The sequence below is a fragment of the Elaeis guineensis genome, chromosome 14 (genome assembly GCF_000442705.2).
Source record: "Elaeis guineensis isolate ETL-2024a chromosome 14, EG11, whole genome shotgun sequence".
Taxonomy (NCBI): Eukaryota; Viridiplantae; Streptophyta; class Magnoliopsida; order Arecales; family Arecaceae; genus Elaeis; species Elaeis guineensis.
In genome coordinates this window covers 25,834,896-25,906,984 of record NC_026006.2, presented here as the reverse complement: position 1 = coordinate 25,906,984, position 72,089 = coordinate 25,834,896, and positions in this window count along the sequence as shown.

The window sequence follows — 72,089 nt, the reverse complement described above, 5'->3', positions numbered from 1 at the left end:
GTTATACCTACTTCATTATTTTTACGATGATTTGTCTAGGTATGGGTATGTGTATCTCATGAAATATAAGTCTGAGACCTTTAAAAAGTTTAAAGAAATTAGGTATAAAGTAGAAAAGCAAACAGGCAAATCCATTAAAGTTCTTCAATCTGATTGAGGAGGTGAATACCTTAGTTGGATATTTTTGAGATATTTTAAGAACAACGGCGCAGTCTCTCAGTGGATCCCTCTTGGAATGCCTCAACTCAATGGAGTATCCGAAAGGAGGAATAGGACCTTATTGGATATGGTCTGATCCATGATGAGCTTCACTGATCTATCTTTATTTCTTTGGGACATGCCTTGTTAACTACCATTCACTTATCGAGTAGAGTTCCATCGAAGTCTATTCCTACCACACCGTATGAGATATAGTTTGGTAAGAAGTTGAGTCTAGATTATCTTAAGACTTGGGGATGTCCGGCCTATGTCAAGAGATAGATGGTGGATAAGTTAGAGGATAGATCTATTATAGGGTATCCAAAAAAATCTATAGGGTATCCAAAAAAAATCTATAGGATACTACTACTTTCCACAAGACCACAATGTGATTGTGAGTCGAAACACTTTATTTCTAGAAAAACAGTTTATCCAGGATGGCGGTAGTAGGAGGTTAGTGGAGCTCGAAGAGAAAGTCTCTTAAGAGCCCAGAGCTATAGATCTTCAGGAACTCGTAGTCCATGAGCTAGTAGTTGATGTTTCTCTACCACCTCGTAGATCTAGTATGATCTTTCAACCTCCTAAAAGGCACGTGGGTATGCTTAGGAGGAAGTAAATGAAATATTCCTTATGGGAGATAGGGGTCATACTGATGATCCTAATACCTTTGACGAGGTGATGTCTGACATCGATTTCGAGAAATGGTTAGATGCTATGAAGTCAGAAATTGACTCGATACACTCCAACCAAGTCTGGACTTTAGTAGATCCACCTGAGGGTATTGTACCCGTTGGGTGTAAATGGATCTACAAAAAAAAGATAGATACCGATGGTAAGGTAGAGACCTATAAAGCAAGGCTTATGGCTAAAAGTTATAATCAGCACGAGGGCATTGACTATCAAGAAACCTTCTCGTCTATAGCCATGCTGAAATCCATCCACACTTGCTTGCTGTTACAATTTATTATGATTATGAAATCTAGTAGATGCATGTGAATACTGCTTTCCTAAATGGATATCTTGAGAAAGATATCTATATGGAGCAACCTATGGGTTTCACATCCAGTGATGATGATCACAGAGTCTGCAAGCTGTAAAGGTCCATATATAGATTAAAGCAAGCTTCTTAAAGTTGGAACCATCGTTTTGATGAGGCAATCAAAAACAAAGAGGAACCTTGTGTATACAAGAGGGTCAGTGGGACTGTGATCACCTTCTTTCTATTGTATGTGGATGATATTCTCCTAATTAAAAATGACATTCCCATACTGACCACGGTCAAAAGATGGTTGTCCAAAGAATTCTCCATGAAAGACCTAGAGGAAGCATCCTATATTCTTATAATAAAAGTCTATAGGGATAGACCTAAATGGATGCTTGGCCTATCATAAAAGCTGTACATAGAGAAGGTGTTGAAGAGGTTCAGCATGAAAAATTTCAAAAGATGACTTTTACTTTTTAGGCATGGTATTAGTCTCTCTAAGACGATATGTTCGACCACATCTGAGGAGGTGTAGCGGATGAGTAGGATTCCTTATGTTTCGATGATAGGGAGCCTCATGTACACCATACTATGTACTCGACCCCTGATATTGTTCTTGTCGTGAGTGTCACGAGCAGGTATCAGTCGAATCCTAATGAGAAGCACTAGATAGCTGTAAAGAACATCCTTAAGTACTTAAAGACTAAAGATCTGTTTTTGATCTTTGGAGGAGATTCTGAGTTACGATTCAAGGGTGTATTCTTGTTCGATTTACTAGAAGGGTTCTGAGTAATCGATTAATAGAAGCTGAGTGTGCTATAGATGTATAGGATGAATTCTGATTTTAATGTTAGTTGTAGAACTGGATGTCATATCTTAACACAGTACTGCAAAGACAATGGCACCATAACCCTTGCTAAGGAGCCCAAGGTCTCATCAGAAATCTAAATAGATAGAGCAGCAGTGTATGCGACTATCTTATGTCAAGGTGCGAAGAGTAGACTTCGTGGACAACATGACAGACCCGCTGACTAAGCAATTGAGCCAATCAAAAATAAAAATCCAAGTCCAAGTGGAAGGTTGTTAGATATATATCCTAGAAGCTAATATAGCTGACACATTGTAATAAATCTAGGATACAATTTTATTCTTAATGCATTGATATGATTAATAAAAGGGCAAGTTTATTTTTCATTCAAGTATGATGTGTTTTTAAATCGTTCATGAAATTAGTTTCGTTATATATTCTCAAGATATTGAGAATTAGAGACATATATTTAATTTTTAAATGCTTCTGATCATAGAATTATCATGAGGACGATGATAGATCCAGATAGATTGGCACATAATCACTTCTTTTGAGATAGATGAGTCTCTGGTCTATTGTATAGAGACATAGGGCGACGAGTGTAGGTAGTTGTTAGAGTACAACTAGTACTAAGTGTGATCATATGAGAGATCATTTGGATTTCTATTCGATCGATAGTGATTATCTCGATGCTGTAGTTATGTGACTGGCCTTTTGATTTGAGATGGTACTGCTACTCGCAGTGAGGCTGCTGGAGTTTGACTAACACATAAATATGGATCTCGATGAGCCCTTGTAGTGGATATTGGTGACAATTGGTCCACTATAGGAGTGAGGTGCACATCAAGATAAGATCTATCGACCTTGATAGAGAGGAGTAGTCCAATGGGATTTGAGAGACTAAGTCCAAGAGTCTGTGCCCACAGCAGTGTGATTGATGGAAAAGAGTTTTCATAAAAATCACAATTGCACTTGAGCTAATCGAATCTATCATATGACTGATGCTGAGGTTTATCGATTTATCCATGACCTGCTATTAAGTCGGGACTCATGATAGAGGGACTGAATCATACGTTAACTATATTTAGAGGTTCATTTTAATTCTACTAGGTTGTCACTACATACTGCTAGGTGTCACTAGTAGATTGTGAAAGCTCGCTAGGATTGTTCTGGATTGACAATCCTTGCTGAGTTAGAGTAAAATTGTTCCAATCCATTGCAAAGAGTTTCAATGATACGATGATAGAGATCATTGTATATCTCACTACTAGATAGAATTGAATTTATGAGGTCACACAATAAAGGGATTAGGCCTAAAATTAGTAATTGAGCTTATAAAGTGTCAATTAAATTTAGAGAAACCCATTGGATCCATGGTAATCTTGCTAGCACATGATTAGACCCAATTCCTCTTTCTGTTGAGATTACTTATTTGATAAGATAATTCTAACTTAATTATCTACTAATAACCTATATGAATAAGATTCATAGAACTTCAACTGTTGGGTGTCTAAGGTTATGGATCATATAAATTAAGCATGCACGTCCCTAATTAATTTCTTTGATAGTTATTCTTAGGCGCCATCTTAATTTGATCAAGTTGGGCGTGTCCATTGATTAGAGGGTCTTTAGTTCTTTTATGAAGAATCTCTTGAGTGTGTTTTGAGATATCTAATTATGGGTGCAAGTGCTCTAATTGTTGGTGCCTAAAGGATCTCGTAAAGTAAATTGGATAACTTAAGTTAATAGGAAACCCAATGCAAGTAGGACTTATATTATGAGATTGAATAGGATTCAATCTTTGTGCCTAATTTAAAGATACCTCCCCTAAGGTCCCTAGAGCATCCAAACCAGCAACCCCACACGCCAAAAGAGAAGTCCCACACCTAAAAATGTTTTGATCTTGTTCTCTACTGCGGTGTTTAAAAAATAAAATTTTTAAATATATATACGTGCACCAAACCCCAAATTCCAATATCTATATGGTACACAATGATTTATACTCGATAAATGTCATCATCCTATTAATGATATATCATTTGGTCACGAACATGTTTAAAAACTATTCGATAAAACCTCCTTTATTGATTTTATTATAGTTTTAAGGACTTCATCATAAAATTCAAAGTTCTACAGGGAAGATGTATATATAATGAACTTGCCAAAATAACTTTTATTCATTAATAAATAATCCATATACAAGAGCCTAATTATTTACAATAAGCCAATTGGCTTTAGGATATAATTCTAACAACTCCCACTTGGACTAAAGTCAATCGGGACAGTATCTTATACCCATCTTCCACTTGTGATCATTGAGTTTTTTTATCTCGAGAGCTTTAGTAAAGGGGTCGGCCAGATTTTTCTTTCCGTCAATCTTCTGCAGCTTAACATTACCTCGATCCACGATCTCATATATAAGATGACAGCATTGTAGAATATATTTGGTTTTCTGATGGGACTTGGATCTCTTAGCTTGAGCTATGGTACTAGTACCATCATAATATAGTAAAATTAGACCATCTATACAGGGAACCATCCCAAGTTCAGTAATAAACTTCCTTAACCAAATAGCCTCCTTTGCAGCATCGGATACCGCAATGTATTTCACTTCACATACAGAGTTAGCCACTATGTGTTCCTTGAGACTCTTCTAGCATATTGCTCCTCCATTCAAGGTGAACACGTAGCCCAACACACTTTTGCCATTATCATGATCTAATTGAAAACTAAAATCAGTTTATCCCATAAGTTTCAAGTCAGTGTTTTCATAGATATGCCATTGGTCGTTAATGTTTCTTAAATACTTAAGGATTGTCTTCACAACCTTCCAATGATTCTTATCCGGATTAGACTGGCACCTACTCACTATCCCTAATGAATGGGCCACATCCGACCTCATACACATCATGACATACATGATAGATCCCATTATCAAAGCATATGAGATTTTACTCATATACTCTCTCTCTTGAGGGATTGTCGGATCATCCTTCTTTGAGAGAGTAGTTTCATGGTCTATCGAAAGTTAGCCCTTTTTGAAATTCTCTATATTAAACTGTTTCAATATGGTATCGATGTACATGGATTGAGATAACCCAAGCAATCTTTTAGATCTATCTCTATAGATCTTCATCTCTAGAATGTAGGATGCTTCTCCCAAGTCCTTTATGGACAATTGCGATGATAGCCATAGCTTTACACTTTACAAAGCTGAGATATCATTTTCTATTAAGAGTATGTCATCTACAACAATACAAGAAAGATGACTACATAATCATTAGCCATTTGTAGACACAAGGCTCTTCTCCGATTCTAATGAAGCTATACATTTTGATCATCTTATCAAAACACATATTTCAACTCTTGGATGCTTGCTTCCATCCATAAATGGATCTGTTTCGCTTGCACACTTTAGATTTGTTTATAGATGTGAACCTTTTAGGTTGTATCATATACACCTCTTTTTACAGATCTCCATTAAGGAAAGCAGTTTTGACATCCATTTGCCAGATCTCATAATCTAAGTATACTGCTATTGCAGGCATAATTCAGATAGACTTGAGCAATGCCATAGGAGAGAACATCTCATCATGGTCAATATCATAACCTGACAATATCTTTTGGCAACTAGACGAGCTTTATAGGTCTCCACCTACCCGTCCACTCCTCTTTTTCTCTTGAAAATCAACTTACACCTTATGGGTTTAATCCCTTTGGATAGATTAACAAGTGTCTATACATCATTGATCTCCATGGACTCTATCTTAAATTTCTTGATGTTAAGTTATTTCTTAGAGTTGAACCTTTATATGGCATCCATATAAGTGATCGGATGCTTGTTATTCTCATTTAGTTCAATAAGATCACCATCTCAGATCAAAAAACCATAGTATCTATCCAATTGATGTGGTATTCTATCGAATCTCCTCAATGGCACCTCTATAGGCTTCGGATTTGATTCTCCAACTAAATTTGGTTCTGTATGTGTCAGTTTTTCTACCTCACAAACTTCATCAAGTTCGATTTTAGTGGCATCAATTCCTTCACTAAAGAACTTTCTTTCTAAAAAGACTACCCTATTATTGACGAATACCTTTTGTTCTTTAGTGAGGTGAAAATAATATCTTTTCATTTCCTTAGGGTATCCTACAAATAAGCTTTTATTGGATTTAGGTCCAAACTTGTCTATCTTTAAATGTTTGACATAAGTTGGACATCCCCAAATTCTAAGATGTGAGAGCACTAACTTACGCCCTATCCATATCTCATATGGTGTTTTATTGATGACTTGCTTGAGACCTTATTCAGTATGTAGCAGGCAGTATCAAGAGCGTATTCCCAAAAGAAGATTGGTAGTTGCAAAGCCCATCATGGATGGAACCATATCCAACAATATTTGATTCCTCCTTTCAGACACCCCATTGTATTGTGATGTTCCAAAAGAGGTCTATTGTGAGAGAATCTCATTTTATTCTAGATATATTAAAAAATTATTGATGAGGTATTCACTTCCTCGATTTGATTGAAGAGTTTTAATACTTTTTCTAGTCTATTTTTCTACTTCACTACAGAATCGTTTGAATATTTTAAATGATTCAGACTTATGCTTCATAAGGTAGATGTACCCCTACCTCGATAGGTCATCAGTAAATGTAATGAAGTAATAATATCTTCCTCTAGCGCCTATATTCATAAGTCCACATACATCACTATGTATTAGATCGAGAACACCACTGGCTTGTTTATCTTTTTCCTGAAAAGATAACTTGGTCATCTTACCAAGAAGATTGGATTCATAGGTCGGTAATGATTCACAATTATTAATATCAAGAATATCCTCTTTAGTCATTTCTTTATTCTATTCTTTTTCATATGATCTAGCCTACAATGCAAAAGGTAGGTATCGCTGATATTATGTATTCTAGGGTGTTTGTTCGATGTGTACATTATACTAACAGGCTATGATATGAGGTATATATCATATTTTAATTGTCCTCACATGATTTTAGTATCATTCACAATGATATCATAAAAATCATCTTTATTAAAATTTTAAAACCAAGTTTGGCCAAAAGGCCTATAGAGATAATATTTATCATAAAGGAAAGATAATAATAATACTCATCTAACGTGACACTACTAGACTTGAAAATAAGCTACATAGTTTCTAAAGCTAGAACTGGAACAAAGCTTCCATCTCCAACATTCAGAAACCGCTCATCTTTTCTAAACTTCCTACTGACCTAATCCCTGCAATGAATTACAAATATTAATTAAATTTTTAGTATCCAATACCCAGATAGTAGTATTACGGACAGAGAAATTATAAGAAGTTATTATATAAGTACCTTATGTAGTACTGATTGCTTGTTTCTCTTCTTTGGCCTATTTGGGTCAAGAGAAGCAAAATATATAGGACAATTTCTCTTCCCATGATCCAGCTTTTTGTAAAAGAAGACTCATGTCGCCTTAACTTTTTGCTCTGCTTTGGTTTTGGATTGATGACATGACTCTTTTGCATCATTTTCTTCTTTCCTCTCTCAGAAGAACAACGACCTATTGATGAATCTCCCATGACATGCATCGACTCTTTCTGGAGCTAATGATCCTTCTCGACTGTTTGCAGCAATCCTAGTAAACTATGGTAGTTTACTGTAAGCTTAGTCATTCTATAATGATTTAAGAAGGATAGGTAGAATTTCGGTAGTGAGTTCAGGATAACATCCTTACCTAACTATTCATATAATAAAAAGCTAAGTTTGCTCAAGCGTTCAATCCGCTCGATCATGTATAATATATGATCAGTGATTGATGCCCCTTTTTGCATATGGACATTGAACATAGCACAAGAGGTTTTATATCTCTCAACGTCCTTAGGGGTGCCAAAAGACTCATTCAATATTTGAATCATTTGCCCTGATTGTGCATCCTTAAACTTATGACTAAGCTCGTCATTTATGGCTGCCCTCATAATATAACACACAGTCGTGCGGTCATTGAGCCACTTTGAATAAGTGTCTCTCATCATAAGGGATGCATTGGTAGCAGGTTCTTCTGGTGCTGGATCTATAAGCATGTACAAAATCTTTTCGTAATCTAGGACGATCTTCAACTTTCGATACTAGCTATCGAAATTAGGTCCAGTAAGTTAGTTTATCACTATCTAACAAGTGGAGCGATAGTGTATTAGCCATTGCTGAAAAAGAAAATCAAAACCTATTAGTGTATGAATTATTTTAATCCTAAAGACATGGACTTTAGTCTAAAGGTTCTCCCACTATTTTATATGAATTGGTAGTCTTTCCTTCCAATTCAAGAAATTACATTAATCCCTTAGCAGGTACTAGAATCCACACAAACTGCATTTGGGCCCGTGTGGCTTGACCAACACTAGTACATCTATGGGTAGATTCTTAATCAATTATTTCTCTAAATAATTTCTAGCAATTAGATTTTGCCCTAAGCTTCTCTTCAATAGGCATGTGGTGCCTCCACTGAAAATCTTGATTAGGTCCAATCATTACATGATCACATCTATTGCATCCAACAAATGAATATTCCGATACGAGTGTGGCTCGGCTAACCTGACCATTGATCTGAAAGACACAACTAGGTCATCATGTGATGAATGATAATTTCAATACCCAATAAACACTAAGCGTGTGGTGCCTCCAATGATTATTTAGATTATTGGATCTATTATCATACACCTTAATGAGAGGTTATGAACTAATTATCTCCATAACTGTATCATTTTAAAGACCTAATAATTTAGAAGATTTGATTTAATGATTTGAGAATAAGAGAAGAATTTGATCTACAAGTCATAAATCCTTCCACTGACTTCACCAAGTCATGAAGAGAACTAGAGACAAGCTGATCCAGAGACATCTAAATTAGTCAAATTGATTTACCTTAATGGCATGGGTCAACTTGAATCAATCAGTGATGTAATTAAAACATAATCTATCAAATTGGTAAGGTAAGTGAGATCAGTGAGAGAATTTGCCTCGACTTGTCTTAGACACCATCAAAATGGTCAGGTAAGTAGAGTGCCCATTAAAAACTACTAATCGAATTGCCATACTTATCTTAAACATCAATTGGTTGATTAGTTTCGATTCGATTAGCCAAAGAACTCGGGCTAAACCATTGAGCTATAATCAGGTCCATTTGGTATGGTCAAAAATAGAGACTTGATCAAGCTACAACTATTGAGATTGATCTAGAGAAATTCTGATCTGATCTAATTCAACTTTTGATTAGATTTAATCAATTTCTCTAATTAGTCCATATTTATTTCTAATCCTAGGTCTAACCTAATTGGAAGACCTGATTCATGCTAACCCATTGTCCATCGATTTATAAGGTGTAATCTTCAATTCTCAAATCTAGATCTTTTAACTTAATTCTAAATTAAGTGTGTGAAATGTGTATTTCAGTTTATAAAATTATTTTGCCAGAGTTTCATATGAAATATACATCATATGTTATAATTCAGATCTTAAAATATAATTTTCAAATTTAAGTTTAACAATTAAACATGTATCAATTTGATCTAAATTTTATATATACATCATACACATCATAGAAAAATTTAGATTTCTACATATTACATCATATGCAACATATAATTCAGATCTTAAAATTATTTTTTATATCTGAATTTATTTTATTAAAATTATAATTAATCATAAATTATTTTAGATCTAATCTAAATATATTCATAATTAAAATAATTTTAATTTTTTTTTTACTATTCTTCTTCATGAGATATGATCACAGTGATATCCCTACTCGTCATAAGAGGATCCATCGAATGGATAAGAGAAGAACTTAATCCTTGCTTCCTCTTATGACCAGATGGCCTAGTGATCATCTCAATTCAAGTACTGGGCTACTAGGATCAAAAATCTAATTTCAAAATTAATTGCATCTACATACACAATAAACAAGAATTCAGGTGTGCACTAATATGGACATGATCACATTATACATATTATTCATCTAATCTAATTAGATCACATCATCATATAATATTTTAGATCTGAACTTATATTTATACAGCATATAAAATAATTAATTTTAGATCTAGAATCATATAGAAAACTATTCAGAAACACATATGAACGCATAAAAAATAAAATTTTGGTTAAACTTATTTTTATGTTGTGCAAAATTTTGTTTAAAATCGATCTAAAAATTTGTCAAAATAGATTCAATTCAGATCTAGAATAATTCTAACTTCCAAACGTAAAATAACTTCACAAAAAATTTATTAAAATTTGCTTTAAAATAGATCATAAATAGGTTGTTATTTTAACAAAAATCAACAACCAAAAAATTCTGTTATAATAAATTTATAAAACCATAACCAACTATTGATTAGGATCTTGAAATTTGATCAAAACCAAATCAGAAAAATTTTAGATAATAGGTCTAAATCAGATTCAATGTCTAACATAAAAATCTGGTTACATACCATATACAAATTTAATATAATAAATGAACTATGCATCCATATAATCAATCTAACTCTGATATCAGTTGAAGGGAAAAAATCTAATTTGGATCGGATCACCAAGATGCATCTGAAAAATTTTCTATTTTAAAACTTTATAACCTTTATAAATTACTTTGTAAGTAGTAGAATAAGGATCAAATCCTCAGAGAGTTACTTGAATCGGATGCCTTGTGAGGTCTGAAGATATAGATCCTCTACTTCACATGTAGACCATGTCCTATAGGAAAGAGAGATGAAAATCTTCACATCAATCCTTGAGAAGGGAATCAAGGAAGAGAGAAGATCTGATCTCACAATAAGGGATGCCTCTGATGAAGTTCCTCACACCTAGAAGGGGTGCGCCAAGAACTCCATGCAAATCAGAAGGATGCCCTCTCTTCTTTGTCACATAAAACCTCTCCCTAGCTCACGGTAATCTTTCTCTCTTTCTTTATTTTGTTGCTCAAACCAAAGACTTGATTACTGGTGATGAGGTTCCCTTCCTTTAAATAGATGTAGACACCCTTAGAAGTTTAATTCAAACTAGATTTGAATTAGTTTCTCTCTTTATCCAAGTAGGAAACCGATGTGAGAAAAGATGCCAACATATCTCACGCACGCACACATATGGAGCATAAATTAAGTCAGCACTCCCTCCTCTCTTGGTCGGCCAATCATGAGAGAGAATCCCAAGTTTTTGAGACTCTTTGGATCCAATCCAACTTAGGCTCAAATCAAAACCAATTTGAGCCTAATTCGAACCAAATTGAATAAGCTATCAATTCCAATCTAATTAGGATTCAGGTTCAAGTTTAACTTAGATTTGCAATCCAATTAAATTGAGTCTAATTAAATCAGATCTGATCTAAAATAATTAGCACTTTAATTCAATCTCTCATAAATCTTTTAGATCATAAATCAGATCATATTCATCCCCAGAATTAAATTTGTACCTTGTCTAGTGCTAGCTTGACATAGTCAACTGTTTAATCCCATATGATCTCTAACTTAATTCTTAATTAAACTAATCTATTTATTCAATCAAGTCACGTACTTCCAAATTAAATAAATAGACTTAGGTCAATTCTTTCCTATATTACTTGACTTTATACATGACTCCATAGGTTCGAACACTAAGTCGGTAGTATAAGAATAGTTTTCTATACTAATCGAAGTTCTCATTTAGTAATAATTTTTGATGTTCGGATAGGTCAAATATTTGCAAAGCAATATTCAAGAATCTAGCGTATGGTTATCGCATAATTCATTCTTTTGACCTTGAATACTCAAGATGACCTAGGGTTTGCTGTCAACCCTGAATGAGTCATCCACATGGCATCTCAACCTTTCAAATCCATCATATAGATTACCCTGACAAAGACTTTATTAAATTGAAATACAATGATGCATTATCTCCTAAAATCTGAAGGGTCAATCCCATCTTGATCCACATACAGATTTCATAAGTACTTGACTGCACCCAGTAGCTTTCCATCACTACATTAGAAATGCAAATTGTCTGGCACCAAAACATAGTGAGTTACTTACAAGTTATCATAGTGATCTCAGATCTGAGGGACACTTATGCCCATACACTTCATGAGCTGCTCTTGGTAGCAGAGTGCTCAACAGGTGAGTCACTATTCAGTGATGATACTCCTACATCTCACCTTTATGCCATACTAGTATCTCCATACTCCTTGGTTATGTGGACAACCAATTTATATGATACACAACGACCTATATACTCGATAAACATCATCGTCCTATTAATGACGTATCATTTGGTCACGAATATATTTAAGAACTATTCAATAAATTCTTCTTTATCGATCTTATTATAGTTCTAAGGACTTCATCATAAAGTTAAAAGCTCTATAGGGAAGATGTACATATGATGAACTTATTAAAATAACTTTTATTCATTGATAACTAGTTCATATACAAGAGCTCAATTGTTTACAATAAGCCAATTGGCTTTAGGACACAATTCCTAGCACCTCGATCTATAAAAAAATTGAGATAGGAGAATTGAAATCCACATCGATTATTTTGCAACTAGCTGATACATCTATAAAACTACCACGTGGTCAGATTGAGGATGTCCTGAGTAAACCAATGTTATTTCTTAATAGACTTTCTCATATTTGATATGGAACCATCTCAAGAGCTGAATCAAAATCCTATAATTATAGGTCGTCCATTCCTAGCCATGCCAATGCCAACATCAACTATAAAACAAGAGCCATGGGCATTTCTTTTGGAGTTCAAAAGATGAGAGTCAACATTTTTAATGCCTCGATGAAAGTTATTCTATAATTGTTCTGATAGATGAGATAGTGGAGTCTGATTCCTCCTTAAATTTGATGAAAGATGATTTTCTGGATGTGCCCATTGAAGAAACCCAAGTCCAGGAGGTGAATACCCTACATGATTTACCTCACCCATCACATCCACTACCTTTGTCAATGAGAATCAAGCCCTTATCTGAGCTAAAAACTGAACCATTACGTCCTTTGATTCAAGCCCCACCACAACTTGAACTGAAAACTTTGCCTGAATTACTTAAGTATATGTCTCTAAGACTTGAGAAAATCCTAGCAGTAATCATTGCTTCTGACCTAACCGTTGAGCAGAAAGATCAATTGTTGAATATTTTGAAAACATATAGAGAGGCCATAGGTTGGACCGTTGCTGAATTGAAAGACATTAGTCCATTGATATGCATGCACCATATATATACAGAAGACAATGTTAAACCAACCCGAGAGATGCACAGATGGCTCAACCTGAACATGTAGGAGGTAGTCAAGGAGGTAATTAAATGGTTAAATATCGATATCATTTATCCTATTTATGATAGCTACTGGGTGAGTCCTACTTAAGTTGTTCCAAAAAATTCAGACTCACGGTTGTCCACACTGACCATGGGGACCTAGTAACAACACGACTTTCCACTAGATGGCGTGTCTGTATAGATTATAGAAAACTCAATGCAGCCATCCGTAAAGACCATTTTTTCTTATCCTTTATTGACCAAATCTTGGAAAGACTAGATGGCCCACAATATTTCTATTTTTTAGATATATACTTAGAATACAATCAAGTAGCAATCTATCTAGTAGATCAGGAAAAGACCACCTTCACATGTAAAGGAAAAGCTAAGGTAGTTCATGTATGGTTTTCATAAATTTTTCTCACAGTAGAAACAAACTAGATTAAACTATTTAATCTATCATGCTTTAGATCTAATCTAAAACTTCTTAAGCCAGGATCTCATGACATAAACATGCATGCATAATCTAAAAAATAATATCTAAAATAATAGATCTAATCTACCAGATGATAGAGATCTGATCTCTATAGTTGAGTGCAGATCAAAATACACTATTGAGAAAACTCCAATATGACCCTCCCGTACCTGATCAAAATGCCACACGTGGAACTTGAATGTTACTCCAGCAAGCAACAAAGAAGAATGAAGAAGGATGCTAGGGTTTGGTGTTGGAACTAGAGAGGAAGAAAAAGTTAGAGAGAAAATATCTCGTATTCCACTCCATACATTATGAAAATCCTAATGCAACCTATGTATATTTATACACAGCCATTAGGTCCAATCAAAAACTCCCCTTGGCTAAACCAAATACATGAAAGCACTCACCGAATCATATCTCATCCATATCTCACATGCTCTCACCTTGTAGACTTAATCCCAGTCCAAACTCTTGAGTTAGCCTCTTTAAGACCTCCCAAATAAGGCCTCAAAACCCCTAGGATCAAATCCAATCCTAACTCGAAACAGAATTCACACAGTTCTGCTTGCAACTCAAGCAGGCTCGATCAGACCTCGAGTCGGCTGGATGGCCATGCCACCCGCGTGCTAGCCTGTTCTACATCCGAGCCGGCTCTCTTAGGGTCCCAAGCCAGCTCGACCCAAATCGAGTCAACTCTACCCAGATCTCAATCGCCTTCTTTATTGTCTGAAGCAAATCTTCATCCTAGGACCTCTACCATCCTAGTTCTAGGATCCAAAACCAGTCCTAGACTCCCGAAATCATCGTCGTGACTCCTTTTATGGCCTCCTAAGGCTTGGGAGCACCAAGCATGCACAACAATCTCCATCTTGGTGCCCCAAGCCTTGGAAAACCCCACATTATCCACCTGCCAATCTTGCTGCCTTGCTTGTCGTTTGACAGCCTCCAGTGTCCTTGTCGTTTGACAGCCTCCAGTGTCCTGTTGTCCTCCAGTACTTCATGCTAATGCATTTGACACATCTGCATCCATTGTCGCCATAGTGGATCTCCCGTGCACCATATCCTGTGCATCAACCCCGCACCCTGCATGCCTTGGCCACCAAGGAATTCGAAGCCTACATCCTTCAAAGTATCCTCGATTTTGGTACTACATAGCCTCCACCTGAATTTCAATCCTCCACGAACCCCTGCAAAGAACTGAACCTTCCTAAAGCTGATCGTAGTCTTCCCCTTCAAGGAATCCCATAGCTGCCTATAATCCAGTTGTCCATGTGTCCCGCAACTGCCTGCATGCGGCTACACCCATGCCATGGCTTTGCAACTGTTTGTCTCCCCAACTGTGCTTGTGTTGTGATCTGCCACTGCGTATCTCTTCGACCGTGCCTGTGCTGCAGCCCCACAGCCGCCTTTCTCCAACTATGCCTATGCTACAACTCGCAACCATCTGTGTCCCGACTGTGCCTGTCCTGTGATCCATAACTGTTTATCTTCTACTTGCCTCTGTGCCGCTCCTCCAGCCCACAACTGTCTGTGTCCTAGTTGCGTCTACGTTGCCCCTACAGTTTGCAGCTGTTTGTCTCTCACCTACGTCTCAAACTCTGTCGCTGCCCCTTCGGATCCTCCACACTTTGCAAACCTCTCCGAAGCCATCTCGGATACACCGCACCCTACGGGCTCATCCAAAACTACCAAGAGATCATTCATCTCTACTCCTTCAGTGACTGAATCGATGGAATCCCTCTCTTCTCCTCCTTTCTTTCGAAGTGGACAATCCTTCTTGAAGTGTCCAATCTTGTGGCACTTGTAACCCTTCTGAACCTTCTCTGATATGCCCTTAGATTTTCCTCTCTTCTCAAGTCTTTCTCATCTCCCATGAACAATGAATACCTCTGAAGTAGAGTCTCTCTTGTAGATCTTCTTCCACTGCTCGTTTGATCTCAGGACACCCACAACCTTCTCATACTCCAAGGACTCCTAGCCATATACCAAGGTTGTGATCTGACCATCATACACTGATGGGAGTGAGCACAGCAGCAACAACGTTCGATCTTCTTCCTTGATCTTCACATTCATATTCATCAAATTAGAACACACCTGATTAAACCTCTAAATGTAACCAATCAAATCGCCTCCCTCAGACATCTGCAGGCTGTACAACTACTTATTCAGCCAGAGCTTATACATCATGCTTTTACTCATGTACATCTTCTCTAGCTTCTCCCAAAGACCTTTTGCCATGGTCATTATGCTGACCTCCGGTATAACCTGATTTGCCAGACACATTCTGATCATGCTAAAGGCAATCTTCTCCAACTCCTCCCAATCCTCAATGTTGATCTTTTTCGATCTCTCTTTTACCAAGACCTTATAGATCCATTGCTATACCAATAAATCCTTCACCCGTTGCTGCCACAAGGAGAAGTTTTCTTTACCATCAAACTTCTCAAACTCCGCCTTGAAACCACTTGAAGCCATCTCAACCTTCAAGCAAACTATCAGCCCTAACCCTTTTGCAATACCATGCCTCACACCCCAAAAATAAGATCAGATCTGAAACAAATCTCCTCCACCTTCTTTCAACCCTTCCTTGTATCAAAACCCTCCACCTAACCGGGAGATCACCACAACCAAAGAAGCAATAAGAAAAGGGAAAACCTAGATGCTATAGAAAATTAGGCTGAAACTTGATCTTCAGCATCTTCTTCTTTCCTCCATGTAACGGGACTCTAATACCACTTGTTGATAAAACTCTGATACAATCCTCTCATACCTGATCGGATCACCGCACGTGGAGCTCGGATGTTACTCCAACAAGAAACAAAGAAGAACGAAGAAGGATGAGGTTTGGCATTGGAACCAAAGAGGGAGAGAAAGTTCGGGAGAAAAGATCTTATATTCCACTCCTTATGTTACGAAAACCCTAATACAAGCTATGTATATTTATACACAGCCATTAGGCCCAATCAAAAACTCTTCTTGGCTAAACCCAATACATGAAAGTACTCACCAAACCATTTCTCATCCATGTCTCATATGCTCTCATCCCTTAGACTTAATCCCAATCTAAGCTCTTAAGTTAGCCCCCTTAAGACCTCTCAAACAAGGCCTCAAGACCCTTAGGATCAAATCCAATCCTAGCTCGAAATAGAATCCACACACGATTTTGTTCGCAACTCAAGCCAATTCGATCAGATCTTGAGTCGGCTCGATTGCTGTTCCGTCTGCATGCTAGCAAAAAATTAGCTCTCTATGCTGTATTAGAGTTGGATCTCTCAGGGTCCCAAGCTAGTTCGACCCAAATCAAGTCGACTCCACCCAGATTCGAGTCAACTCTTCTGCTGTCTAGAAGTAGATCTTCTCCCTAGAACCTCTTTTGTCCTAGCCCTAAGATCCGAACCCTGTCCTATTCTCTCAAATCATCACCATGACTCCTCTCATGGCCTCCTAAGGCTTGGAAGCACCACACATGCACAACATACATTGTAATTGAACATTGAGCACTTCAAGTTCTTCTAGCCGTACATGTGTGTATGACCTCTACAAGTATCCATATGAAGCCCGATCTGATCGACCTCCCTGGAGTGCTAGCTCTTTGCAGAGATGCTTGATGGCTGATCTAAGAGGTAGAAGGGTTGGGGTAGAAGATGAAGAAAGAACAACCTCCTCTCTTGTTTTTCCTCTCTCCAAAATCCCTAACACTAAGGAAGAATGCTACGACCCAAAACCTCACGCCAAGATTTCACGCCCAAGTAGCTCACACCCCTCTCTTTTTTTCTCACCCTTCTCTAGTTTCCATGATGGGATATCAAATATCTCATGGTTTCTTGAGTTTTTTTTTTTTTTTCTGACACAAAAACCAAATCCTCTTTAAAGATAGAGTTATGAGTTAGATTAGGGTTCTGGTTTGAGATCAAATTCAAATCCAATTTGAATTCAAAGTCAATCCAAATTAATCTCAACCAATCCTCATGCCTCCCTCCCAAACATGCGGTCATTACCTGATATAATTCATGGTGAATCCCTAACTTTCTTGCACAAAAGAGAGGCACCAGATGTTTGGCGTGCAAGGAGTTTGGATGAGGTCAAACCTCATCCTTATAAGGAATCAATTTTCAAATCCAATTTGAACTTACCATATGAACCAGATTTTATCCCATCTTTAGATGTCAGATAGGAAGGAGTGGAAGAAATATTTGCATGAAGAAATCTCACACAAATCAGATTGGTGTTGAAGAAAAAAAAAAGGTGCCATTTAGGGCGTGGTGCATGGGGAGAAGTCCAATTTGATTTGGACTCTTTCGTTGGTTCTAATTTATCCAAACCAAACAACATTTGGTCAGATCCAAATAAATGCATGAATCTAATCTAATTAGGTACTAAACCACTTCAATTAAATCCTAATCAAATTAAAAATTAATTGAACCCAAGTTCTGATCAAATCAGAAACTAATCTCCCTTAGTGATTAGGTTATCTAATAATTTAATCGGGTCAAACCTAATTGAATCCAATTGAATTAGACTTGATTCAATCCTCATTACTCAATTAAATTGAGCAATTAATAATTTAATCATTAATTAATCTTCCTATAATTCACTTATCCTTGGTAAATTATTAATTGTAACCTTTGCATAAGGTTAATCATCAATTATACTGATGATTATACCGTTCAGTGATTCATAATTATCGATCAGCTATCATATCAAGTCGAAACTTCTACTATGTGTGACCCTATAGATTCGAACACTGTGCCAGTAGCATAGAAATAAATTTTTATACTAATCAAAGTGACCACCTAGTGATGATATCCAACGTCTGGATAGTGCTGAATAGTTGCAAAAGCAACATTCAAGAACCTGGGATATGGTTACCATATAATTCATCACTTTGACCTTCAATGCTCAAGATGACTTTAGAGTTAAACTACCAACTCTTAATTAATTTATCCATATTATGCTTTAGCCTCATAAATCTTGTGACTCCTCATAAGGATTACCCTGGTCAAGGTTTTGCTCAATTGAAACACAGTGATACATTAATTCCTATAATCTGGAGGGATCAATCACATCTTAACTCACACACCTACTTCGCAAATACTTGACTATACCCAGTAGCCTTCCGTCATTGTATTAGAAATACAGATAGTTCAACACTAAAGTACAATAAGTTGCTTGCAAGTTACCATGGTGATCTTAGTTCTAAGGAATACTTACACCCATATCCTTCACGAGCTACTCTTGATAGTAGAGTGCTTTGCAGTTTAGTCACGTTCTGTAATGCCCATCTCCAGGATGCCACACGATCGTGATTTCGAGGGTAATATCCTCAGGTACACAAAGCCAAAATCTCAATCTACTATAACTTAACTAAGATAAAAGAAACCTGCTATAGACCAAATCATACACAATACTCAGATCATTTCTAAAATCGACTCAACTATCAAACCACCCATCACAGATAGGTGTAAACCAAAACTAACTTTCATTTAACATCACAGAAGGTTTATAGGTATAAAACATCATCATCATTTTTTAATATACATAAGTCCAACTTACAAGATAACTTCCAAATACAAGATTTCAAAATAAACCCCCCACAAAAATTAGCCAGTTTGCTAGACTAATCACTAATTGTTGATTTCTATGCTAAATCATACTACTTTAGATCTGCAAAGAAAAAAGGAAGAGAAAAGGGGATAATGAGATCTAAGTCCCAGTGAGTGAAGAACCACATAACAATGGGGAAACAGGGAATATAACTGATCATAATAACCTAATTCATATGTTGATCATAATATTAGAAAACTTGCAATACCATCAGACTTTCAAACATTATATGCTGAATAAGTATAGAACCATGTAGAAAATCAAGTCATATAAGAATACCATCTGAAACATGAATCACTGATGCTCTGATGCAGATGTCTCTCATCAACAGTATCACAAGGCACCACTACCATGGTAGTCAATGTTAATAAGCCTCATTGAGCATTATAAATCTCAAAATTAATAAGTCCCACTGGACATGATGAATCACAAGGAGGTGCCAGCTTATGTTATGCATGATGATGTTATGGCACATCACTTAGGTTGATCACTGCTAAGGGAGGCCTGCTGAAAACATGCTCCATAAACTTTGGAAAATGCTAATAAACTCAATCAAACTATCTAAAACTTATAAATGCTTTACTGTCTGAAATCAATCACATAAATTTATATATATTCTTTAAGCAAACTATTAGGAGAAACTCAGTTCCCGTTTCCATGGATACATACATATTCACAAGTCATAAAATAAATAAAAGTTAACTTGCCATTCAAATTAACTTATTTCACAGCAAAATATATTGAAAACACCACCATTAAATAGAGTTCACTCACCTTTATCCAAAACAACTACAACACTAACTTGAGGATTGTCTTCTCCAAAGTTCTTCTTAAGCTTTCTTTTTCTCCCCCATAAGGTTGGTACACAATGGTTATTACAATTTCAACAGAATACATAGATGCAAGACTCCTTACTTGTTTTGTTCTACCAAGGGTTAGCTAGTCCTTTGATGATATTCAAGGGTTTCAATAATTTAATTCGTGTTTCACTTCAGAATCTATTCCAAATTCAGTCAACAAGCATTCAGCCTATTTGCTGAAAATATTCATGCAGGACTCATAATTTAGACCACTAAAATACCAGATTTGATAAAACCAGCCAAAACTCACTTGATTCTTAGTTTAAAAATTAAATTCTTTATCTTAAATAGTTGGAACTTAACTATCAACTGACAATTCTCTTCTTTTCCTTTAAAACAGCAACCTAATCCTTCAATTTCAGGTTTTAAACCCATAATTTAATTCATTAGAACATCAAATCTAAAAGTAACTATTCAAAGCTTTATTTAAATCTTAGTTAGAGATTAGGATCATTACCTCAAAAGATCAAAACCCATACTGAAATCATCCAACTTCTTTCTTTTCCAGCTGCCACTTTCATTCAGCCTCCTTCTTCTTTTAATTTGACACTTCTCCTTGCCAACTACCCTCCATTCCACCAAAAATTTATCCTTCCCCAGCTCCTTTTTCTCTCTGCTCTCAACTCTCTCTTCCCTCTCCACATTCTGGATTAATTCAAGGGTTAAATTCATCAACATAAGAGCTAATGGTGAGTTTGAAGTGGAATAGGAATAAACTATAATTTAGTTTGCTAGATGTCAATCCCATGATTTATCCAGCAATTTGATTGGTTTTCCAACCCTTTGCTTTTATCCAAAAATAACTATTGAGTCACCTCCTTAAGAATATAATTAAAAATCTTAAGTTTCAAAAATTCTGCAAAATCCCACTGCCTAAGCTATCCACAGACTTAGCTGACTCACCCTGAGATGGAGTCAGCTTAGTCCAACGTAGCCGGCTCAGAGTAGGAGTTAGTTGACCCAGTCTGTGCTTCACCACAGTTCTTTCTGATATGCTTTCTATTCTCAGCAATTTAGCTGACCCTCCATTAAACTGAGTCATCCTTAAGGTTCAAAAATTTATTAAAAATCATCATTTTATACTCTAAAATTACCATCCAAAATTATCATCTTAATTACCCTTGAAAGTACCATCTCTTCCATGCTCAAGAACTTCTAAACTTTTAGCTTAATTGCCATTTTTATTAATTGAATTCCTCACCCAATCCTCTTAATTAACAACTCAGTTCAGGGTGTTACAATTCTCCCCTCCTTTAAAGAATTTCGTCCTCAAAATTGGTTCATTTCAAGATTGAACATTAAAGACACAAAACTCTTACTTTGCCTTAATCCTATTTCTAGAAATCACAACCTTATACTCAAATACTACTCAAATCATCATCTTGCTTTCAAATCATTTTGCTAGGTAACCAATTAGAACTGATCACTTGATCTTACTCATATCGGATATCACTAAATATCATGCTGCTCCCTCCTAGATTGGGCAAAAATGCTATAGTTGAGCAGAGTTTTGATAGCGTCTTGTGCTGCGGCTCACAAGATATTATTAAACTCTAGCCATCTATCACAATTTGCCACAGCCCCCATAAAGTCACATATCCTGTTACAACTCAATTTCTACATAATCCCTATTGGTCTAAGATCCAAACCTAGGATTCTTTTTTTTTTTTTTTTTCATTTCAATTATGTTCCTATGAAATCACAACTTAGGCTCAATATTATTTTATCCTGCTTTATAATTCCTTAACCAACACCAAATCAACATTTTGTATATTTAGGAACATTCAACTCTACTAGTTATTCATAATCATTTTTTTGAATTGAACAATTTCTATATACAAGCTGTCACTAGGAAAAACTCTTCTACTAACATGAGTACCACCAGCTCATAATCTCTTCTATTCGAATTCTCATCAATATGCATGAAAAACTGTAGATGATCAATATAAATATATGAACTTAGTGTCAAACAATATGGATGTATTTTAGTTCACTATGGACAACATACCTGTCTCCTTATCAAGAATGGACAACATCTCCTATCTAGTCATGGTATCAACCCTGGTTTCAATCCTCACCCTACCTGGTATAGTCTCTTGCCAACTGTTACTGGTCTCCACCTCATTTGTTTGTATTATTTCCATAACATGACTATCATCCCCGGTCTGAACTCCCCATGAAGCATCTGGCTTTGGTGGGAGGCCACTAACAGCACCCCAATTAGGGCAATTTCTTCTCAGATGACCCTCTTGTCCATACTTAAAACATCCTCTAGATCCACGTTTACATTCTCCATAATGAAGTTTCCCACAATTAACACATCAAGGAATTGGGTTAAACGAAATAACAGTTGAACTACCACCCCCACTAGTGCTATCTTGATTTTGATTTTGTTGCCCAAAAACCTTAATTCTCTTTTGTTCATGATTATAAAATTTCTCGTCAACTTTTTTCTGCCCTTTTAAAACCCCTTTCTATCTTTGGGATTGGATACTAAGAGCAGCTATTACACCTGCAGCAACCCCATGAGCAATTATAGCTGTTAATCCTTGAAATCCAGAAGCGGGTGCCTGCATTGACGCTACTGAAGTGAAGGCTAAAGTATCAGACATATGCTCTTGCAATTGCAATCCCTCTGCCTTCTCCCTTGGGTTACAAAGTAAGGCCTAATTTGATGTTTCATATGGTTGGCCAACTTCTTCATTTCCCCTTGGACTACTCCGACCTTGGCCTCTACCCTCTACTGGCGGTTGTCCTTCACCAACTCCTGACCCTGCCTCTTCCATCTTCCAACATAATTCAATTAAAATAATCAAACTTACTAATCCACAAGATAACCTTAATAATAACAATCTCAAAGTAATATATATATATATATATATATATATATATATATATATATATATCATCCTTTCAAATGTTCATTTAGAACACTTCTATAGATGAAAAACATCATTTAGAATAATTTTGGAATCAATAAAAAACAAATTGAGTTGACTCAAAACCATGCAGCCTATTTTAGGTGACTTTATTATAAAATCCACTTATAACTAATCCTGCTATGCCTATGCCCAACCGATCTAATAGCTTTCCTCATTTTCCACTCTATGTCATATTCTTAATAATCCAACCCTGTCCGTTCTTAATTTTCATCACCTTAAGTTCTAGTACTCTTCCATTACATCCTTAGTGATTATAATTTTAAGTCTTGACTCCCTTCAAACTGCCCAGGAAATCATAAACCTCTGCCTTACTATCATTCTATCACATTGTATCCGAGATCATATTCACATTCCCAAAAAGATCAAGAACCTTAAACCATGCTCTAATACCATTTAATGTAATGCCCGTCTCTGGGATGCCACACGGCTATGATTTTGAGACGTAATAATCCTCGGGTACACGAAGCCAACATCTTAATATGCTGTAACTCAACTAAGATAAAAAAAATCTGCTACAGACCAAATCATACACAATACTCAGATCATTTCTAAAATCTACTCAATTATCAAATCACCCATCACAGATAGTTGTAAACCAAAACTAACATTCATTTAATATCACAGAAGGTTTATAGGTACAAAACATCATCATCATTCTTTAATATACACAAGTCCAACATAGAGGATAACATCCAAATACAAGATTCCAAAATAAACCCTTCACAAAAACTAGCCAGTCTGCTAGACTAATCACTGATTGTAGACTTCTATGCGGAACCTTACTGCTTTAGATCTGCAAAGAAAAAAGGGAGAAAAAAGGGGGTAATAAGACCTAAGTCCCAGTGAGTGAAGAACCACATAACAATGGAGAAATAGGGAATATAACTGTAATGATCACAATAATCTAATTCATATACTAATCATATTATTAGAAAACTTGTAATACCAATAGATTTCAAATATTATATGCTGAATAAGTACAGAACCATGTAGAAAATTAAGTCATATAAGAATATCATTTGAAATTTGAATCACTGATGCTCTGATGTAGATGTCTCTCATCGACAGTACCACAGCACACCCCTACCATGGCAGTCAATGTTAATAAACCCCACTAGGCATAATGAATCTCAAAATTAATAAGTCCCACTAGACAAGATGAGTCATAAGGAGGTGCCGGCTTATGTTATGCATGATGCTATGGCACACCCCATAGGTTGATCACTCCTAAAGGAGGCCTGCTGAAAATATACTCCATAAACTTTGGAGAAAGCTAATAAACTCAACCAAACTATCTGAAACTTATAAATGCTTTGCTATCTGAAATTAATCACATAAATTGACATATATTCTTTAAGCAAACTAATAAGAGAAACTCATTTCCTATGTCCATGGGTACATACATATTCACATCATAAAATAAATAAAAATTTACTTGCCTTTCAAATTAACTAATTTCATAGCCAAATATATTGAAAACACCACCATTAAATGGAGTTCAGTCACCTTTATTCAAAATAGCTACAACACTACTTGATGATTGTCTTCTCCGGAGTTCTTCTTAAGCTTTCTTTTTTCCCCCCTATAATGTTGATACACAATGGTTATTGTAATTTCAACAGGGTACATAGATGCAGGACTCCTTACTTGTTTTGTTCTACCTAGGGTTAGCTAGACCTTTGACATAATTCAAGGATTTTAATAATTTAATTCATGTTTCACTTCATAATCTATTCCAAATTCAGTCAACAAGCATTCAACCTATTTGCTAAAAATATTCATGCAGGACTCATAATTTAGACCACTAAAATACCAGATTTGATAATGTTGCATAGGATCAGATACCATATGGTGCAGCAAAAAGAAAGAAGAAATAAAATAAGAAACATAATACAAATATATGGATCAGCCTCAAGCCAATCTCCATAGGGTATGCAAGCTTCACTATAAGAGAATAAAACATAATAAACATAAGAGAAACTCACCACTCAACCCTTATACAAGAGTCTCTTAATAAGAAACCCCAAAATTCTCACAAAAGCTCTTTAAAACTTCTCTTGAAGCTTTTTTGCACCTCCAGAACGTCACTAGCTCTCCAACACAACTGGCGGCTCATCAATTAGAGTTTTATAGACTCGAGAAGCTAACACTGCTACACTAGAAAATAGAGTCCCAATCAAGCCTAGAATTATTCGTGGCCGTCTGATCATAACCGGCTCGCATCAGAGCTGTTTGATCGTGCACATCAGGGCCACAGATCACCTGATCAAGCCCGAATCATCTTCAGCCATCCGATTGTGATCGGCTGCGATCTGGGCTTTCGGATCTTGCAAAAAATACTTTGAACCATGCGTGGACCGCATGTTCGATCCACGTGATCCCATGGACCGCCTAGCGCCCCGCGGTCCACAGTGGACTACACAGGGATGCTGGGTCCAGGCACCCGCACGTGCTGGGCTGGCCCGAGTGTGCGCCAGTGCTGGGCCCACCCGCACGCGCATCTCCATCGGGCTCGGCCGTGCCACCGTCAGCTACCGTCGCCTTGTGCACTGTACCACCACTTCGAACCTTCTTTCACATGTATCTTCTCCGTTTGGACTGTTCTTGGGCTTATTGGATTCTGTTTGTCATCCTGGACCTCACTGTGGGCTCAATGTGGATTGAATTTTGAGATGTATTTTTCTTAACAATCTCTACCTCGACTCAATATTCGGCCTCCACCTATCTCTAAGAGTTTGTGATCCGTCTCACTCCCACATCCTGGGACATGCCTGCTATCTCATACATGGGCAAACAAGGGAGTCAAGCCAGGCCGCTTGATGCCACCTCCGTTATGGATTGTGTTCACTCTAACCAAAGACTTGCTCGAGGTATCATCCTGCGGCAATAGAAATCTCACCCTGCGACATCACCTCTCATCCTATCAAGTCTTCCATCTAGTGCTTGATCCACCTCCACCTGGAGCTCCACCTCGCTTTGGGCTCTTCCTGGCTCCTGAAGCTCCACCTCGCACCAGTTTCCCCATCAGATAGTAATATCCTCTTGTCCTTTTCTTTCCCTCTAGAATAATCCTATCACCACTCAACACTTTCTGAATTCCTCCACCAACTATCATTCTGTAGCCTCTTGAATCTAGTTTGCTCAGTGAGATAAGATTCTATCTGAAATCGAGTATGTATCGGACCTTCCCCAATCTCCTCACTGCACCATCATGTGTCCTCCAGCTGACCATCCTAATACTTCTGATCGCATAGCTCGATCTATCTGACAGATAAACAGTGCCCTCACTATCTCCAGGGAGTCAAACTGCTCCTCTCTACAATATACATGATAGGTGTATATAGAATCTAAAATCTATTACTGGAAAGAAGTAAATACCTCGTTAGATATCTCCAAGGCATCACCCTCTGAGTCGCTATTGACCGTCACTGCAGTAACCTTCATCCGATCCCTAAGTTGAGAGCAATCTCTGGCTAGATGTCTCAACTCATCACACTGGTAACATCTGATTTTGCTCAAGTCTTTCATCCTGGACTTGGACTGTCCTCACAGTGATCTCCTATCCCTCTATCTACTGCCTCCTGCTCTTTCAAAAACTATCAAAGCTGAGCTACAGCCTGAGCACAAAGCTGGATTCTCTCTTTTGAGAATCTCATTCTAGAGAATCATGTGGTAACCTTGTCCATCTTGATGGTGCTCTTCTCCACTAGAAGAGCGATCACCAAGGACTCATATGAAGGGAGAAGCGATGCTAGCAAGACTGGTGTCCGGATCTTCTCCTCAACTTTCTCGCCAACGTTGAAGTTAGTGAGGATTTTCTGGAAGTGGCTAAGATACTCCTGCACGCTTTATCCCTTAGTCATCCATAGTTGGTAGAACTACCTCCAAAGGAAGAGAGTGTTGGTGAGAGACTTTGCCATGTACAACTCCTCAAGTTTCGATCACAACATCGTCGGAAAAGTCTCACTAAGCACATGGATTACCACCTCATCCACAAGGAACAAGCAGATCATACTCACCGCCTACATCTGGAGCCGCCTCTAATCCTGCACCTCCATAGTGGTCGGCTTCTCGTCGTACAAGAGAGCATCGATCAATCCTTGCTGGATGAGTACGTCTTTCACCCTTGCTTACCACAAGAAGAAATTGCTCTTTCCATCAAACCTATTAATCTTAACCTTGATCGTGCTTCTGTTCTCTATCTTCTATCTTGATCACTACCACTGCAACCTACGCTCTGGCACCACCTTGCTCTGATACCAACTGTTGCACAGGATCCGATACCATATGGTGTAGCAGGAAAAAAATGAAATAAAATAAGAAATATAATATAAATACGTGGATTGGCCTCAAGCCTACTACCTCCACGGGGTGTGCAAGCTTCACTATGAGAGAATAAAATACAATAAATACAAGAGGAACTTACCACTCAACCCTTGTACAAGAGTCTCTCAATAAAAAGCTCCAAAACTCTTACAAAAGCTCTCTAAAACTTCTCTTGAAGCCTTTCTATGCCTCCAAAATATCACCAGCTCTCCAACGCAACTGACTGCTCATCAATCAGAGTTTTATAAACTCCAAAATACTGTTACACTAGGAAACAATATCCAATCAAGTTTAGAATCACCCGTGACCATCCGATAGTGACCGGCTCGCATTAGAGCCATTCAATTGCACACATCAGGGCCACAGATCATTTTATCAAGCTCACATTCATTCTCAACTATTCGAACATGATCAGTTGCATCGGATCATGCAAAAAACATCCTGAACCACATGTGGACTGCGTGTTCGGTCCATGCGATCCCATGGACCGCCCAGCACCCTGCAGTCCACGGTGGACCGCATAGGGATACTGGGCTCGGGCGTGCGCCCACGTTGGGCCCACCCACGCATTAGGCCGCATGCACCTCCTTGCGAGCATCTCTGCTGAGCCCGACCACGCCACCACCGGCTGCTGTTGCCTCGTGCATCATGTCGTCGCTTCGAATCTTCTTTCATGCGTATCTTCTCTATTTGGACTGTTCTTGGACTCGTTGGACTCCGTTCGTCATCCTGGACCTCACTGTGGGCTTAATGTAGACCAAATCTTGAGGTATATTTTCTAACAGATAAAATTAGCCAAAACTCACTTAATTTATAGTTTAAAAATTAAATTCTTCATCTTAAATAATTGGAACTTAACCATCAATTGATAACTCTCTTCTTTTCCTTTAAAACAGCAAAATATTCCTTCAATTTCAGGTTTTAAACCCATAATTTAATCCATTAGAACATCAAATCTAAAAGTAACTATTCAAAGCTTTACTTAAATCTTAGTTAAAGATTAGGATCCTTACCTTAAAAGATCAAAACCCCTGCTGAAATCATCCAACTTCTTTCTTTTCCAACTGCCACTTTTGTTCAGCCTCCTTTTAATTTGACACTTCTCCTTGCCAACTACCCTCCATTCCATCAAAAATATATCCTTCCCCAACTTCTTTCTCTCTCTACTCTTAACTCTCTCTTCCCTCTCCACATTCTGGATTAGTTCAAAGGTTAAATTCAACAGCATAAGAGCTCACGGTGACTTTGAAGTGGAGTAGGAATTTAGTTTGCTAGATGTCAATCCCATGATTTATCCAACAATTTTATTGGTTTTCCAACCCTTTGTTTATACAAAAATAACTACTGAGTCACCTCCTTAAGAATATATTTAAAAATCTCAAGTTCCAAAAATTCTGCAAAATCCCATCATCTAAGGAATCTCCGTAGACTTAGTCAACTCACCCTGAGACCGAGTCAACTCAGTCCAACTTAGTCGACTCAGTGTAGGACTTAGTCGATCCAGTCTACACTTCACCACAGTTCTTTTTGATAGCTTTTTGTTCTCTGCAACTTAGCTGACCCTCTATTAAACTGAGCCGACCCAGTCCCTTGGGCTTCAAAAATTTATTAAAAATCATCATTTTATACTCCAAAATTATCACTCAAATTTATCATCTTAATTATCCTTCAACGTACCATCTCTTCCATTCTCAAGAACCTCTAAACTTTTAGCTTAATTGCCTTTTTAATTAATTGAATTTTTCATCCAATCCTCTTAATTAACAACTTGGTTTGGGGTGTTATATGTTTAGTGAAATGTACTTTCTACATTTCACTTGTATGCCACATCAGTGTCTGCACACTCATTGGTTACGAGGACAACCAACCTATATGGCACACAATGACTTACACTTGATAAACATTTTCATCCTAATTAATAACGTATCATTGGATCACAAACGAGTTTAAGAACTACATGATAAATTCTCTATTATCGATAGAAAGTAATTCTAAAGACTTCATTATAATACAAGAGTTTAAATAAGAAAGATGCACAATTTATGATAAAAAATATCAAATAATTTTTATTAATTTATAATTTATATACAAAATTCAAGTAGCACAATCATCTACAATTTAGACGATTGGCTTTAAGATACATTTCTCAATATCTTCCGCTTGGACTAAAAGCCAATCAGAACAGTATCGAATACCCATCTTCCATTTGTGTTCATCAAGCTCCTTGATTTCGAGGGCTTTAGTAAATGAATCGGTGAAATTCTCTTTTCCATCGATCTTCTGAAGCTCGACGTCATCTCGGTCTACAATCTCTCATACAAGATGATAGTGACACAGAATGTGTTTGATTCTCTAAGATGGAACTTTGGTTGAGTTTGAGCTATGGCTCCAATGTTGTTACAATACAGAAGACTGGACCATCAATGGAGGGTACCACTTTAAATTTGCTGATGAACTTTCATAACCAAACAGCTTCTTTGGGAGCATCGAATGATGCAATGTACTCTACCTCGCTAACAAAATCTGCTACAGTGTGCTGTTTGAAATTTTTTCTACAAATTGCTCCTCCATTTAGGGTAAGAATGTATCATGATATACTTTTGCTACCATCTCGATCTGACTGAAAGTTAAAATCACTATACCCATAAGTTTTAAGTCAGATTCTCCATAAACGAGTTATTGGTCCTTAGTATTTCTCAAATACATAAGGATGATTTTTACAACCTTCTAATGGTTCTAATCTGGATTAGACTGGTACCTTATTGCTATCCCTAGTGAGTAAGCTTTTGAGGAAATTCAGTGTAGGGGTAAAATGATAATTTAAAATGATAATTTTAAAACTTTTTCAAAATCACAATTTTACAGCAGAAAAATATTAATTAATCTAATTAATTAACATGAATTTACCCTACAGTAGGATCTAAATATGATATATAGCATGCATGCATTTAAATTTGAAATTCAAATTCAAACAGTAAACACTTTACTATAATGTGTTCAGAACACAATACCTTTGTGCGGGTAGTAGATCGCCGCAATCTGATCATCGTCGGAAGAGTCTGATTATCGCGATGCAGCCACACAGCGTGTCTGACCTCTGAGGATCATCCACACGAAGCTCCCGATCTGATCGACTCCTCACGAGTGCTAGCTCATTGTAGAGCCCTTTTGACGGCCGATGCTGATCGAACTCCTTTGATCGATGTCTGTCGATTCTTTGGATGCTCCGGATCATCAACAGACGTACTTGAGAGGATGTTGAAGATCTTCCTAAGATTTTGTGGGCTCACGACACTCGTAGCTCACTTTCTCACTTTCCGAACCCGGGATAAAACTCTAGGGAACTCACCGGAAACCTTGCACCCACTTTTTTTTCTTTTCTTTCTTTTTCTCTTGGAAGGATATGGACTTCCTTCTCACGTACAAGACTTCTCACGCCCCAGAATTTTTCTCCAAAAATCTTCTTCTTCATTTCACGCCCCACTCTTCTCCTCCTTTTATAACAACGTCAAACGACTTATCCAAAAGAAAGAATAAAGATGAGTAATTGCACATTTGAATTCAAATCAAATTTTGAATTCAAATGGACACCAACTCATCCCTTATCCACTAAAGGCATGAGGCGTGGCTTAAATTGTGCATGGAGTGATTTCATGAGAAACTTTTTCTCATGTAATGAATGGGGCGTAAAAAAAGGGAAAAGGTGCAAAGATTGATTGCCCATTCAAATTCAAACTTTATTTTGAATTTGAATGGCCAACCAATCATCCTTATCCATTCATATGGCACATTAAAGTGGGGCGTGGAGAGGGCTTGACGTGAGAAAATAATTCATGAGAAGTTCCTTCTCATGAATTCAAATGGGTGCAATGGAAGTGAGGTGGCGCATGGAGATTGGGTCAAGGTGGTTTAATTATTTAAACCAACCTAATTGAACCAAATAATTTAGGTCCAATTAGACTAATTTAAATCCAACTAAATTAGGCTTAATTAGGCTCAATAAAATCCTAATCAAATCAGAAATTGATTAAGCCCAACCCCTGATCAAATCAGGAACCAAACCATCTCGACGATTATGTCAACTCTTAACCTAATCGGGTCAAACCCAACTGAATCTAATTCAATTGGACTTGATCCAAAAATAATTACTCAATCAAATTGAATTAATTAGCGATCAAATCACTAATTAAACCTCTCATAAATACTGAGTCCAAATCCGATGGGCAATTAGGCATCAGAATTCATCGATATGTAATCCTGATCGAAAAGTCCCAACTAGTGGGACTCTTGACCCCGGTACCTATAATATGTGGAACTCGTGATCAGAGAATCCTGATTCTCTATCACTGAGTTCCAAACATATAGGATTCTATATCAGCCATCAAATCAGATAGGAACCACTAATGTGTGTGACCCCGCAGGTTCGTACCTAAGTCGGTAGCACAGGAACCAATTCCTGTACTAATCGAAGTGACCATCTAGCAATGGTCCCCGACATCCGGATAGGTCGAAGAGTCGCAATCGCAACACTCAGAACCTACATGAATATGGTTACTGTATAATTCATCCTTTTGACCCCTGTGTTTAGGACGACTCAGGGTTAAACTGTCAACTCTGATCAGATCATCCGAATCGTGCTCAACTCAAATAGTCTTGTGACTCCTCACAAGGACTACCCTGGCCAAGGTTTTGCTAAATTGAAACATGACTGTACACAGCTCCTAAATTAGAGTGGTCAATCTCATCTTGACACACGCACCGACAAGTCAAGTACTTGACTACACTCAGTAGCCTTCTGTCACCGAATTAAAAATTCAGGTAGTCCAGTGCCTAAGTGCAGTGAGTTGCTTGCAAGTCACCGTAGCGGTCTCAGGTCGGAGGGATATTTATACCCATATTCCATCGGAGCAAATCTTGACAGTAGAAATAGCTCCAGAGTCAGTCACGTTCAGTGCAGATGTACCCTTACATCTCACCTGTATGCCATACCAATATCTCCACACTCCTTGGTTAAGAGGACAACCAATCTATATGGCACACAACGACCTATGCTCGATAAACATTATTGTCCTTGGTAACAATATATCATTTGGTCGCGAACAGGTTTAAGGACTAAACAATAAATCCTCCTTTGTCGAGTCTAAATAGTCCTAAGGACTTCACCACAACATAGGAGTTCATTAGAAGATGAAACATTTTATGATGAAAAATATCAAAATAATTTTTATTAATTCATAATTCATGTACAAATACAAAAATAAGCACAACCGTCAACAGGCTGACGATTGGCTTTGGGATACTATTCCCAACAATCTTCCACTTGGCCTAAAGCCAATCGGTGCAGTATCTAATACCCATCTTCGACTTGTAGTTGTCGAACTCCTTCACCGCAATGGCTTTAGTGAATGGGTCAGCCAGGTTCTTTTTCCCGTCGATCTTCTGAAGATCGACGTCACCTCGATCCACAATTTCTCGGATGAGATGGTAACGGCGCCGAATATACTTCGTCCGCTGGTGTGCCTTTGGTTCCTTCGCCTGAGCAATGGATCCAGAGCTGTCACAGTAGAGCAGAACTGGACCAACAAGGGAGGGTGCTACTCTGAGCTCGGTGATGAATTTTCTCAGCCACACCGCTTCTTTGGCAGCTTCTAATGCAGCGACATACTCCGCCTCGCAAACTGAATTAGCCACTATGTGCTGCTTGAAACTTTTCAAGCAGATAGCCCCACCATTAAGGGTAAAAATAAATTCCGACACACTTTTGCTATTATCGTGATCAGACTGGAAACTAGAGTTTGTAAACCCTATAATTCTCAAGTCTGATTCATCATAAACAAGCCACTGGTCCTTAGTATTTTTTAAATACTTCAGGATGATTTTAACAACCTTCCAGTGATTCTCCCCTGGATCATATTGGTATCTACTCACTACCCCTAGTGAGTATGCCACATCTGGTCGTGTACATGTCATGGCGTACATGATAGATCCCACTGCCGAAACATATGGAATCCTACCCATACGCTCTCTCTCTTGAGGTGTTGTCGGACAATCCCTCTTCGAGAGAGAAATTCCATGGCCTATCGAAAGATAGCCTTTCTTGGAATTCTCCATGCTGAACCTCTTCAGCATAGTATCAATGTACGTGGACTGAGATAAACCAAGCAACCTTTTAGATCTATCTCTATAGATCCTCATCCCTAGGATGTAGGAAGCTTCTCCCAGATCCTTCATGGAGAACAATGATGACAGCCAAATCTTTATTCCCTGTAATGCAGGGACATCATTCTCGATTAAGAGAATGTCATCCACATACAATACAAGAAATACTACTACTGGACCATTAGCCCACTTATAAATGCATGGCTCTTCTCCGTTCTTAACGAAGCTATACGTCTTGATCGTCTTATCAAAACGTATGTTCCAACTCCGTGATGTCTGCTTAAGTCCATAAATGGACCTCTATAGCTTGCACACCTTAGACTCATCTGTGGATGTGAATCCTTCAGGTTGTATCATATACACCTCTTCATCCAGCTCTCCATTTTGGAAAGCTATCTTCACATCCATCTGCCAGATTTCATAGTCCAGATGGGCAGCTATCGCAAGCATAATCCGAATGGATTTGAGCATTGCCACAGGAGAAAACATCTCGTCATAGTCTATACCATAACGTTGACGATATCCCTTGACAACCAGATGGACTTTATAGGTTTTCACCTTTCCGTCTGCACCCTTCTTCCTCTTGAAGACCCACTTACACCCTATGGGTTTTACTCCTTCGGGTGGGTCAACCAATGTCCACACATCGTTGACCTTCATGGACTCCATTTCGGATTTCATAGCCTCTAGCCATTTCTCAGAGTCGGGTCTCTGCATTGCATCCATGTAGGTGATCGGATCCTCATCGTTTTCATCAAGTTCGATAGGATCGCCGTCCCGACCAAGAAATCATAGTATCTGTCCGGTTGATGTGGTACTCTACCAGATCGCCTTAAGGGTGCTTGAACAATGGGCTCCGGATCTGATCTAACCAAATCCGGTTCAGGTTCAGCAACTTGTGTCAGTTTTTCCACCTGCCGAACTTCGTCAAGTTCAACCTTAAAGGCAACAGTCCCTTCATCAAGAAACTCCTTTTCCAAAAAGATTATCTTAAGGCTGACAAATACTTTTTGCTCATCAGCTAGGTAGAAGTAATACCCTTTGGTCTCTTTTGGGTACCCTATAAAATTACACTTGTCAGACCTAGGTCCAAACTTGTCCATAATTAAATGTTTAACATAAGCCGGACACCCCCAAACCCTAAGGTGCGAGAGTACTGGTTTACGTCCTATCCATATCTCATATGGCGTTTTGATTACAGACTTACTCGGAACTCTATTTAGAAGGTAACAAGCCGATTCGAGCGCATATCCCCAGAGGGAGATCGGTAGACCAGCAAATCCCATCATGGATCGAACCATGTCCAACAAGGTCCGATTCCTCCTTTCAGACACACCATTATGCTGTGGTGTTCCAGGAGGTGTCCACTGAGAAAGAATCCCATTCTCCCCAAGATATGTCAGAAAATCATTAGAAAGGTATTCACCTCCTCGATCAGATCGAAGAGTTTTAATACACTTTTCAATTTATTTTTCTACCTCATTTTGGAATAGTTTGAACATTTTAAATGACTCCGACTTATGCTTCATTAAATAGACATACCCATACCTCGATAGGTCATCTGTGAAGGTTATGAAGTAGAAATATCTACCTCTTGCACTTGAGCTCATGGGTCCACATACATCAGAATGTACCAGACCCAAGAGTTCGCTAGCTCGCTCACCTTTTCCAGTAAAAGGTGATTTGGTCATTTTACCAAGAAGACAGGACTCACAAGTTGGAAGTGATTTACAATCACCTACTTCAAGAATTCCTTCTTGAGCCAACCTGTTTATCCTGTTCTTATTGATATGACCTAGCCTACAGTGCCAAAGGTAGACTTCTGACACATTATCTATTCTAAGGCATTTACCGGAGGTTTGAACCACATTAACAGGTTGTGATAGAAAGTAAATTCCATTATTAAGTTGTCCAACAAATATTGTAACACCATTCAAAATGATATTGCAAATGTTTTCTTTTATTAAAAATTGATAACCGTTCATGGCCAAAAGGCCTACAGAAATAATATTTAATAAAAAGCTTGGACAATAGTGACATTCGCTCAGAATTGATTACAAGGTTCATGATTCCTAAAGCTAGAACTGGAACTTTGCTTCCATCTCCAACATTCAAGAACCTCTCGCCTTCATCAAATCTTTTACTGATCTGCAGATCCTGCATCGAATTGCAAATATGATAAGGGCTTCCGATATCCAATACCCAGGCAGTAGTATCACAAATGGAAAAGTTGCAAGGTGTTATCATATAAGTACCTTGCTTCTTCTTCGGCCTGTTCGGGTCCAGGGAAGCAATGTATAGAGGACAATTCCTCTTCCAGTACCCCTGCTTCTTGCAAAAGAAGCACTCTGCCTGGCTTTGGTCGGGCTTGCACTTCTTGGTCTAACCATGTGCAGACATCCCAGCATGCGGTTGCACCTTCTTATTCTTCTTCTTCTTATTCTTCTTCCCTTTCTTAAAGGGTCGACGACTAGAAGAAGACCCTCCCAGAATATTTATCGACTTCTTATGGAGCTGGTGATCCTTCTCAAAGTTCTGCAGCAATCTTAACAAGTCGTGGTAGTTCACTGCAGGCTTTGTCATCCGAAAATGAGTAAAGAAGGGGAGAAAGGACTTGGGCAATGAATTAAGGATCGCATCCTTATCGAGCTGCTCGTGCAGGGGAAAGCCCAGTTTACTTAGGTGCTCAATCATTTCGATTATGTACAGTACATGATCAGTGACTGAGGCTTCATCCCTCATCCGAGCATTGAAAATGGCATAACTAGTTTTGTACCTTTCAACATCGTCAGGCGTGCCAAAAGAGTCGTTCAACATTTGAAGCATCTCCTGTGGCTGGGCATTCTCGAACCTGCGGCTGAACTCATCATTCATTGCCGCCAGCATAATGCACCGAATGGTGGTGCGATCGTTGAACCACTTCTGATAAGTGTCTCAGACCGTCCCTCTAACATTCGGGGCTGGCTCCTCAGGTGCCGGATCCATTACTACATAAAGGATCTGCTCATGCTCAAGGACGATTTTTAATTTTCCATACCAGCTATCGAAATTAGGTCCCATGAGCTTGTCATTATCTAATAAAGACCGGAGGGACAGGGTAGTGGCCATAGCTTTATAAAGGAAAACCAGACCTCTATTAGTACATAAATTATAAATACTAAAAATTTGGACTTTAGTCTAAAGTTTCTCCCAGTATTTTTACGAACTGGTAGCCTCAACCACCAATTCGAGGAATTACTTTAATTCCTTAGTGGATACTAGAATCCACACAGACTACACACGAGCCCAACTTTGGTTGGTCAACCCATATGCATCTATGGGTAGGTTCATAACCAGTTGTTTCTCTAAACAACTTCTAGTAATTGATTTTACCCCAGAACCAATCAGTAGGCTTTGGCCTCCACTGAAAAGATCTGGTTAGGTCCAACCATTAACATGATTTGATTTGGTGAATCGGACCAATAAATGATCAGGCCCGACTTTGGCTAGCCAACCTGACCACCATCAGAAAGACTCAAACCAAATTATCATATTATGAATGATAATTCCATTAGTCAATAAGCACCAGGCCTTTGGGCCTCCAATGATTATTAAACTAATGGACTCATTATCACTCACTTAATGGGAGGCTATGACTTAGTTATCAATATAACTTAATCATTTTTAGAGACCTAATAATTTTTGAGGATTTTATTAAAGGATAGATGAGAAGAAAATATCCAACTAATTTCAATCCTCTCATTGACTTCACCAAGTCAGATTACAAAAAGATTTAATTAAAGCTGGCATTAGGAGCACCTAAATCAGTCAAACTGATTTACCTAATGACATGCACTAGCCCTAATCACCAAGTGATCTAATCAAAACCTAATTCACTAGGTTGGCTAGGTAAGTGAGATCAGTGGTGGGGATAAGCCATTAACTCGTCAGAGATCGAATCACTGTGAGTAGCTCCCGCTTAAAAACTATTGGTCAAAATGCCAAACTTACCTTAGACACCAACCGGTTCATTAGTTTTAATTTGATCAACTTATTAAATAGGGTTTCACCGTGTAGCCATGAATTAAGTCTATCTTGGTCTAGTTAAAGACATGGACCCATTCAACTACAACTATTGGAGTTGAGTCTAGAGTATCCTTGACTTAATCTAATTCAACTTTTGATTAGATTTGACCAATTACTCTAATTTAGTCCATTTCTTTAAGCTAACCTTAGGTCTAACCTAATTATGGACCTAATCCATCTAACTCATTGACCCACAAGTTTATGCAATTGTCTTAGGTCTTAATTCACAATTCTGGACCTACTAGACAACACTTAATTATTTTAATTAAGTATTTGAGCTGATGGGTTAGGGTTTGGTATTTCGAAAATAATTTTCAAATTTGAAAAGTTTTATTTTCTGTTCACCAAATATGTTGACTCATTTCACAAATAGATCAGCATATTTCATAAATAGCAATCCTATTGCTAATTACATAACAGAAAATAACTCAATCAAAATAAATCATGAATATTCCTTTAGATCTAATCTAACACATTCATGATAAATTTCACAATTGAACCTTTACAATTAATTTCTTTCGCTACTTCATCTGCATGGGATATAATTGTAGCGGCACCTCTAATGCCATAGGAGACCCCAACGAATGGGAGGAGAGGGCCTTTAAACCCTGCTTTTCTCCTATGATCGGATGGCCATGGCAACCAACCCAATTCGATCACTTGCTACTTGGATCAAGTATATCTAAATATATCAATTTCAAAATTTAAATTTCAAATTTCAAATTTTAAATTTTGAATTTCAAATTTCAAATAAATTTCAAATTTCAAATTTCAAATTTTAAATTTTTGAATTTCAAATTTGAAATTTCAACCAAATTCCAAATTTCAAATTTTGAATTTCAAATTTTTGAATTTTGAATTTCGAATTTCAAATTTCAAAATTCAAATTTCAAATTTTTGAATTTTGAATTTTGAATTTTGAACAACTTTCAAATTTCAAATTTCAAATTTTGAATTTCAAATTTCAAATTTAAACTTTTAGATTACAACTTAATCTAAGTATGCAAATATATATATTATATCTAAGAACCCGCTCTGATACCATTTTTGGGGAAATTCAGTGCAGGGGTAAAATAGTAATTTTCAAAATTTTTTCAAAATTATAATTTTACAGCGAAAAAATGTTAATTAATCTAATTAATTAACATGAATTTACCCTACACTAGGATCTAAATATGATATATAGCATGCATGCATTTAAATTTGAAATTCAAATTCGAACAGTAAATATTTTACTGTAATATGTTCAGAACTCAATACCTTTGTGCGGGTAGTACGCCGCAAATCTGATCACCGTCGGGAGAGTCTGATCGTCGCGATGCAGCCACACAGCATGTCTGGCCTCTGCAGATCATCCACACGAAGCTCCCGATCTGATCGACTCCTCACGAGTGCTAGCTCGTTGTAGAGCCCTTTTGACGGTCGATGCTGATCGAGCTCCTTCGATCGATGTCTGTCGATTCTTTGGACACTCTGAATCATCAACAGACGTACTTGAGAGGATGTTGAAGATCTCTCTGAGATTTTGTGGGCTCACGACACTCGTAGCTTACTTTCTCACTTCCCGAACCCCAGGCTAAAACTCTAGGAAACTCACCGGAAACCTTGCACCCACTTTTCTTTCTTTTTTTTTTGGAAGGATATGGACTTCCTTCTCACGCACAGGACTTCTCACATCCCAGAATTTTTCTCCAAAAATCTTCTTCTTCATTTCACACCCCACTCTTCTCCTCCTTTTATAACAACGTCAAATGTCTTATCCAAAAGAAAGGATAAAAATGAGTAATTGCACATTTGAATTCAAATCAAATTTTGAATTCAAATGGACACCAACTCATCCCTTATCCACTAAAGGCGTGAGGCATGGCTTAAATTGTGCATGGAGTGATTTCATGAGAAACCTTTTCTCATGTAATGAATGGGGCATAAAAAAAGGGATAAGATGCAAAGATTGATTGCCCATTCAAATTCAAACTTTATTTTGAATTTGAATGGCCAACCAATTATCCTTATCCATTCATATGGCACATTAAAGTGGGGCGTGGAGAGGGCTTGGCGTGAGGAAATAATTCATGAGAAGTTCCTTCTCATTAATTCAAATGGGTGCAATGGAAGTGAGGTGGCGCATGGAGATTGGGTCAAGGTGGTTTAATTATTTAAACCAACCTAATTGAACCAAATAATTTAGATCCAATTAGACTAATTTAAATCCAACTAAATTGGCTTAATTAGGCTCAATAAAATTCTAATCAAATCAGGAATTGATTAAGCCCAACCCCTGATCAAATCAGGGACCAAACAATCTCGACGATTAGGTCAACTCTTAACCTAATCGGGTCAAACCTAACTGAATCCAATTCAATTGGACTTGATCCAAAAATAATTGCTCAATCAAATTGTGTTAATTAGTGATCAAATCACTAATTAAACCTCTCATAAATACTGAGTCCAAATCCGATGGGCAATCAGGCATCAGAATTCATCGATATGTAACCCTGATCGAAAAGTCCCAACCAGTGGGACTCTTGACCCTGGTACCCATAATGTGTGGAACTCATGATTAAAGAATCCTGATTCTCGATCACTGAGTCCCAAACATGTAGGATTCTATATCAGCCATCAGATCAGATAGGAACCTCTAATGTGTGTGACCCCGCAGGTTCGAACCTAGGCCGGTAGCACAGGAACCAATTCCTGTACTAATCGAAGTGACCATCTAGCAATAGTACCCGATGTTCGAATAGGTCGAAGAGTCGCAATCGCAATACTCAGAACCTACATGAATATGATTACTGTATAATTCATCCTTTTGACCCCTGTGTTTAGGACGACTCAGGGTTAAACTGTCAACCCTGATCAGATCATCCGAATCGTGCTCAACTCAAACAGTCCTGTGACTCCTCACAAGGACTACCCTGGCCAAGGTTTTGCTAAATTGAAATACGACTGTACATAGCTCCTAAACTGGAGTGGTCAATCCCATCTTGACACACGCACCAACAAGTCAAGTACTTGACTACACCCAGCAGCCTCCCATCACTGAATTAAAAATTCAGGTAGTCCAGTGCCTAAGTGCAATGAGTTGCTTGCAAGTCACCGTGGCGGTCTCAGGTCGGAGGGATATTTATACCCATATTCCATCAGAGCAAATCTTGACAGCAGAAATAGCTCCAGAGTCGGTCACGTTCAGTGCAGATGTACCCTTACATCTTACCTGTATGCCATATCAGTGTCTCCACACTCCTTGGTTAAGAGGACAACCAATCTATATGGCACACAATGACCTATGCTCGATAAACATTGTTGTCCTTGGTAACAATGTATCATTTGGTCGCGAACAGGTTTAAGGACTAAACAATAAATCCTCCTTTGTCGAGTCTAAATAGTCCTAAGGACTTCACCACAACATAGGAGTTCATTAGAAGATGAAACATTTTGTGATGAAAAATGCCAAAATAATTTTTATTAATTCATAATTCATGTACAAATACAAAAATAAGCACAACCGTCAATAGGCTGATGATTGGCTTTGGGACACTATTCCCAACATAAGCAACATCCAGTCTTATACATATCATCACGTACATTATATATCCCACAATCGAAGCATATGAATTCTGCTCATACGCTCTCTCTTGAGGAGTTGTCAGATAATCTTTCTTAGAGAGAGTAATTTCTTGACCTATCAGAAGATAGCCCTTTTTAAAATTCTTTATGTTGAACTATTTTAGCATGGTATCAATGTACATGGATTGAGATAATCCAAGCAATTTTTTAGATCTATCTCTATAAATCTTCATCTCTAGGATGTAGGATGCTTTTCCCAAATCCTTCATCGAGAACTGAGATGACAGTCATAGCTTTACACTTTGTAAAGTGGGATATCATTTCCAATTAAGAGAATGTCATCCACAAGGGTACAAAAAAAATCACTACAAAACTATTAGCTCACTTATAGATACAGGGTTCTTCTCCATTCCTAACGAAGCCATACATTTTGATCATCTTATCAAAATGCATGTTCTAACTTCGAAATACTTGCTTCAATCTATAAATAAATTTCTAAAGCTTGCATACCTTAGATTTATCTATAGATATAAACCCTTTAAATTATATCATATACATCTCTTCATCCAACTTTCCATTTAGGAAAGCTGTCTTAACATCCATTTGTCAGATTTCATAATCTAGGTATATATCGTAAGTATAATCCGAATGGATTTGAGCATTACTACAGAAAAAAATATCTCGTCATAGTCAATACCATAACGTTAACGATATTCTTTGGCAACCAAATGGACTTTCAGGTCTCAACTTTTTCGTCTGCACCTCTTTTTTTTTTTTAAATATCTATTTGCACCTTATAGGTTTTATTCCTTCAGGCGGATCAACAAGTGTCCATACATCGTTGATCTTCATGGATTCTATTTCGAATTTCATGACTTCAAGCCACTTATCAGAGACAGATCTCTGTATGGCATCTATATAGGTGATCAGATCCTCATTGTTCTCATCTAGTTCAACTGGATCACTATCTCGAATCAAAAAATCATAGTATCTGTCTGACTGATGCGGTACTCTATCGAACCTCCTTAAAGATGCCTCTACGATGGGCTCTGGGTTTGATCTAATCAAATTTGATTCTATAGTTTCACTTATCTGTATCGATTTTTCTACCTGTCGAGCTTCATCAAGCTCAACCTTAGTGGCACTAATTCCTTCCTCAAGGAATTCTTTTTCTAAAAAGACTGCCTTAAGAGCCACGAATACCTTTTGTTCGTTAAGAAGGTAGAAGTAATATCTCCTAATTTTTTTGGGATACCCTATAAAATAACACTTATTAGATCAGGGCCCAAGCTTATCAGTCTTTAAATATTTGACATAAGATGGACAATCCCAAACTCTTAGGTGAGAGAGTGTCGGCTTACGCTCAGTCCATATCGCATATGATGTTTTGGTGACCGATTTGCTTGAAATGTTATTCAGAATATAGCAAGCAGTCTCAAAGAGCATAACCTTAAAATAGAGATTGGCAGACTTATAAACCCCATCATAGACCGAACCATATCTAATAGGGTTCTATTCCTTCTTTTTAACACTCTATTATGTTGTGATGTCCCAAGAGATATCATTGTGAGAAAATTACATTCTCTTCTAGATATGTCAAAAACACATTGGAAAGGTATTCACTACCTCGGTCTGACCAAAGAGTTTTGATACTCTTTTTAGTTTATTTTTCTACTTTATTATGAAATTATTTAAATATTTCAAATGATTCGAACTTATGCTTTATAAAATAAACATACCCATATTTAGATAGGTCATCTGTGAAAGTAATGAAATAGTTAAACCCTTCTCTAGTACTTGTGTTCATGGATCCACAGACATCAGTATGTGCTAGACTCAAAATATCACTGGCTCATTTATCCTTTCCAATAAAAGGTAGCTTATTCATCATCCCAAGAAGATAAGACTCATAGGTCGGTAATGATTCACAATCATTGATCTCGAGGATTCTCTCTTTGGTTAACCTACTAATCCTGTTCTTGTTTAGATGATCCAACCGACAATGACAAAGGTAGGCATCTGCGATATTCTAAGATATTTGTTAGATGTGTAATAATGATTTTATGGGCATGTAAGATTTATGTCAATGAGATCTAAAATCCTAAAATCCTAATCTAAAACAATTCTAATCATTGGATTATTGACTCGGAGATCAATATTTTCGAAAAGACTAGCATATCCTATGATGCTCAAAGAAGAGGATGGTTAATCTCACAACCACTTATGTAAGGACACTAATACAAAGATGTGGGTGCTCATTAAAGTATGAGTATACTGATTTGATCCATTGAGAGAACATCTTATAGAAACTTGCATGTCCAAAGATGGTTCTCTAAGTGAGAGTTATGTAAGTGATCATTTGATCTGAGATCATCATGAAATCTTATATATATGAATCCATATTTTGGTTCATACTCAATCATGACTATGTCATGAATGGAGTGTTTTAGATAGATCAATAAAGAATCGATCACTCCAAGTAAGAGGACATGACATCCTATATATTTTCATATCTAGATAACTCAGAAAGTCTTTGGCCAAAGTAGTATGAAGATTAGATAGGATTTCTAATTCTTTATTTGAGTTATCATTGATTGATGAAGAATCGATAAGAATATATATTTGAGTTTGACATGAATCCATGCTCATGAATATATTCGAGATGCAGGATGATCGAGGATTAAATTAAATGATAACTTATCAATGAAGAGTATTTTGGTAATTTCAATCAAATTTCATATTTTCTAGGTAGGCATAAGACATTGCTAGATGTTAATCATGTCTTGTGGGTTTTCATGAATTAAAATGATTAATTCATGAGTTACTTAGAAAGAGTTCAAATTTGACAACTCGGATTGACATGGGTTTAACCTAAATTGATCAAAAAGAGTCAAATCTAATCATGTCAATATGTAGTTCGACCTATTACTGGCTACATGTGGAGCCCATAGGGTCACACACATTCAAAAATGAATCAAGAATAGGTTTTGGTTAGTTGGTTGGACGAAAGGAAACAACTAGGGTGGTCAAGAAACATGCTAGCACATGTGGCATAAACCCTAGCTTCTTAATTAAGTTGATTTGATCAAAATCTTGTTACAGATTTGGTTAACCTAATTGAGCCATTAATTAAGTTGGGTTAGGATCTGACTTGGACCATATTTATCTGGATTTTATTGGGCTTATTTCAACCATTTAGGGTGCCAATTATGGAGTCCAAGTGGTTTGGTACTCCATATGCTTAGCACCATAATAGGATAAGGCTGAATTGTTTTAATTAGTTAAGGAATCTTAAACTCATGATTAAATTGATCTCCATACCTATCAAGAAGCACTCTCAGCCTTCTATCAGTGTGGCATAGATTTTAAAGTGTGCTATGGCTTGATGGGTTGTGAGATGCCCCAAAGATCTTAATGCGCATGGAATCAAGTAGCGCAAAGAGTTGCAAATTCATGCTATATTTTCTTCTAGTTAGGATATATTTTTCTAATTTGTGATGAGGTGCCTAAGGCAGCTCCTATTACTGGAGGACGTGGGCGAAGACCGTATCATATAATTAAGAGTTCTTCTCAAATAAGTCTCTTAATATGATATGGTAATTAAGAGACTCAGAGAAAGAGCATATCTGAACCCTCCTACGCCCCTTCTATTACTATAAATAGGGGGTAGCAGAATTATTTTGGCATTCCAACTCTATCCATCTAATTCTCTTCCTTGTTAAGACATTGTCATAAAAATTAAGACAAGTCTGCCTTTTTTAAGACAAAAGCCTAGGAAAGGAATTAGGAGGAAATTAGAGGAAGGAAGAGAGGGTTTAGGAGTCTAAGTCCAAGTCAAGGAGAGTCCAAGTCCATGTTAAGGAGTGGGTCTAATCAAATTGGGTCAAACCAACTTCTATAGGTTAGAACTCATCAACAAGGTTTTGGAGCAAAGAGTCTTGTTCTTGGAGCAATTTCCATATGGATCACCTATGGAGGGCATACACTTGTGTGTCTTTGGAGATTTGGGATTTAGCATAAGAGGTATTTGTCTAAGCTATATCATAATTATTTAGTTAATTTTTTATTAGTTGTAATTATCAAGGGAACTTGGGTCTAGGGTTTCGGATGCCATGGGTTTCATGATTATAAAATTTTGAAATCCACTATTCTGTTGTGCTATTGGAACCCAACACTAATTGGGGTGTTTGGTTTTAGCACCTCATATTCTATCTATAGCAACGAAAACCATAGTATCTGGCCTAAGATGGGACAAGCCCACAGTGTAGGCCTGCAGGCGCGCAGGCCTGCAGGCATGGCTTGCAGGCATGTGGCCCACAGGTGCATAGGCCTGCTAGCATGGCCCTCAGGCATGCACGGCCGGCCCATAGGCTTGCAGGCCCACAGGCATGACCATGTGAGGCACGATCCACCACGTGAGGTGCGGTCCATCAAGCACTATACATTCCTGATATTGTGCGATGTTGTCGTAGGACACCATGATTATCAGTTTAAATCCTATTTTTTTAAAAAATAAAAATACATAGAAGGCAATGAGTCGGATTGATACTATAGAGAAGAAAATACTAATTTGAAAATTTTGATTTTGTAAAAGAAAAGAATGATGCAAGGAAGTAATTGAAATAGGAAAACATAAATTTAAAAGTATAAAAAAGACACTTGGTACTAAGATCTACTATCTAGATCTTAGCTTTTACTTGCAATTAAAGTAAAGAACAACAATTTAAAGTACATAAAAATAACTTTTGCATTAATTAAAAATAAAATTTAATTATAAAAAATTTTAAAAAATATATAAATAAATAAATAAAATTGTAACAAAGATTTGAAGTAGTTGACACAGCTGTAGGAAAACCGACAGGTGCATAGCATGTATTTTTAAAAATTTTATGCAGCAAAAATATGAGATTAAATAATTTAATCTATAACACATGTTTAAGATCTAATCTTAAATGCCTATCCTTGAATCTGTAACATAATATATATATATATATATCATGCATAGGATCTGAAAGCAAAATTTGCATGTATGATCGCATCATACATGCATCTGTAGATCACATCTACATACATATCAAGTTCAAAACTTATAAGCATGGGTAGAAGGTCTCCGCATCTAAATCACAAGGATTCAAAGGATGCTCGTAGCTGCACAGGATGTTCGGCCTTTATGGTTGGTCCATTCGAAGTCCTGCACTGATCGATCTCCTTAGGAATGCTAGTTTGCACGAAGACTTGGTGATGGCTGATCTGCTCTTTTCTATGGATCTCTTAGACTCTTTCAAAACCATAGATGAACAAGGAGGAAGGTGTATCACTGGATGGAAGGTGGAGAACAACTTCTCTCTTTTATTTCACTCATCCAAAAATCTTAGATCAGATCTAGATTTTTGCTCACCAAAGAGGAGGAAGAAATCCTCTATGCTCACATGCCAAAGATGGCCGCCCATCCCAAAACTCATGCCCAAGAGAAATCCTAATCTCACAGTAAAAGTGACTTCTCAATGATCTAACTTCTATCATACAAAAATCAGGTCTTTTTATAGATGGCGTGGATGGGGAGATAAGGATGAAGTTTGAATCAAATTCAAACTTAGATAAGAGTCTGGTTTCAAGTGAAATCCAAGTCCAACTTGAATTTAAATCAAACTACAAATTATCCTATCCTTTGGGATGTGTAGAGGGGGGACAAAACATTTTTGTCATTGATTTTTCTCATGCCAATCTGAAATTAGCGATGAGAAACTTGTGGGCGTGAGCAAGGGTGGTTGGTTAGGGTAGGAGTCCAACATAGTTTGAACTCTAGGATTTTATCCAATTAAGTCTCCACCCTAATCAAATTAGGTTAGACCAATTAGATAACATGAACCCAATCCAATTCAGTCAAACCTGATTAAATCAGAATTTAATCAAGCCCAATTTCTGATCAAATTAGAAATCAATCATCCTCAGCAATTAGATCATCTCATAACCTAATCGAGTCGAAGCAAATTGAATTCAATTCAATTAGAATTGAACCAAATTACATTACTCAATCAAATTGAGCTAATCAGCAATATAATTACTTATCAATCTTCTTTTAATTCACTAACTATTAGCAAATTAATTCATTGCAACTTTTGCATCAGGTTAACCACCAATCGAATTGATGATTACATCCTTGAATGATACTCAATCATTGATCAGCCATATGATCAGACAGTATAACTTCTTTTTGAATGTGACCCCATAGGCTCGAACCTAAGTCGGTAGCATAGGAACAACTTTTTAAATTAATCGATATAACTATCTAGCAATGGAATCCGATATCCGGATAGGTCAAATGATTGCAAAGCAATATTCAAGAACCTATTAGCGTATAGTTACCGTATAATTCATCCCTTTGACTCTAATGCTCCAGGTGACCTAGGGTTTAACTGTCAATCCTAGAATAGTCAGTCACATTATATCTCAACCTTTCAAATCCATCACATAGATTATCTTGTTTAAGATTTTACTAAATTAAAATTTAATGATGCATTAACTCCTAAATCCGAAGGGGTCAATCCCATCTTAACTCACATACCGACTTAATAAGTACTTGACTGTACTCAAAAATATTTCATTACTGAACTAAAAATTCAGATAGTCCAGCACCAAAGCACAGTGAGTTGCTAGCAAGTCACTGTGGTGATCTCAAGTTGAAAAAAAACTTATACCCATACCTTTCGTGAGCTACTTTTGACAGCAGAGTGTTCTGTAATAGGTCATGTTCAATAAGATGTACTCCTACTTCTCATTTGCATGTCATACCACTATCTCCACACTCCTTGGTTAAGAAGACAACCAACACATATGGCACACAACGATCTATACTTGATATTGCTATCGTCCTTATAATAATGTATCATTTGGTTACAAATAAGTTTAAGGACTAAATGATAAATCCTTCTTTATCAATTTTAAATAGTCCTAAGGACTTCATCACAATACAGGAGTTTATATAGAAGATGTGCAAAAACTTATGATGAACAATGCTAAATAACTTTTATTATTAAAAATTTATATATAATTACAAAATGAGCACAACCATCAATAGACTGATGATTGGCTTTGGGATTCTCCAACAACTCCCACTAGGACTAAAGCCAATCAGTACAGTATCATATACTTATCTTTAATTTATGATCATCGAACTCCTTGACATTGAGGACTTTAATAAATGGGTATCGATGCTGAACTGCTTCAGTATGGTATCAAGGTATGTGGACTGGCATAATCCAAGCAACCTCTTCGATCTATCTCTATAGACTTTTATCCCAATGATGTAGAATGCTTCTTCCAAGTCCTTCATAGAGAACTAAGATGACAGCCAAATCTTTATTTTCTATAATGTAAGGACATCATTTTCAATTAAGAGAATGTCATTCACATACAAAACAAAAAATAACTGACCATTTGTCCACTTGTAAATACATAATTCTTCTCTGTTCCTAATGAAGCTATACGTTCTGATCAAAATGTATGTTCCAACTCCGAGATGCCTACTTCAGTCTACAAATGGATCTCTAAAGCTTGTACACCTAAGACTCATCTATGGATGTGAATCCTTCAAGTCATATTATACACCTCTTCTTCCAGCTCTCCATTTAAGAAAGTTATTTTCACATCCATTTGTCAGATTTCATAATCCAGATGTGCTGCTATTGCAAGCATAATCTGAATGAATTTGAGCATTACCACAGGAGAAAACATCTCGTCATAGTCAATATTATAATGTTCACGATACCCCTTCGCAACCAGATGGGTTTTATAGGTCTCCACTTTTCTGTCTGTGCCCTTCTTCCTCTTGAAGATCTACTTACACCCTACGAATTTTATTTTTTTAGGTGGATCAACTAATGTCCATACATCATTGATCTTCATGGACTTCATTTCAAACTTCATAGTCTAAAGCCACTTATCGGAGTTAGGTCTCTACATTGCATTCATGTAGGTGATCGGATCCTCATTGTTCTCATCAAGTTCAATAGGATCGCCATCTTGGATCAAGAAATCATAGTATCTATCTAGCTGATGCGGTATTTTATCGGATCTTCTTAATGGTGCATCTACAATGGGCTATGGATTTGATCCAATCAAATCTGTTCTGTAGGTTTACTAGATTGTGTCAGTTCATCTACCTATCAAACTTTATCAAGTTTAACCTTAGAGGCATTAGTTCTTTCACCAAGAAATTTTTTTTCTAAAAAGATTGTCTTAAGGCTGACAAATACCTTTTATTCATCAGCAAGGTAGAAATAATAGTTCTTAGTTTCTTTCGGATACCTTATGAAAATACACTGTTAGAATTTCATGTAGGGGTATGCATGTATGTTTCAAAATTTTTTTTCTAAACAATGCAGCAGAATAGAAGATTAAAATATCTTTTAATCTAAATCATGCATGCATAAAATATAGAACACAAAGATCTACTTCATATGCTGAAATTGAACACATGCTGAATTTTATGCTGAAGTCAAATATATGATTGAATCATATATCTGTTTCATAATTTCTTTCTTCGAATCAGGATCTGAAAGAGAATAGGTTCTTCCTTAGCTATGTAAGTGCCCGACCTCTATAAGTATCCACTCAGGATCAGCTTGGAACAGCTCTCTTTGGTGTTGATCTTTCTTCTTCAAGAACAATCACCCTGCAAATCTGAACAAACCTGGATCGCGATCAACTCTTTGATCTTTTTCTTGATCTTTTTCTTCTTTTCTTCTCTTACTTTTCTTCTCTTGATTATGAAGCAATCAAGGTCTAAAAACTAGCAAGAAAAAAGTGATGCCCAAGCTCCTCTTGCGTGTGGAGATGGAGAATGCCTAACCTTTAGGCGTTGAAACTAGAAGGGAGAAGAGAGGGAGAGGCGTGGGGGCTGCTGGAATTCTCATGATAAGAGTATTAGAGAAGGCCCCATTAAATAGACAAAATATTTGAATCCTATTCAAAATCAAATAGCCCCTTAATACTAGTCCTACTTATATTAGGAATTCTTGTAGCCTTAGATATTTAACCTCCTTTAGGAGATCCATTAGGCACCAATTATTACAGCCTTTGCACCTACTTTTTCACATACCACATGGGGCCTATAGGAAGCCCCATATTGGTCCTACATACTCTTTTAAGTGGGCACACCCAACTTGATCAAATCAAGTGATGCCTCATGTAAACAATCAAGAAAATTGATTAAGAGTTTGAATCCTTAATACATTTGATTCAAAATCCTAAGCACCCAATAATTAGAGCCTAATAAATCTAATTCATTTAGATTATTAGCAGATACTTAACTCAAATTAATCTTACTAAATAAGTAATTCTAGTGTAAAGAGAAAATTGAGTTTAACCATGTGCTAATAAAGTTATCCTGAACCCTATAGGATTTTTCTAAACCCAATTGAGACCTCATCATAAGCTTAATTTCTTATTCAGATCTAATTTCTTTGTTGTGTGACCCTATAGATTCAATTTTATCTGATAGTGAGATATACCATGATCTCTATCATAGTATCATTGAAACTCTTTTCAATAGATCGGAACGATTTCATTTTAACTCATCAAAGATTGTCGATCCTGAGCAATCCTATTGAGCTCTTATAATCCACCAGTGATACCTAGCAGTATGTAGTGGCAACCCAGTAGAATCAAAAAAAAAATCTCAAGGTGTAGTTCACATGTGATTCAGTCCTTTTATCGTGAGTTCCGATTAGATGGTCGGTCATGGATGAATCATCAAACCTCATCATCAGTCATATGATAAATTCAATTAGCTCAAGTTCATTTGTGATCCTCATTAAAATTCTTTTCCATCAATCATACTGCTGTGACTATAAACTCTTGGACTTAGTTTCTCAAATCTCATAGGACTACTCCTCTCCATCAAAATCGATAGATTCCATCTAGATACGCACCCTACTCCTACAGTAAACCAATTATCGTCAATATCCTTTTCAAGATCTCAATGAGGCCATGTTTATGTGTCAGTCAAACTCTAGTAGCCTCAATATGAGCAGTTATGCCATCATTGATCAAAAAATTATTCACACAACTATAACATCAAGATAATCACTGATGATTGATTAGAAATTCAAGTGATCTTTCATATGGTCATGCTTAGTACTAATTATTTTCTAACAACTATCTGCACTCGTTGTTTAGTGTCGTTACATAGTAGACTAGAGACTCATCTACTTAGAAGGAATCGATCTATGTGCCGATCTATTTGAATCGATCACCATCCTCGTGATGATTCTATGATCGGGAGTATTTAAAAATTAATTATACATACCTCTAATTCTCAATACCTTGAGAATATGTATTAAAGTATTAATTTCATGGATGATTCAAAGACACATTACTCTTGAATAAAAATTAAACTTATCCTTTTATTGATCAAATCAATGTATTAAGTATAAAATTATATACTAAATTTATTATAATGTGTCAGCCATATTAGCTTTTAGGGCATATGTCTAACAATCTTCCACTTGGACTAAAGCCAATTGGCCACTAATCTAAGTCCCATCTTCTCAAAGTGGACTTCCATCTTTGGCTGGCTCAATTGTTTTATTAGTAGGTTTGCCACATTATCTACGACGTTTGCTCTTCACGCCTCAACATATTTCTTTTCAAGATAGTCACATATGATATGGACCGCCGCTTGATGTGCTTTAATTTCTGATGAGATCTCAGCTCTTTAACAAGTGCTATGGTTCTATTATTGTCGCAATAAAGTGGAATGCCATCTGATGTCATAACCCCAAGATCTATGATGAACTTTTTGAACCAGAAGCCTTCCTCTACGGCATCCAAAGCAGCGACATATTTATCTTCTGTGGTCGAATCTGCTACGATGGGTTGCTTGAAACTCTTCCAACTGATTGTGCCACCATTGCATGTGAACATATATCCTGATGTAGACTTTTTATCATCAGGATCAAACATGAAGTCTGAATCAGTATATCCCTTGACTCGTAACTCAGAACCTCCTCCAAAAAGTAAGAACAAATCCTTAGTTCTTCTCAAGTACTTAAGAATGCTCTTCATAGCTATCCAATACTCCTCATCTGGATTTGGCTAATACCTACTCGTGACACTCACAGCAAGGACAATATCAGGTTGAGTACACAGCATGGCATACATGAGGCTTCCTATGCCAAGGCATAAAGAATCCTACTCATGCGCTGAACTTCCTCAAATGTTGTCAGACACATCATCTTAGAGAAGATGAATACTATGCTTAAGAGGTAAAATTCTTCTTTTAAAGTTTTTCATGCCGAATCTCTTCAGCATTTTCTCTATGTACGGCTTTTGTAACAGACCTAGCATCCTTTTAGATCTATCCCTATAAACTTTTATTCTAAGAATATAGGATACTTCTTCTAGATCTTTTATGAAAAATTTTTTGGACAACGATCTTTTGATCGAGGTCAGCATGGAAATATCATTTTCAATGAGGAGAATATCATCCACGTACAATATGAGGAATGTTATTGCACTCTCATTGACTCTCTTGTATATACAAAGTTTTTTTTCATTCTTGATGAAATCAAATGATTTGATCGTATCATCAGAGTGAAGATTCCAACTCTGAGAAGCTTGCTTTAATATATATATGGACCTTTGCGGCTTGCAAACTTGATGAACACCATCACCTGATGTGAAACCCAAAGACTGCTCCATATATATTCTTCCTCAAGATATCCATTCAAAAAAATAGTTTTCACATCCATCTGTCAGATTTCGTAATCATAATAAGCTGCAATAGCAAACAAAGTGCGGATAGATTTCAGCATGGCTGCGGACAATAAAATTTTCTGATAGTCAATGCTTTCACGCTGACTATAACCTTTTATCACGAGCCTAGCTTTATAGGTCTCTATCTTACCATCGGCATCTATTTTCCTTTTATAGATCCATTTACACTCAATGGATACTATACCCTCGGATGGATCCATTAAGATCCATACTTGGTTCGAGTGCATCGAGTCAATCTCTAACTTCATTGCATCTAATCATTTTTTGAAATTGATGTCAGACATCATTTCATCAAAGATATTAGGATCATCACCATGAACATTATCTTCTATAAGAAATATTTTCTTTACTTCCTTTGTAAGCATATCCATGTACCTTTTAGGAGGTCGGAAGATCCTGATAGATCTACGAGGTGGTGGAGGAACATCTACTGGCTCATGAAAAATGGGTTTCGAAGGATCCATAGCTCTTTGCTCTTCAGAGACTTTCTCTTCAAGCTCAACTAACCTCCCACTGCCACCATCCTAGATAAACTATTTTTTTAGAAATATGGCATTCCGACTCACAATCACATTGTGATCTTGTGAAAAGTAGAAGTAATATCTCATTGATTTTTTTAGATATCCAATAAAATGGGCTATTACATATCTATCCTCTAATTTATCAGTCATCTATCTCTTAACAACGGTCAGACATCCCCAAGCCTTAAGATAACCTAGACTCAGCTTCTTACTATGCCATATCTCATATGGTGTGGTAGAAATAGATTTTGATAGAATCCTTTTCAATAAATGAATTGAAGTTAATAAGACATATTCCCAAAGATATAAGAATAAATCAGTGAAGCTCATCATGGACCTGACCATATTTAATAGGGTTCTATTCATCCTTTCGGATATCCTGTTGAGCTGAGGTATTTCAAGAAGAGTCCATTAAGAGATTATGCGATAATCCTTAAGATATCTAAAAAATTTTTTACTAAGATATTCACCTCCTCGATTAGATCGAAGAACCTTAATGAGTTTGCCTGTTTACTTTTTTACTTCGTTTCTAAATTTTTTAAACTTTTTAAAGACTTCAGACTTATGTTTTATTAGATACACATATCCGTACCATGATAGATCATCGATAAAGGTGATGAAGTAGTATAACCTCCCTGACCTATAGATCAAATGGCCCACACACATCGATGTGTACCAAGGCAAGTAAATCAGTGGCCCTTCCTCATATCTTATAAAGGATAACTTGGACATTTTTCTTCAAAGGCAAGATCCACAGCTGGGTATAATTCTAAATCAAAGGAGCCAAGGATCTCATCTTTTTCTAGTTTATTTATCCTGTCCTCTCCAATATACCTAGTCTATGATGCTATCAGTACTTTTAGTTAATTTCATTTCTGGATCTCTTTTGACCTATGATACTTACTACTTGCTCGTTAAAATTCACATTTGCATTAATATGCAAGTGATAAAGACTATCAATTAAAAGATCACGTGTAACCAATTTATTTCATAAATAAATAGAATAAATTTTTTTATTGAAATTAAAATCAAAACTATCCTATGCTAGCATAGACACGGAAATCAAATTCTGACTGACTATAGGAATAAAATAATAGCCTTTCAAATCTAATCTAAACCTTGATGGTAATCAAAGAGGATAAGTGTCAATAGCTTCTGCAGTAATTTTTGCTCCATTATCGATCTGATGGATAATGTCATCTTTCCTCAACCTCTTATTTTCTATTAGACCTTGCATTGAAGTACATATATGAGCACTTGAGCTAGAGTCCAATATCTAACTAGAAGTAGAATAAATCGTAAGGTTAGATTTAATTACGAGCATACTTTCTGAAAGTTTATCATCCTTTTGGTCTTCAGACTCTCCAAGTAGAGTGGATAGTTCCTTCTTCAGTGGCCTTCAACATCACAATGGAAACACTTTCCCTTTGCTTTAGCCTTCTTTGGAATGTCCTTCTTTGGCTTGCTCTTTTTTTTCTACTTCTTCATAGATTTACCCTTCTTCCTCCAACCAGACTTTGTCTTAGATGAAGTCTCCACAGCAAGAACAGTGCCCCTTGAACTCTTCAAGATTTTCTCAGTAGTGACCAACATATTGACCAGTTCAGTTATGGTGCAATCAAATTTGTTCATATGAAAATTTATAATAAATTAACTATATGAACTTGTAAGGGATTGAAGAATCAAATCAATTAACAATTTCTTTTGCATATCAAGCTCGAGCTTCCCAAACTCCTCAATATCCTTGATCATTGTCATACAGTACTCATGGACTGACTATCCTTCACACATCTTTAGATTGAAAAGTCTCTTAGACACTTCAAAGTGCATTATGTGGCTCTACTCACCATACAACTCTTGTAGGTAAGTGATCATAGCCATAGCAGTGGGCATATGCTCATGCTGGCTCTACAATTTGTTTGACATAGAAGCCAACACATAGTACTTAATCCGACTGTCTTTATCTATCCACTTTTCATATGCTATTCTTTGCTCAACAGTAGGATGGCTTGATAATATTAGAGGTTTTTGATCGAGTACATGATCTATTTTTTTAGAAGTCAAGATAATCCTGATGTTTCTTAGCCAGCCTTTATAATTGATTCGGATCAAATGATTGGACTCAAGGATGCGGGTTAGAGAGTTTCAAGTGACATGATTTAACTGTGAGAGTAAATATTCAAGTTAGACTTTTGTACTTTAAATTTATATTTACTTTAGGGACTTTAAGAAGTAAACAAAGACTCCCACTATTTTTTTGGATCCCTCCACTCTCCGGATGTGAAGTGAAAATCCTAATGCGATAATTGGGTTTCTAGTGGATGTTGCGATCCCACTGATGCCATGTACCCCACCTAATAGTTATTGGTAACACATGTACTGATGCACGCACAACTCTTTGTCCAGATGTTTGTCTAAGCATATTAGTTTCTAAGTTATGTGGGCTCACCTAACAGTTATTGACCACACTCCTTAGTTAAATCCGACCCACCATTCACAAGTAGGTGCAAAGTCATCATTAAGTCCCTCACCTAATAATTATTGGGCCTAATCCCATCCAAATCACTTAGGGAAGGCCCTCTTAAATAGAGGAGCAATTGGAGTCCTAACCAAAACCAAATCAGCCATGAAACATGAGTCCAAGTCGCATTAGAAATCCTTCTTTCCCTCATCTTTTGACCATGCCCAAGTGAATCCTTCTTTTCGATGGACCATGTGGGATGATGCGGTCCATGCGGGCACTATGGACCGATGCAGTCCATAAGCTGAAAATTACGGTCTACATCCCTTTCTGCATGATCGGACGTCCACGATGCGATCGGATGGTGATCTTAGGCGATCCAATTGTAGGAGGGTGCGATTGGGCGTTGTATTGCATGATCGTGTGGCTAAGGATGCGAGTGATCAAGATCTAATGGCTAGAAAGGAAATTTGAGTCCTTCAGAAGGTAGGATTTTGATCAAAATCCATTATTTCCAGTACAACTGAACCACTATGACCAACTGAGAACAATCAATACCAGTACTATGCTCGCATATCTACAACGATGAAAGACCTATAGACTTAATATTTATGAAGAGATTTAGGTTTAAGTCTCATCTAATTAGTCATCATATGATCGATCTAATTAGCATGATCTAAACCAAATCGCCAAGCATTCTTATTCAAGACTCAATCTTCCAAATTGGCTAGATAAGTGGAGATCGGTTGGAATCCCTCCGTTGCTTTTCTTAGACACCAATAAATTGATCAGATAAGTGAACGAAATCAATTAAATAAGCACATCTCAAATACTTGCCTTAGATACTAATAGGTTAATTAGTCCAAATAGGTTAGCTTAAGCAAATCAGGCTCAAACCATTGAGCCAAATTAGATCTTTAGGTTAATCAATTCTATATATGGGATTTAATCGATTTGATCTACAATAATTATATAATTTTAAACTTAATTGACCTAACTCTAATCAATACTTGACTCAGTTTGATCAATTACTTAATTGAATTAGACTCATTATGTTCAAATCAAAAATTCTAGATACAATCTAATTACATGACCTAATTTTTGATTTATCCATAACCAAAATCTTCATGCATAAACACAAATTTCAGATTCTAAATTTTTTGTATGAAAGATAAGTTTTAAATCATTAAACTAATTTTCAGATTTAACATACAAGTATATTTCTCACATATGTATGTAAAATTCAGATCTAAACAAAAATTTAAATCATAACATGATATCATATATCTCATATACAAATCATGAAATATGTTGAAACTAATTTTCACACTTAGATATATTATCATACATCTCATATATAAATCTTAAGTCAGGTCAAAATAATTTTCAGATTTTTGTAAGTATCTATATATCACGTATATATGAACTAGAATTCTATCTAAAATAAATTTCAGATCTATGTATGCCTTCACATATCGAATATATGACCTAAAAATTAAATCTAAAATAAATTTTAGATTTAAAGCAATCATCTATACATCTCATGTATCAAGAAAAATCAGATTTGAAACTCTTTTCAAAAACATATATGTCAATTTCATGCATATAAAATCTGTGGCTTTGATACCACTATTGAAATTTCATGTAAAGCCATGCATGTGTATTTTAATTTTTTTTTTCTAAATAATATAGTAGAATAGAAGATTAAAATATTTTTTTAATTTAAATCATGTATGCATAAAATATAGAACATAAGGATCTACTTCATATGCTGAAATTGAATACATGCTGAATTTTATGTTGAAATCAAATATGTGATCGAATCACATAACTGTTTCATAATTTTTTTCTTCAAATCTGGATCTAGAAGAGAATACATTTTCTTTTGTTAGAAAAAACTAAGATTTATACATGTAGTTTAAAAATTTTTTCTAAACCTTATGCAGTGGAAATAAATAAATTAAAATATTTTTAATTTAAATATGTACTAGATTTGATCTGAAAATTATAGCAGATCTTGACACGAACATGCTACTTTCTCTAAAATCTAAAAAAAAAAAATTAGCAAAATCAAATCGGAGATTAGATCTCCATATTTTTGGATCCTGCGAATGTTCGAAGTTTTGATTGTAGCCACGCACACATCCGACCTCTGTTGGTATCCATATGGAGATGCCTGATCGGAACACCGAGATCATCGGTATGTCAGCATCTTGCAGATCTCACTCCTTAGCCTTAGATCTTCATCTCTTCTTCTAGATCTCGAAGAAGAAGATCGCTCAGTGAACTTCTTCATGTAGATCCATCGGGATCTGAACCAGATCACCAAGAAGGGAGGAAGAACTTTTCTTCTTCTCTTCTTCTCTCTCTTTTTCACTCTTAGATCTGATCTTTGTCAGATCTTGGCATGGAGGTTGAAGGAAAAAATGAGGAAGAAAGGGGAAGACATTGGGAAGAAGTTACAGTGTCCTAAAGAAGCCATCCCTTCTTCACGCCAATAACTCACACCTCAAATATTTTTGTCGCACACTTCCTTGTTATCCCATGCATAACCTCTTCCTAACGCCCTAAAAGATCAAATCTTATTTGATCTTATGCGTTCAAATCCAAAGGAAGGGTTTACGTGCATTGAGATTATATTATGCGGTAAGAGAGGAGATTCCTATCAAAAATAGCACACGCCCCTTCTCTTTCCAAAAGTTTGTTGCACAAAATTAAGGTCCAAAAACCTTTCCTTTTAGACATTATCTCCTTCTTAATTTGAATCAATTTCAAATAGAAAGAGAGAATGAAATAAAGAAAGATGCACATAGAGGAAGGGGTGCCCTTTTCTTTCACGCATGCGAACGTGCGTTCTCCTTTTCTCCAATTTTTTTGTCACACAAAAAATCAACTCCCATGCCCCATCTGATAATGACTTGATCCTATTTTGAATCAAATTTAAATAAAAAAATCAATAAGAAAGAGAATCCTAGATGGAGTGGGGGTGCCAACTATTGGCCCCCTCCCCTTCACGCATGTGAAAAAAAAAGGGGGCATGTCTTCATGCCCTCCCTCTCTTTTTCTATATAAAAATTGGAGAGAGAGTCTTAGAGGACCTGAGCTCTCTAAGTCATGGTTCATCTGATTCAAATTTGATCTCAATCAGGTTAAAAGCGAGTCCAAATCGAGTCGAATTCGAAAAAACTGTCAAGCCTAATCCAATCAAACTTGAAATTCAAATCTGATTTGAATAATCGAACCAAATTAATATTAAATTAAATTAAGTCTAATTAAATTAAATTTGATTTAAATTAATTAGAACTTAATTCATAATTTAATCAGCCCCAATAAAATTACAACATTTGCAATTAAGGTTAGCAGCTACCAAAACTATAACGCTTACAAATTAGCAATTTTTAAAATTCAAACTATCAATCCAATTGATAATTCAAATATGAAGTCATTGATCAGGTCATACTCTTTTTGTGAGTGACATCTCAGATTCTATTCTATCTAGTAGTGAGACATACCATGATCTCCGTCACAGTATCATCGAAACTCTTTTCGATAGATTAGAATAATTCCAACTCACCTCAACAAGGATCGTTGATCCGAAAATGATCTTAGTGAGTTCTCACAATCTACCAGTGATGTCTAGTAGCATGTAGTGGCAACCCAACAGAACAGAAAAGATGATTCCCTAGATGCAGTTATCATGTGATACAATCTCTCTATCATGAGTTCCGACTAGATGAAGGTCACGGAGAACTCGTTAAACCCCATCATCAGTCATATGCTAGATTGGCTTGACTCGAGTTCATCTGTGAATCATGTAAAAACTCTTTTCCAGTATTCATACTTACTCTGGTCAGAGATTTCTTGAACTCAGTGTTGCAAATCGTGTGAGACTTCTCTTTTTCTATCAAGATCGATAGATTCCATCTAGATGCATCCTACTCCAAATAGCGAACCTAAACTTACAATCGCCAACATATACAGCAAGGATCTAAATGGTTAGGGACTAAGAAAATATATAGTCAAACTAAGTAGTCTCGCTGTGAATAGCCAACGCATCGCAGGTCGAAGGACCAGTCATACCACTGCAGCATCGAGAAAATCACTGACGAGTGAGTAGACATCCAAATGGTTTCTCATGTTGGCCACGCTCAGTGCAAGTTGTTCTCTAACAACCACCCGCACTCTCACCCCAGTGTCTCTACACCGCAAACTCGAGACTCATCTGTTTTAAAGGGAGGTGATTTGTGCACCGATCTTGAATGGATAGATCACTGTCCTTCATGACGATCCTTCGATCGGGAGCATTTAAAAATTAAACACTAATGATATATATCTCAAATTCTCTATATCTTGAAAATATACAAAATCATCTTTGTTAATTTTTAGGACAAATCATGGATACATATAATGTAATTGGTTATAAAGACAGCCTATCAAGTACAAGACATGCTCTAGAAAAAAGTATGTGTCAGCCAAGATTAGCTTCTAGGGCACATATCTAACAAACAGGCTTCAGTGTTTAGCTAGCTAAATGACTCGGGCCTACCATATTTTACGTGGAGTCTACTCTCTGCACCTCCATGTATTTCTACTTGAGGTAATCACATATTTCTCTGTTCTATATGCATGGACTTCTAGTTAGACCTTGGCTCCTTAGCAAGGGCTATAGACTATTATCTTTACAGTACAATGTCAAGGCATCCAATGGTATGGCATCTAGTTTCGTAACTATCATAAGAACTAGAATGCATCCTATACATCTATAGCATATTTAGCTTCCATTGGTCGATTGCCTGAAACCCTTCCAACATACCGAACTAACATAACTCAAGAATACATATTGATGTAGATATTCTACCATCAACATCAGTGTATCCTCCCACTCTTAGCTCTAGCCCTTCTTCAAAGATGAGGAATAATCCCTTGGTGCTTCTCAAGTACGTAGAGATATTTTCACAACCATCCAATGCTCCTAGTCTAGATTCGACTAATATCTGCTCGTAACTTTCACAACAAGATATATTAAGTCAAGTACATAGCATGGCATACACCCATGCCTAAGTGGATAATGGATCCCTCTTGGAGGTTTCAATGCTGAACCATTTCAGCACCTCTTCTATGTATTTGTCTGTGAAAACCAAACATCCTTTCAAGATCTATCTATATAGACCTTTATTTTCAGAATGTTTGACCTAGGTCTTTGATAAGAAAATTCTATATGTAATCACATCATAACTGATGACAGCATGGGACTCTCCCACTGACTTTCATATAACTATATGATTTCTCATATTAAGTCGTTGTAGGTCTTGGAATCATCATCCCTATGTTCTCAATCTTTCTCAAGAAACACTTTCTCTTAATCCTTTGTAAGAATACCAAATACCTTTCTAAAGGATGGGAGATTTTATTAGATCTACGAGATGGAGTTACTACATATACTAGCTCATCTTAAATAGGTTGTATAGATTCTTTTACTCATTGTTCTTTAGAGATTTTCTCTTTGAGTTCATCCTCCCACTATTTTCAAGAAAACATTATGATTGCTCACAATCACATTATGAACCACTAGGAAGAAAAAATGATATCTCAAATTCTTTTAGGATACCCCATAATGAGCTCTTACTGACCTATCCTTTAACCTATCCATCATATCATATCTCATATGATGTAATGAAACCAACTTTAGAGGGAACATAATTTAAATTTCAGAAATTAAATCTTATTCCTAAAGAAATAATAGTTAAATTAGTGATGTTCATTATGGATCGGACCATATCTCATATAGGACCATTGCTCACAGATACGCCAATGAGTTGAGTTGTAAAAGGAGAATTCCATCATGAAGCTATGCCAATTTCTTTAGATAACCGATAAATTTTCTATTTGGTATTGTATCCTCCATCTGATCGAAGTACCTTTAGGATTTTTTTGATTTATTTTTCTTCTTCACATCTGAATTCTTTGAACCTTTTAAAGTCTTTCAAATTTATATCTCACATATATATACCTATACCATGACTATTCATCAATAAAGGTGATGAAGTAGTGATAACCTCCTAATCTGGCTCATCAAATGGGCCATGCACATTATATATGTACTAGGGTAAGTATCTCAGTGGTCCTAGAGATGATTTATAGACTAGACATGACTTAACAGTCAAAAAGTCCAAAGGTCCATTATTTTCAATCGACAAATCATTTCTTCTCATACATGACTTAGCCAAAAGAACCATCTGTATACATCAAGTTATTTGGTTTCGGATCTCTCAGATCTATTGGCATTCACTATTTGCTCAAATAAGTTCACAAATGCATCACCATGCAAATGAGAAAGAATTAAATCCAAAATGATAATCATCGAGGTTAGGTACCCATAGCCATAATGCAACTTTTGCACCATTGCCGACTTAAAAGAGTCATTTCACCTTTCTTCAATTTTTTCTTCCTTAGACCCTATACTAAAATGCATAATATGCACTAGAGTCTAATGAAAAAGAGAAAATCATAAAATCAATTTTGAGCAATTCGACATACTTTCCAAAGATATGTAAATGATTCTTTAGGTTCTTCAGGTATATACCTCTGAACTTTTCAAGATTCCTTAGTTACCAACATATTGATCAATTTAGTTAAGGTACTATATATAATAGTTTCATAAACTATCCATATGAACCAGAGATTACAAGATCAAATCTATTAGCAATTTCTTATGCATGATCATGTCAACCTTTTTAAGCTTATCAACATCCTTGATCTGGACAAACTACCCATCACGCATCTTATACACTGTGCGACTCTGATCCCATAACAATTACAGATAAATCAGCATGTCATTAGCAATCTACATGTCCTTATGCATATATTAGATTTCATCAACTATGAAGTCCCATTTATAGTACTTAACCTAATTGTCAATGTCTAACCATTTGTCAAGTATAGCTCGTTGACCATGAATTGAACAAGTTGATGACATTAAGTTAACTTGGTCAAGAACGTAGCTTAATTTCTAAAAGCTAAGAACTATTTTTAGATTTCTGAGCCAGAATATGTAATTGATTTCGGTTGAGTGGTTGATATCTAAGATTCAAGCTAGAGGATTGAAAGCTGACAGAATTGACCATAAAGAGTAAAGATTTAATTAGATGATTGTACTTGTAATAGTTTGTTGTAGAAACTTTAAAAACTAACAAAGGCTCCCACTAACTTTTCGAGTCTCTCACTCTTGGAGTGGAGAACAGAAATCCTAACATGATTAATGGTTCTAGTAGGTGCTGCAGTCCAATCGATACATGACACCTCACCTAATAATTATTGCTGACACGTATACCAATGCGTAGATAACTCTTTATCCAGATACTTCTCCAAGCATATTGCAGTGACTTGATCTCTTAGTCCTATAACCTCACCTAATAATTATTGGCATATTTCTTAGTTAAGTCTGACCCACCATTTACCAGCAAGTGCCAAGCCATCATTGGGTCTCTCACCTAACAGTTATTGGACCTAACCCCATCTTTATCTTGGGGCATCTAATACCAATAGAGTAGTTGTGTCTTCACGATGCAACCAAACCACTGTAACTAGCCAAGAATGATCAATGTCGGAAAAAACATTCGTATCTCTATAACGGTGAAAGACTAGTAGACTTAATATTTGGTGAGAAGATTTAAATTTAGATCTCTTCTAATTAGTCGCATACATCTGATGTAATAACTAATTTAGTTTGAGTCAACATATTTCATATCTAACCAACCTAGTCAGCATGGGTGAACTTGGATCAACAAGTAACATAATTCAAAACATAATCTCCCAAAATGGCTGGGTAAGTAAAAATGAGTGGGGGTCCCCCCGTTTCTTTCCTTAGATACCAACAAATTGACTAGGTCAGACAACAAAACCAAATAAAGAACCACCATTTAAGATTGCCTTAGACATCAAATTGGTTGATTAGAATCAATTAGGTTAACCTATAACTCGGACTCGAACCACTGAGCCAAATTCGATCTTGTCTTAATCAATTCATATCAAATATGAATCAACTTGACCAACTACAACTAAATTTAATTTTGAGGCCCTTTGACCTAATCCCAACCAACTCTTGATTAAGTTTGATCAACTACTCAAAGTCGGAGAGGGTTCTAACCTGATCTAATCAATGACTCTAGTTGTAGTTTAGTCTCTAAACCTAATTTGTTCAACCCATACCCGAAGCCCATATTTTATACATTGAAATTTAAATCTTAAATTTACAATTTTAGATCTTATAATTTCGAATCTTAATTTTCAATTAAGTACATTATGTATATGGGTTTAAGTTTAGATCTCGAAATAATTTCTAAACTAAATAATTTATATTGTATCTCATACAATATTGTTGTTTGCAGAATCGAGTCGACTCGTCATGGTACACAAATCAACTTGTCACAGTAAGTTGATATAATACTAAGATAAATAGAAACCAATAGACCTAGCATGCACAATTGAGTCGGCTCATCAGCAAATAAGCTGACCCACCAGGATCTTGAGTTGACTCCAACAAAATAAGTCAACTCATCAAGCACTCGAGTCGACCCAATTGAGAATCGAGTATCCTTTTAACCCACAAAGGATAGCTTGGTCATTAATCCTCAAAGAGATGATTTATAGACTAGATATAACTTAACAGTCAATAAGTCTAAAGGCCTATTTTTTTCAGTCAGCAAATCATTTTTTCTCATATATGACTTAGCCAAAAGAACCATCTGTATATATTAGGTTATTTGGATCTGGATCTCTCAGACCTATTGGCATTCACTATTTGCTCAAATAAGTTCACAAATGTATCACTATGCAAATGATAAAGAATTAAAACCAAAATGATAATCACCGAGGTTTGGTGCCCACCATGTCCACAATGCAACTTTTGTGCCATTGCCGACTCAAAAGAGTCATTTCACCTTCTTTCAATTTTCTTTCTTCCTTAGACCCTATATTAAAATGCATAATATGCAATGGAGCCTAATGAAAAAGAGAAAATCATAAAATCAATTTTAAGCAATTCGACATACCTTTCAAAGATATGTAAATGATTCTTTAGGTTCTTTAGGTATGTAGCTTTGAACTTTTCAAGATCCCTTAGTTATCAGCATATTGACCAATCTAGTTAAAGTGCTATATACAATAGTTTCATAAACTATCCATAGGAATCAGGGATTACAAGATCAAATCTATTAGCAATTTCTTATGCATAGTCATGTCGAGCTTTTTAAGCTTTTCAACATCCTTGATCATCAATCATGGACAAACTACCCATCACGCATCTTATGCATTGTGCGACTCTGATCAACTCACAACTATTACAGATGAATCAGCATGTCATTAGCAATCTACATGTCCTTATGCATACATTGGATTTCATCAACTATGAAGTCCAATTTATAGCACTTAACATAATTGTCAATGTCCAACCATTTGTCAAGTATAGCTCGTTGACTATGGATTGGATAAGCTGATGATATTGGGTTAATCTAGTCAAGAATATGGCTTAATTTCTGAAAGCTAAAAACTATTTTTAGATTTCTGAGCCAAAATATGTAATTGATTTCGATTGAGTGGTTGATATCTAAGATTCAAGTTAGAGGATTGAAAGCTGACAGAATTGACCATAGAGAGTAAAGATTTAATTAAATGATTGTACTTATAATAGTTTATTGTAGAAACTTTAAAAACTAACAAAGACTCTCACTAACTTTTCGAGTCTCTCACACTCTAGGAGTGAAAAATAAAAATCCTAATGTGATAAATGGTTCTAGTAGGTGCTGCAGTCCCATCGATGTACGACACCTCACTTAACAGTTATTGCTGACACGTATACCAATCCGTGGATAACTCTTTGTTCAGATGCTTCTTCAAGCATGTGCAGCAACTTGATCTCTAAGTCCTGTGGCCTCTCTTAATAGTTATTGGCACATTTCTTAGTTAAGTTTGACCCCCCATTTACTAGCAAATACAAAGCCATCATTGGGTCTCTCACCTAACAGTTATTGGGTTCAACCCCATCTTTATCCCGGGGCATCTAATGCCAATAGAGTAGTTATGCCTTCACAATGCAACCTAACCACTGTAATCAGCCAAGAACGATCAACATCGAAAAATACACCCGTATCTCTAAAACGGTGAAAGACTAGTAGACTTAATATTTAATGAGGAGATTTAGATTCAGATTCTTCTAATTAGTCACATATATCTGATGTAATGACTAATCTGGTTTGAGTCAACACATTTCATATCTGACCAACCTTGTCAGTATGTGTGAACTCGGGTCAACAAGTAACCTAATTCAAAACATAATCTCCCAACATGGCTAAGTGAAGATGAGTGGGGTTCCCCTTGTTGCTTTCCTTAAACACCAACAAATTGGCCAGGACAGAAAACAGAATCAATTAAAGTACCACCATTTAAGACTTGTCTTAGACATCAAATTGGTTGATTAGAATCAATTAGGTTAACCTATAGACCCAAGCTCGAACGACTGAGCCAAATTCAGTCTTGTCTTAATCAATTCATATCAAATGTGAATCAACTTGACCAACTATAACTAAATTCAATTTTGAGCCCCTTTGACCTAATCCCAACCAACTCTTGATTAGGTTTGATCAACTGCTCAAAGTCAGAAAGGGTTCTAACCTGATCTAATCATGACTCTAGTTGTAGTTTAGTTCTAAATCTAATTTGTTCAACCCATACCCAAATCCCATATTTTATACATCAAAATTTAAATCTTAAATTTATAATTTTAGATCTTATAATTTTGAATCTTAATTTTCAAATAAGTACATTATGTATATGGGTTTAAGTTTAGATCTCAAAATAATTTCTAATCTAAATAATTTATATTGTATCTCATACAATATTGATGTTTGCAGAATCGAGTTGACTCATCTTGGTACACAAATCGACTTGTCACAGTGAGTTGATATAATACTGAGATAAATAGAAACCTATAGACCTAGCCTACACAATTAAGTCAGCTCATCTGCTAATAAGCCGACCCACCAGGATCTTGAGTTCACTCCAACAAAATAAGTCAACTCATCAAGTACTTGAGTCGATCCAATTGAGAATTGAGTATCCCTTTGACCCACAAAGGATAGCTTGGTTATTAATCCTCAAAAAGATGATTTATAGACTAGATATGACTTAACAGTCAATAAGTCTAAAGGCCTATTTTCTTTAGTCGGCAAATCATTTCTTCTCATATATGACTTAGCCAAAAGAACCATCTGTATACATCAGGTTATTTAGTTCTGGATCTTTCAGACCTATTGGCATTCACTATTTGCTCAAATAAAGTTACAAATGCATCACCATAAAGAATTAAATCCAAAATGATAATCACCGAGGTTAGGTGCCCATGGCCACAATGCAACTTTTGCGCCATTGCCGACTCAAAAAAGTCATTCACCTTCCTTCAGTTTTCTTTCTTCCTTAGACCCTATACTAAAATGTGTAATATGCACTGGAGTCTAATGAAAAAGAGAAAATCATAAAATCAATTTTGAGCAATTCGACATACCTTCCAAAGTTATGAAAATGATTCTTTAAATTCTTCGGGTATGTACCTCTGAACTTTTCAAGATCCTTTAGTTACCAGCATATTGATCAATCTAGTTAAGGTACTATATATAATAGTTTCATAAACTATCCACATGAATCAGAGATTATAAGATCAAATCTATTAGCAATTTCTTATGCATAATCATGTCGAGCTTTTTAAGCTTTTCAACATCCTTGATCATCGATCATGGACGAACTACCCATCACGCATCTTATGCACTATACGACTCTGATCATCTCACAACTATTACAAATGAATCAGCATGTCATTGGCAATCTACATGTCCTTATGCATACATTGGATTTCATCAACTATGAAGTCTAATTTATAGCACTTAACCTAATTATCAATGTCCAACCATTTGTCAAGTATAGCTCATTGACCATGGATTGGACAAGCTAATGACATGGATTGAACATGACTTAATTTCTAAAGGTTAATAACTATTTTTAGATTTCTGAGTCAGAATATGTAATTGACTTCGGTTGAATGGTTGATATCTAAAATTCAAGCTAGAAGATTGAAAGCTGACAAAATTGACTATAGAGAGTAAAGATTTAATTAGATGATTGTACTTGTAATAATTTTTTGTAGAAACTTTAAAAACTAACAAAGGCTCCCACAAACTTTTCGAATCTCTCACACTCTTGGAGTGGAGAACAGAAATCCTAACATGATAAATAGTTCTAGTAGGTGCTACAGTTCCATCAATGTACAGTACCTCACCTAACAGTTATTGCTGACATATATACCAATGCGTGGATAACTTTTTATCCAAATGCTTCTCCAAGCATGTTGCAGTGACTTGATCTTTAAGTCCTGTGGCCTCATCTAACAGTTATTGGCATATTTCTTAGTTAAGTCTGACCCACCATTCACCAGCAAGTGCAAAGCTATCATTGGATCTCTCACCTAACAATTATTGGGCCCAACCCCATCTTTATCCCTGGGCATCTAATGCCAATAGAGTAGTTGTGCCTTCACGATGCAACCGGACCACTGTAATCAGCCGAGAACAATCAACATCGAAAAAGACACCCGTATCTATACAACGGTGAAAGACCAGTAGACTTAATATTTAGTAAGAAAATTTAGATTCAGATCTCTTCTAATTATTCACATACAACTGATGTAATGACTAATCTGATTTGAGTCAACACATTTCATATTTGATCAACCTAATCAGCATGGGTGAACTCGGGTCAACAAGTAACCTAATTCAAAACATAATCTTCCAAAATGGCTAGGTAAGTGAAGATGAGTGGGGGTCCACCCGTTGCTTTCCTTAGACACCAATAAATTGACCAAATTAGACAACAGAACCAATTAAAGAACCACCGTTTAAGACTTGCCTTAGACATCAAATTAGTTGATTAGAATCAATTAGGTTAACCTATAGACTCGGGCTCAAACCACTGAGCCAAATTTGGTCTTGACTTAATCAATTCATATCAAATGTGAATCAATTTGATCAACTATAGCTAAATTCAATTTTGAGCCCCTTTAACCTAATTCCAACCAATTCTTGATTAGATTTGATCAACTGCTTAAAGTCGGAAAGGGTTCTAACCTGATCTAATCAAAGTTGTAGTTTAGTCTCTAAACCTAATTTGTTCAACCGATACCCAAAGCTCATATTTTATATGTTGAAATTTAAATCTTAAATTTGTAATTTTAGATCTTATATTTTTGAATCTTAATTTTTAATTAAGTACATTATGTATATGGGTTTAAGTTTAGATCTCGAAATAATTTCTTACCTAAAATAATTTATGTTGTATCTCATACAATATTGTTGTTTGCAGAATCGAGTCGACTCATCCTGGTATACAAATCGACTTGTCACAGTGAGTTGATATAATACTGAGATAAATAGAAACCTATAGACCTAGCCTACACAATTGAGTTGACTTTATCAGCAAATAAGCCGATCCACCAGGATCTTGAGTTAACTCCAATAAAATAAGTCAACTCATCAAGCACTCGAGTCAACCTAATTGAGAATCAAGTCGACTCCACAGGCATGCCAGTCACAGTTTCATAGTTTCATGCAAATAGAGTCTAGGATTTTGGATCTAAAATTTTGCAGAAATTAAGTTTTTGATCGTGTGTCAAAACAATATATCACATATAATATTTAGCAATCTAAAACACATAAAAATACATGCATAACCTGATTTAAATCTAAAATATGTGACACATATAATTTTTCATTCGCTATTCATCTTCATAGGAAACATTACAGTCGGCACCCCTACACGTCATAAGAGAAAACCCATCAAAGGGGCAAGAAAGAGACTTTAATCCCTTCATCTTCTTATAACCGGACGGCCATGGTGATTATCCCAATTCAATTTCTAAGCTACTAAGAGTTTAATCTAACATATCACATATGTAATCAATTAAAAAAATTAGATCTGATTATCTTTCACATGTCAAATATATGAACAATAATTTTGAATCTATACATGTAGAAAAATTTCAGCAATCATACTAGATCCAAATTAAATCCTAATTAATATATTCATATCTAAAATTAATTTTAAATCAGAATAACTCATGATTTATTTCAGATCTAAAATAATTTTAGATCCAAAATAATCATGTAATCATATTACAGCAAGCAAAAAAATTAGATCTAACATTAATCGATGTTCAACATCATTCTACAATAATCGTTCAGCATAACAGGATTATGCCAGGGTAATCTATTTTAGAATGATGTTGATCATCTTACTAACCTTCAGATCTAATTTTTATAAATCATATTTCAGATCTGAGGGGTTTTTATGTTCATATCAGTACCTGTGCTTTGATATCACTATTAGAAAATGCTACAGTTTCGTACCTGTAATTTAAAAAAAAATTTTAAACCTTATGCAGTGAAAATAAATAAATTTAAATATTTTTAATTTAAATATGTAACAGATTTGATCTGACAATTATAGCTAAGATCTTGACATGAACATGCTGCCTTGATTTGAAATTTGGAAAAGAAAACAAAGTTAGCAAAATCAAATTGGAGATCAGATCCCATACCTTTGAATCTTGCAGATGTCCGGGATTTTGATCGTAGCCATGCACGCACCCGATCTCTATTGGTATCCATATGAAGATACTTGATCGGAGCACCGAGATCATCGGTGTGCTAGCACCTTTCAGATCTCGCTCTTCAGCCTTAAATTTGTATCTCTTTTTCTAGATCTCGAAGAAGAAGATCACTGCACAAACTCCTTCACTTAGATCCGTCAGGATCTACACCAGATCATCATGAAAAAAAGAAGAACCTTTCTTCTTCTCTTCTCTCTCTTTTTCTCTCTTAGATCTGATCTCTATCAGATCTTGGCGTGGAGGTTGAAGAAAAAAAAGGAGGAAGAAAGAAGCAAAACATTGGGAAGAAGTTACGATGTCCTAAAGAAGCCATCCCTTCTGCATGCCAATAACTCATGCTCCAAATATTTTTCTCGCACACTTCCTTGTTATCCCATGCATAACCTCTTCCTAAAACCCTAAAAGATCAAATCTTATTTGATCTTAGGCATTCAAATCCAAAGGAAGGGTATAAATGCATTAAGATTATGTTGTGCGATAAGAAAGGAGATTCCTATCAAAAATAGCACACACCCCTTCTCTTCTCAAAATTTTATCGCACAAATTAAGATCCAAAAACTTTTCCATTTAAACATTATCTCATTTTTAATTTGAATCAAATTCAAATAGAAAGAGAGAATGAAATAAGGAAAGTTGCACATAGAGGAAGGGGCACGTGCCCTTTTCTTTCACGCATGCGAACGTGCGTTCTCCTTTTCTCCATTTTTTTTGTCACACAAAAAAATCAACTCCCCCACCCCATCTGATAATGATTTGATCCTATTTTGAATTAAATTTAAATAGAAAAAAATCAGCAAAAAAGAGAATCCCAGATAGATAGTTGGCGCCCCTCCCCTTCACATGTGCAAAAACAAAAGGGGATGTGTCTCCATACCCTCCCTCCCCTTTTCTATGGAGAGAGTCTTAGAAAACCTAAGCTCTCTGAGTCATGATTCATCTGATTCAAATTTGGTCTCAATAAGGTTCAAATCGAGTCCGAATCGAGTCGAATTCAAAAAAGCTGTTAAACCTGATCCAATCAATCTTGAAATCAAAATCTGATTTGGATAATTGAACCTAATTAATATTAAATTAAATTAAGTCTAATTAAAGTAAATCTAATTTAAATTAATTAAAACTTAATTCATAATTTAATTAATCCCAATAAAATTATAATATTTGTAATTAAGTCCCTGCGCTAACTATTAGTAGCTGCCAAAATTGTAATGCTTACAAATTAGCAATTTCTAAAATTCAAACTATCAATACGATTGATAATTCGAATATAATCTAAGCCATTGATCAGATCATACTTCTTTTATATATGACCCCTCAAGTTCTATTCTGTCTAGTAGTAAGACATACGGTG